We start from the raw sequence: 72,089 nt of genomic DNA, 5'->3' as shown, positions 1-72,089 counted from the left end.
GAGCCTCAACAGCACCCGCTCTGACAAAAAGGAAACATGAAGAGTATCGATCCGAAAGCTCTTGCATTGACCCTCATTGATGAAAGGTTGAGGCTGCACCTTTTCCAACTTATCATGCACACTGAAGAATACATACATCATCCCTTGTTCAGCCCAGAGGACCGAGGAGGCAATCAGACTTCATGGCCCCAATGCACTTTTCGCTAGCTGTGGAAAGTTGCCCTCAACCATCTTTCTAGCCCTTCCGATTGTGGAGGTATTGTGGTTTAAGGTTACAGTCAAGCCTAATCATAAACTGACGGGTTCTCGTTTATGTCTGGTGCCAGAAGGAATTGTTGTGGGTGTTGTCAGTCACATAAATGCACCCACCCCTAAAAACTCTTGACCCAAACTGGCACATTTCAAGACACAGGCCCCTAAAGGAAAGACATCTTTCGTACTCAATAGTGGGAGCTGATCCACTGTCTCCATCAATTCCCTTGGAAAATATAGAGATGTGTTAGGTCCTTCTGGTGTTCCTGGACTTCAGTCCACTGTGGACTTTGTGTCTAACTGGTGACAGGACAATAGGCCACCAGAGTATTACTGAAAGCAGTGGGAGCACCAGTTACTTTTATGGGTGGGATCAGAGCACTTTGTGGGGGTGGTTCCTTGGGCTCGGCATTGGTTAGGGGGAATGTCTATTCTTGATTTCTCCTGCTTTTAATGGTGACACCTTTTCTTTCACCCCGTGATATCTTCGTGGTAACTGTCGACCAGAGTTGGTTTCAAAGTCCCTGCATCTATCTCTGTTGTCCAAATTCAGGCCCACTTTTGCCTCAAGTTTTGCTCCTGCTAAGGATTAGGGACCCAGGCACTGAGGGAACTCCCTTGGCCAGAATAAAACAAGTCCCAATGGATAGTGTTTGCCATAAGACGAATGTTAACAGAAATCTAGTACCTCACTCGAAAAAGGTATAATAATGTGTGGGGATCATCCCAAGGCCCTAAAAGGTGTTATCATACTCAAGATTTTACATTTACCTACTTCTTGAATATAGTAATGTTTTCCTTCTAAAGAAAAGAGGTTTGGGCATTGATTTTATCAAATGTTATGTACTATATCATTCTAAATCTGAGTTTCTAACTCCCTCCACCTACTTGAGTAAGAAATTGTCACTGGTCAGTGAGGCACGTGTGTGCTGGAAATACTTGATTCAGACCACTGCATACTCAGTATGCCACGCTCAGCCTAAAAACCTACTTCTTCACAATTTTGTCACATAGCATCTTGCTTCATTTATGCACTGCTTTACCTTCCACTGCATCCGCAGGATAGCATAATGAGATACAAGCTTGCTACAGAACGAAGCAGATGAAAGATACGGTCATCTGTAAATCAGTTCTTTGAATCCTGGCAAATCTTACTCAACCTTTCATAGTTTAGTAAATTGCCTACAACGGTTGAAGCACAGCACCAGTATGGAATGAAGTGCTAAATAAAAAAACCATATAATTTTAACCATTATGAATCATGTAGGCAGCCGTTCTCTGGTTAATTTTTCGGCTTTTCTTTATGTGCTACGGTGGGGAGCTTTCCTGTATGCTGGATTACCAACACTTTCCCATGTACTTGAGTACAGACTATTTTCTCTCCCTAAAGGAAGGTCTATTCTATGTGTACCTTGTTCCAGTTTTGGTTTCAACCAATTCACGTATTTCTATGTGTAATCTAATAATATGTTAATATGACATGTTAATCAAATTTAGAGGTATTGTCTAAATAACTACTCCACATAATGCACCAGCACCATATGTATGTGTGCTGAATAAATGCTTACAAAATGGCAACACTTTTATCAATAGATGCAGACATGTATCTACGTGCATAGGCCAAACTTTATGCACACTCTGTAGCGCTTCGTGTACATGGATCGCACCATGAATAATAACTTGTACCACACTTCTAAGCACTGTTAACTAACATAATGGTAATCAATTTAATGAGGTCGAACGATGAAAGGCCTTGTTCTTTGAACTCTTGATCTGCACATCAGACGTTATCAGCGGCGAGCACGTAACTCGCGGATGGAGCAAGATGACACAGTTACTTACATGTTGGCTGTTGAAACCTGCTCTAATTTGCGGATTACAAGATCCTGCTACTCCCAGCTCAGCCTTCCATTCATCTGAGGTTGGTAACCAATAGGATCATCATATAGGCTAATAATCACACACTATTTACCATGCTTTGAAATGACTGTAGTGCATTATATGGTACAATATAAAAAATAGCTAAATAAAAGATACCTATTTATCAAATTCCTGCATATTGTGCATGAAAAAACAGACAGCTGTCAATTCATCAAAGATATTAAGTGTTAGGGAAAAAAAATCTGGGAAGCCTTAAACTATTAGGAGGTCAAATAACTGGAAAAGGTAAAATGCATAAAACATATACTGACTGAAAAGAAAGGCAAAAGAAGGGAAGCAGTGGGGGTCAGAAGAATGTAGGACAACAGTAAGGAAAGCCACTGGCAGAATGGGAAATGGAGGAGAGAAAGCTGATGAAAGTGGGATAGAGAAAGCGTAACGCAGGAGAGATGTGAAGGGGAGGAGAGAAGAAGAGTAAAGGAGGCAGAGACATACAAATATGGAGCAGCTGTACCAGTTTCTATTTGTTACATCTCGTGTATTCCAGGATATGGACACTGGGGGGGATCTTCATATAGGTAAACTTGCACAAGTAAATCTACAAGTGTAGGTTTACTACACTATTAGTAAATAAATATTCTACTTTTGGCTATTCACCATTAGCTGAGTTCAGGGAGTGCAGACCAATTTATGAATAAAAAAGTTACTACTAGTAACTTTCTTTTACATGTAGACTGAAGTCTCTTCTGCTGGGCAGAAGTCTAAATAAATTTATGTATTTTAACATTAATTTGTGCGGAGTGTCAGTTTAAGTCCCTGTCTCCATTTTCTTCTATGGGGAGGTTTTGCAGTACCTGTGGTTGGTCATGTGTGGGGCTGAACATACCCCAGGCCTGAGTAGGAGTGTACATGCTACTGTTTCATGTCCTTTTTGGCTGTAGCAACTTTAGAAGTGCAGTTTGTAAAGAGGAATAGTCTTACTGTTATGTGGGTGGTTGCATGTCCCTCCAGAAAGCCCTCCCAAGCACTTCCTTGCCCCCTCCTCTCCCAAAGTCCCTCCCTCTTAGTAGTAAGTATTCCTCATTTTTCAGCCACTCCCTTTGATCCCTACTACTTTTGCAACTAAAAAAAAAGGTGTGCATCTGCAGAGATCTCAGTCGGGCCGCGATCTCTACATAGAAAAGATAGAAGAGGTGGAGGTGGAAACCTCTGCACGTAGGAAAGAGAATAGCATTGTGGTTCTATTGTACTAGTAGATGTTCTACAAAATACAGTTTGTGAATAGGACCCTGTGTGTTCTGGGTACAGTGATGACTGTCTGCTTAGACTCTGGCTGAGAAAGTAATTTGGGAGTGGAAAGGGAGACAATGATTAAATTAGAAGCAATTCCACGCCGCTGTTAAAAGTCCATGTCTACACTATATGACATCAGTGGTGGCCCATAATGTGCAGTAGGGTAAGGGCAGGCACACCCATTTTCTCTCTCTCTCTCTCTCTCTCTCTCTCTCTTTCTCTCTTTCTCTCTTTCTCTCTCTGTCTCACACACACGCACACCCACTCTCTCTTTCAGATACTTACACTCAACACATAAACACACACACATCCATTCAAAGCATGCAAGCACAAACATCCATACTTGCACACATGCATGCACAAATCCAATATTACAAAAAAAACCTAACTAACCGTGCTGCATCTTGTGTGACTGCCCCTTTCTCTTGTTGTCTGGCCTTCATCCAATGAGGGAAGGCCACAGTCTCTTACTTATCAGAGTGGGATTGGGGGGGTCAGTAAGACTTGTTGACGCCACCCCCACTGTGTGATGAGCATCACTGATGGACAGACAGCCTTGGGCACTTCAGGGCTCAAAACTGAAGCAACTAGGTCCGAGTCTATCAGTGACGCTCTCCCTCATCATGAGGTGGAGGCTCACAGAAGACTTTGCTGGGGGTAAAGAGGTCACATCTGCCAGGCTGTGAAATCTTTAGCTGCCAAATGTTGGCTCAGGCAGCCAGGTGCCCATGAATTTAGTGTATATACAGTGCCTGGTTGCCTAACACGAACATAGAGTGTCCCTCGGGTTGACCCTTGCAAAGCTTGCCAGACACTTTTTATGTTTTGGAAAAAGGTGGAAGAGCGGGGACCGTTAATGTTAGCAAAGCAAAATAAAGCTCAGAATCATTGCTTGTCACACATTAACTGACATTTTGCAAACCTTAACCTATTACCTGGAGGTACCCGTTATGAAGTTTCTTAAGGTAGGAATTTTATCTCAAACAGTGTAGATGCATAGAGACACAGAAACTAATACAAATGGTTTGTTTCCCACAAAAGAGCGATAGATTCTGTGTCGGGAACTGATTTCATATTAATAAATAATGTAGTTACAAAAAAAAAAAGTTACAAGAATGTTAAATCTGCTCAATCCAAAAAATGAGGAAAGTAATCATAGAGATTCCTGAAGGCAACTACTTCAATTGTTGAAGGAGAACATATTCAAGCTTATAGATCAGAAAGATACAGTGAAATGGAATCCGAGTTTTGCCCGCTAGTCGAGCAGTGACTCCAATGATTTGGTCACCAACTCAGTTGTAGCGAGTAAGCAATAAAGTAATGCTAAAGCTACAAAGGATAAAGATAGTTGTCCCCAAGGGTAAGTGAGAGAAAGAAAGTAGAAAAAGAAAGAAAACAATAATTGGGTAAATAATGAGGCATTGCATAATCTGTCCATGCAAATTTCTTTTGGAATGCTGCAGGCAAGTGATCTTCGGTCCCCACCTCGCCCCCTAGAGTTAGAGATTCTATGCTAGATCCCAGAGTGTGTTCTGAAGGGAAATTATGTGTCAAGTAAGAAAACATAAAATTGTGAAACTTCCTCTTGAAATCCAAAATCTTAGACGTTTTAGGCAAACACCATGTCCAGGGAGCCTATGTATGCCCCATGGGCACACCGAGGGTCGGATTTATTAATCTTTCGCGCAACCCAGTGCAGCAAAGCAACTCGCTGTGAGAAAGGAAGAGAAGAAATGCACCATATCTGTAAAGAAATGGTACACCTCTGCTCTTTCATTGCACTGGTATATTTGAGGCAGCCTAGCTTCCATGCAGGCAACATGGTGCAAAGGTGCCTGCTTTACAAGGAGAAATGTTTTTGTGCAGGAAGGGATACCTTCCTCCACAAAAGCAATTCCCTTGAGGTATTTTCTTTTTTCTATATGTGCTGTATGCAGCACACATAGAAAGAGAAGAAAAACTGTTTTCTTCTTGTTAAGCTATGCTTTGGAAAGGCAAAGGGATTTCACAAAATCCCAGGTTTACAACCCTTTGTGAATCTGGGTTTGTGTGAAATCCTTTTGTGGGTGCACAAAAACTCCCATGCTCCACTCATTGAACGTCTCCCAGAGCTAAATATAACGCAATGCAGCACAAGCCTCAGTGCTGTGTTACACTTCGACACAAAGCCACATAAGGTGGCACATATTGCCACTTGTGTGGGTTTGTACATTTTTACTAGCATTTTGTGTCCTCAGTGAGTCACAAAAGTTGCGCAACCACAAACAAAATGTTGGTAAATCTTACCCCTACTATCCAACTCACACCTGTCACAGCTGTCCCACTTTTTAAAAGAAGCGTCATACATACCACAGTGGGTGTGCATTGGTTGGACATCCTGTACTGCCGGCCAGCTGTTCCTCCGGCATTTGACCACACTTAGAAGGGAGAGTCTATACTCAATCCGACTGTGAGCAGCATGCTGTCTGTTAGGAATGCATTATATAACTTCTGTGCCCTATAGAGAGCTAAAATCTACATGACACTGAAATATGGCATTGTCAACTTAAATTTTACCTAATATGCTGCCTAGTCCTGTCCCAGATGGCTCTGGCACCATTCCCCGTTTGCCATACCTCCAACCACGGCTGCTAGCACCAGCTGCAACAGTGTTTTTTTGGTCCCTTCCCTCTGACTTCCTTCTTTGATTCTCTCACTACCACCCGGCAAAAGTACCCCTCCTTCTCTATAGCCCCTCCCCCACATACATTTCATCTGATTTAAAGCTTTGGTAAAGGCTGGCTTTACTAATCCACTCAGCTATCCACATAAAATACAGATCTGTTCTTGCTGTGGGAATATTAACCCTCTGCGCTACTTTATGGTGAGTCAAATCTGCCACTAGACAAAAGTCGATCTCTGTCTCTAGCAAGAACGTTAATCACAAGAGTTATCTTAACATTTTTATTGCTGCCCGGAAGCTGGACACACAAGGAACTCTGCAGCAGGTGGTTTTAAATCTTATCAAAGTTATTGCTAAACATAGCACCCACTTGAGGTCAGTGTCCCACGCTCCAGGCTAGCCCCCAGTGTGGCCAAAATGGTTGCACCACCCTAAAGCCATCCCTGCCTCAACTAAGGGGGCTGTAAAGAGGCATGCTATCTGGCCTATACGGGACAGTTGTAAAAGTAAGGTTCTCTAGGTCAAAGATAGAATACACCTAAACTGATACCGCAAACTAAAACAAGCAAACAGTACTCTCCGGAGCACTTGTCTTTGTTGCTATTACTCCATGATGGACAAATATGAGAAGCACAACTTAAATCTTTGTACTTTAAAATATTGCATGGCTGATTCTGGTCACTTCAGAAATTGGATACAGCAGGACTGCTTGATTACTCGAACTGCTGCAGGAGATTGTGACCTACTGCACATTTTGGAATTACCCCAGTCAATCCTGTCAGCCTACCTAGCCATACCAGATGGCATGTCTGATGGTGTTGTTCTGTGCAGCCAGGAACAAAGGTTGATGTCGACCTCATTGGCTAAGACTAAGGGTTGTATACTGCACAACTGGCTATGTATGACGAATGGATACCAGAACTTACCAGGATAGCCCGCTGCGAGCATGCCATACATAAAGTCAAAGACTAGGCAAATATTTTTCAGTATTCTTTGTTAGCAAATGTCCTGTCATACTTCAGATGAACCCTCAAAGGCATGCATTCTTATGCCTTACACAGAATGATCCTGTAAAAATAGTGTTGTATGCTATCTATCCAAGACCGCCTTTGTCTGTCAGCCAAAAGCATTATTCTGGGGCTCAGGGGAAAGTGTCAGATTTGCCCTCTTCAGCTTACCAAATAGTCTAATTGATAGGCATACCTTTATATTCTTCTTCTTTCAAGGTAGGTCAGATGGGGCCAATGCACTTCACAACAACTTGTGCCTGTCTGAACAAGCACTGGTCTCTCACTCCCCGTGACATTGTCCACAGGAATTATCCTCCTCCGCTCATAGGTTAAGTTGATGGTTATACTGGGTCGATATAACTGGTCTGATCCTCCAAGATATATAACTGTACCTTTATTATTATTTGCTTGTTTTGTTTATGTAAGTGCAAATGACCTCATACGTTATTTTGCTCTACTTGCAATCATTTCCTTTTTTGAAATGCCAATTTAATATGTTGAAAAACAGAAGTATGAGATAGGCAATTGCACACGACGTTTCAGTGCTCTTTAACGACCATGCGAAGATAGCAAAATTGCATTTACAATGTAGGTAGCTTCTCAGGCAAAGAATCCACTCAGGGAACAATGGTGCTCTATTAATTTTGCAGAGGAAAATTCTTCCTGGGTAATTTCTTCTCATATAAGGGATAAGGGAAAAAAAATAATGTTCTTTCTAGGCCCAAATTACGAATTGGTTGTTGGAATCCGGGAGGACTTATCTTCATGGAGAAAGTGAATTTACTTATCAAATTTAGCCCATTATCATATATGTACCACTCAAGAGAAATGAAGGTTTCGACATTTCAAATTGGAAGCTCATTTAGTCATTTTAATTTAACAAAGCCTTTAATATGAAGATGTTGGAGCAGATATACTAATATGAGAAATTTATAATGATTTGCGTAAACATACTAATGAGAAATATTGATAAAAGAAACTAATAATTGAAAATAACGTGTAATGAGTAAAATGTGCCCACGGGGAGTGGTCACCATGTTTGTTAACAATGCTAAAATAATGAAAAATATTAAAAATTATGTATTAATGTAATATTTGAATGTATAATCTATGTTTTATGATGCTTCATATTCTTAACCGAACTAGAGGCCTGGTCGGCGCTGGGCCTTGCTTGCTTAAACGTGGAGACGCGATGAGCTGCCGAGGACTGGAACTGGAGAAAAGGACCTTGAACTGCACAGAGTTCAGACAGACTCTGCTAGAAATTTCTGCAAATGTACCAGAGGACAGGAGATGATGAGAACAAATTGATACAATTATGTGTAGAGTAGGCTAAACGTACTTTCCCAGGACTTGAACAATAGAAGCACTGACTAAAAGACTGTGAACAACAATTTTGTTACCTGAAGAGCCGGATGATGTTCTCATCGACAGAAGGACCAATCATGTTAATGGAACTTGATGCTTGAACCAACGCAAACAAGTGGTAAACAAAAACTATAGGTTAGAATCATAACCCCTGATGAGGTTGACCAATTAGCAATTTGTGGGACGGACTGAGAGACCCTAATAAAAAAGTGATGACAAGGGCAGGAAAATCAGAGCGAAAGTTGATGATGTCAGGAGACGCTGTCCGAAGTGCTGATAATTGGCCTTACTTTCTGTGAGCCTGATACTTGCCGATGACTGATGACCTGGAGATGAAGACTGACTCGTTGCTGATCTATCATGGATAGGTAGCTATAACAATGAGACTGACTAACGTGTGCTTTTTCTTCTAGGTATCAACTGCGCTGTTTTAAAATGTTTTTCTCTCTTAGATAGATTTTTCCAAATTGATGGTTTTTGCCTAAATTGTTTTCGCATGCAGACCCACGTTCTGATGCTAATTTGAGTTAGGTAGGCTGACAAGGGTGACTTAACGGTGACGGTTAACTGACTGACTTGCATTGCTGAATTATTCAAAATGTTAAGAATTTGCTGACTTTTGTTGATGCTCGTTTTGCTTATCAGTAATTCATGGTGAATAGTTGTTTATGATGCTAATAAAGTTTGATTAACAATAAAGTTGAATAAAGGTTTTTGGTTAGAATTGTAACTAGTAGGAAATAAAACATTTAATCTTTTTGAGAGTCATGGTATTTTCTTATTAGATAGGGCTTTCCTTGTGTTACATTGTTGATTATAATGTTTATTGATGATCCATTGGTTACCGCTTGACTAGGATACTCCAAAAGGTTAATCGACCTATACGCGTCCCCTTGTAAGTTTACTTACTAAGGACTAGGCGCACTAGCAGTTTTTGGTAGCAGAGGATGGTTTGTTTCCTTGGGGAACTAGTTAAGTGGTGGCTAGTGGTTATGGTAGGAGTTTAAGTTAGGTACAGTTGTTTGAACTTTTTATGAGATTTGAATTTTGTTTTTCTGAAATGGCAATGGTAGCAAAGATAATGTCCCCTTAAGCCCAGAAATGACTTTCCCAGATCCTGGATCCCATTGGTAGGATTGAGTATGTGTTACATTTAAATAGATCCATGAACGAAGAGGTGAGTTTCTTCCGTTTATTGGTATTTAAGATAGATTATCCGTACATAACGTCCCAACCTCCTCTCTTCAGGTCCAACGTCCACCTCTCCCGCTCTTGTCTCGCTCCCCTTCTACCGAACCTTCGCAAGAATCTAATTCTAGTTCTAACTGGAATACAACACATCTCTCTCCTTTCATAAAAAACAATAAAGTAACAACAAAATATGTAGAACAGATAAATATTGCAAGAGTTATAAAGCTTATAACTAAATATACAGAAACATTTAAAGAAATCATCAGGAAAAACTAGAGATACAAAAGCATTACAAAAAAGAAAATCACGTCAACACATAGGGGGTCATTCCGACCCCGGCGGGCGGCGGGCACCGCCCGCCGGGCAGAAATCGCCCAAAGACCGCACCGCGGTCAAATGACCGCGGGGGTCATTTCAACTTTCCCGCTGGGCCGGCGGGCGATCTCCAAAAGATCGCCCGCCGGCCCAGCAGGAAAGCCCCTGCAAAGAGGAAGCCGGCTCCAAATGGAGCCGGCGGATTTGCAGGGGTGCGACGGGTGCAGTGGCACCCGTCGCGATTTTCACTGTCTGCTAAGCACCCGTTCCTGCCAGCCTCTTCCTGGCGGTGTAAACCGCCACAAACAGGCTGGCGGGAAGGGGGTCAGAATCCCCATGGCGGCACTGCAAGCAGCGCCGCCATGGAGGATTCCCTGGGCCAGGGGAAAACCGGCGGGAAACCGCCGGTTCCCCTTTTCTGACCGCAGCTTTACCGCCGTGGTCAGAATGGCCCGGGAAGCACCGCCAGCCTTTTGGCGGTGCTTCCTCTGCCCTCCACCCTGGCGGTTTGAAACCGCCAGGGTCGGAATGAGGGCCATAGTCTTTTAAATGTGAAGGAGTCTTGATGTTTCTCTCAGATCTCTTTAGCTCCATATCATCTGTAGAATGTGAATTTCTATCTTGCTGTCCTTTTAGGGTTTTCAAACTTGCAGTGTTACCGCAAAACCTGATAACCCTATTCAAATTCCATTTTCGGCCATCTTCAAGTTTTACTGCATTGGTGAAAAGTTTCACAACCTTCATGGGAGAAGAGAGTTTCCTCCCACAACCTTTCAGAAGTGGATTTTTAATCATAACCCAATCACCAACATTCACTACAGTCCTTTTCACAGAGTTCTTTCTATCAAAATAACATTTACTCATTAAAGTTTTCTTCTGTTCCCTGCTTCTCCAACCTTTGTCAATTACATTCTTCCTTTTCACACTCAAAAAATCATTGACCCAATTCGGCTCTAGAATAGCGTTCCCTCGTCTCCCACGAAATAGAACAAAAGGCGTTTGACCTGTAGTGGAATGTGGAGTATGTCTATATATAGCCACCTTTTTGATTACCTCTTGTTTCCAGTTAAGTTGACTGTCTTTAGCTAAGGTGATAGTCTCTTTTTAAAACCCGGTTAAACCTCTCAATTAAACCATTACATTCAGGGTGATATAAAGCACACAACTTATGTTTGATTCCACACCCTTTAAGAAACTTTTCCATCTCTTTTGAAGTTAGTTGTACGCCATTATCAGTAAGAAGGGTGGAAGGAATACCCTCCTTGGTTATTAGATCTTTGAGAAACCCTATCACCTTCCGAGTTTCTATTCCCTTGGTGAAACAGACCTCAGCCCATCTAGAATACATATGTACCCAAAATGTCCAAAGATATATCCTCCCATGGTCCCCTAGGTTTGTCCCTTATTATCATGGGTTGTACCTTAGGCTTCATGGCTTTTTCACTTACAGCACACTGCACACACTCTCGAACAACCCTCTCAACTTGAGTATCCATCCCAGGCCACCAGTACGATGATCGTAATCTTTCTTTTGTTTTGGATATCCCCATATGACTGCTATGTGCATGATCAATAAGCTGATTTCTCACATTAGATGGAGGTATTAACCTCATCTATCTAAGTATCAAGTCCCGAACAACTGCCAATTGATCTCTCACACTCCAGAACTCTCTGCACTACATTGACCTTTGCTATTCCATCCAGATTGTAACAAATTCACCAACTCTTGTAAAACACTGTCGATTTAGTATCCTCACGCCACCTTTCCTCAGAAATAGTTTCAAAATCCACCTCACATACTCTCTCAAATTGTTCAAAGTCCTCAGCCTCGTTCATATCTGACACAGACAGTGACACTAGTCTAGACAACACATCAGCTGAGTAGTTGTCAGATCCGGGAACATACTTCACCACATAATCATACTCTTGCAAAGCTATAATCAATTATTGATCCTGCTCGAAACAGCTTCAACACCTTTAGACTTAAAAATCTCACACAAAGGTTTATGATCAGTTTTAACTACAAAAGGTCTTCCCCACAAAAACTTCTTTAACTTTCTAATCGCCCAATAAACTGCAAGAGCCTCATTTTCTATTACAGAGTACTTAGCTTCAGCTCCTTTCAAAGTCCTGGAAATAAACGCAATAGTGTTCTCAGGACTACATGCACCCTGTTGTAGTACCGCGCCCAAACCTTTCCCACTGGCATCTGTCGTCAATATCGATTGTAAAGCAGGATCAAAATTCTTTGGCTTAGGAGCATTACATAAGCAATTTTTGTACATAATACATTCCTTCTCACAATCCTCACTCCATGTGAATTCCTTCCCTTTTCTCAACAGGAGTCTCATATTGTAACAGAAGCTGGCAAAATCTTTAATAAATTTATTGTAATATTCTGCCATTCCCAGAAATCTCATTAGCTCCTCTTTGGAAGTAGGAGAAGCTCGACCTCTACTGGTGTCCACAAGATCTTTCTTTGGTACCAAACTACCTCCAGGAATGGTATGTACCAAGTAATCAATAGTCTCAACCGCAAACCTGCACTTCTCAGCCTTAATGGTTAAGCCATATTCAGAAATCTTACTTAACACTTTTCTGAGAGTTTCATTATGTTCAAGATTATCTTTGCCATAAATCAAAATATCATCTTGATAGACACAAACGCCACTAATGCCTCTCAATATTCGTTCCATAGCCCTCTGAAATACAGATGCAGCAGAGATCAAACCGAAAGGTAGGCAAATGAATCTAAACGTTGCAAAAGGCGTAACAAAGGCCGTTAAATTTCTGCAAGATTTATCCAAAATTATTTGATGGTAGGCCGAGGTTAGATCTATGGTGGAAAAAACCTTGGCACCGACACCATAGTTAATAATTCAGATATATTGGGAAGGGGATATTTGTCTACCATCACACATTTATTAAGTTTACGAAGGTCTACACAAAGCCTAATATTGCCATTCGACTTTTTGGCTATGACAATGGGAGATAACCAATCTGTTCCCTCCACCATTACACCTTGGTCTTCCAATTTCTTTAATTCAGACTGTAATTCATCTCTCACCGCAAAAGGGACATACCGCACCTTGCTGCAGAACGGTACAGCACCTGGAAGTAATTTGTTTTTTTGAGAATACCCCTTCATGCATCCTATTTTCCCACTGAAGACATTACTAAACTCTTTGTGTAATTCCTCTGTAAGATCAGTGGTGGACATTACACCCCCCCCCATCAGGATTCTGTAGTTGTTTCACTATAATGGGAGGTGAACTTTTAGGGTCAAGCATTACCCCCAAGATCTTTCTGATGCCACCAACGTATAATACTATCTCCTTTCTTTGAAACACAGACTTTTCCTGAAGTGTAACGTTGGCCATATTCAATTAACCCAACAAAATACTCATGTAGATCAATGGGCTCACCACCATAACCACATGGCTTGATATCAGGTCTTAACAAGTTAACCTTTCCCTTTAACTCATTTTGATAAAATGTGTTGGAAACTATTGAAATCTTTGCGCCAGAATCAAAGAGCACTTTTGTTTTCTTTCCTTCTAGAGTAATGTAATCCAGGGGGCCACTCAAACTATCATTTGAAACTTGAAGTACAATTTGGCCACAAGCAAAGTCAGACTCCTCATTGTTGGCATCAGAATGATCATCTATAACACTTACAGACTGTTTTGCTGTCTTTAGATTACAAACAGCTGAAAAGTGTCCCTTCTTCTTGCAATACAAGCAAAAACTGTTAACAGCCGGATAGAGCTTACTATTTGCAAGATGACCTTCTTTTCCACACCTAAAACATTTCCTTCTGTTGGTAGTACAGATTGCTTCTTTGTTAGAAGACTTGTTCACTTTAGACTTACTACCTCCAACCACACTCACATCCTTTGAATCACAGTGTTTCACCACTTCGACACACTTAAGAGAATGTTCAATCCTCTTGGCTAGTGATATAACTTGATCAATTTGAGTATCATCTAATAAATATAATTCATCTCGTACTTTTTCAATATTGCAACCCAGCATGAATTGGTCACGAATTCTCTCCTCCAACGTCGAACCAAATTTGCATGTTGAGGCTAAACGTCTTAAATCTGTAATGTAATTTTCAACAAATTCTCCTTCAGCTTGTTGTCGTTTGCCGAAGTAATACCTTTCCAAAATGGTGCTAACCTTAGGTAAGGTAGATCAAGTTTACTAGTACATATCTCATATTCATTTAGATTAATTGCTTCACTATCTGGAAGGTCAGGAAGATGATCAAAAACTTCTTGACCCTCTGTTCCCAAACAGTGAAGCAGTAATGCAGTTCTTCTTTAATTACTCAAAGAGGTACCACACACTCTGGGGTATCTTTCAAAAACCTTTTTCCACTTTGCCCACTTGATTGGGGGTTCACCAGGAGTGGAAAGAAAGAAGGGTGGAGAGGAAACGTTCTGCATTATTGTCATGTTAATGTTCACAGTAAGAATACTATGAGGGTAAAATAAATACTATAGGAGTTACCACCAATAATACAGAATCATACAGTAAGTAGTGTATAGACTAAAAATAACTAGTTACAAAGACCGTCAGAAATACTACATGAGGTAAATTCAGCAAAACTGTAACATGACTTTTAACAGAATGGTTCAAATAGTTGGTAAAAATGAGAGTCCCATCTGAAACCAAACGTCTCAATGAAGAAAAATATTGTTGGCAGAAAACACTGTTTTAAAAGCAGCTGCACAGATTGAATGTAAAACAGAAATATCTCCCTGAGAGCACAGATAGGCGGTAAGCAGCGCAGCTCTGAGCAGATCACGTTGTATGAGAACGGCTAGCTACAAAGACCGTCAGAAATACAACATGAGGTAAATTCAGCAAAACTGTAACATGACTTTTAACACAATGGTTCAAATAGTAAGTAAAAATGAGAGTCCCATCTGAAACCAAACGTCTCAATGAAGAAAAATATTGTTGGCAGAAAACACTGTTTTAAAAGCAGCTGCACCGATTGAATGTAAAAAAGAAATATCTCCTTGAGAGCACAGATAGGCAGTAAGCAGCGCAGCTCTGAGCAGATCACTTTGTAGGAGAACGGCGTCTCTCAGAAAAATAATGCTGGCAGAAAGTACTGTTTTAGTTGCTAGGAGAACAAAATGCTACGTACAGAGCTGACGGGGCAACAGAACAGCAAAGATGGCGTCTCTCGAAGAAGGTTGCTAGGAAACCGAGAGACACTTTAGAAGCAGCAGCGATGGCGTCGCTTGAAAATGGCCGTTGGTGGAGCTGAGGCGAAATTAACACGCAGATGCCACAGACAGCGTAAGCAGCAGTAATGGCGTCTCTCGGAGAAGGCTGCTTGGAGACCGAGAGGCGCTATGAGGAGGGTTGACGAGGCAGCGGCGGTGACATTGTCGTTCGTTTAAAAAAAAAAAAAAAAAGCAGCTGATGAGCTGTGCGAATCACAGCCAGCCGTGAAGAAAAACACCGTATCAGTACACCTGAAGAGGGCAACAAAATTGCCAAAGGCCGCTCCGGTCACACGCTGTAAACAGACGTGAGAGAGTTGGGACGTTATTTTCTGACACACAGGGCACGCAGGATACACCAACTCGTTGACAGTGTTACATTTAAATAGATCCACGAACGAAGAGGTGAGTTTCTTCCATTTATTGGTATTTAAGATAGATTCTCCGTACATAACGTCGCAACCTCCTCTCCTCAGCTCCAACGTCCACCGCTCTCGTCTCGCTCCCCTTCTACCGAACCTTCGCAAGAATCTAATTCTAGTTCTAACTAGAATACAACAGTATGTTCTCGGCGTATTTTAAGACAGTATGAGATTAGTAGGTTGCGCTTGCACAGGCTTAAGCAAATCGCAGGTGAATTGTGATGTATGTGAGTTAAAAGTAGGGAGTCTGCGTACTCCAGTTAAGGGCTAGTAGGAGTATGGGTACTCCAAACTGTGAGAGTAGGGAAGTCGTCGAACTTCATATGTGTGTGGCACTTTGTGCTCAAAAATTGTCCACGTGGTTGTTGGTGACGTACGGACCCTGCGTGGTCTAAGACTCCAGAGTATATTGACAAGTGTAGGAGACACTTGGTTATATGTTGTAATCTGTCTGGTTTAGTAGGTTGATTGGGCGTGGTCAACAAGTTGGAGTGAATGTTAGACAAGTAAAAGAAGCTTTAACTGAGATTTGGCGAGTCCTATGGGCACCAGGACAGGCTCCTTGATCAGTTAAGAGTAAAGTTTGCGGGGCCAATATTACTTGTGAATGTGGGGGACTGAGAAGGAGGAATAGCTAAAAGAGACAGAAAGAGCCATTGGTGAAAATCCGTAAGGTCCCTGAAGCGATTGTGTCCCTTCCTGTAGTAAACCAGCAGGTTTGTTTAGTTATTATTTGGTGAAGACACTCGCAATAAATTGCATTAGTTGAGTGAAATCGAGTTGAGGAGGATAAGCTGCAAGACTTTGTCAGCCGCTGTGTGTCAGTGTGACGTCAGTGTGTGCCGCGCTGGGATAGGTCGGTTAGTGAGAAGAGCCGCGACCGGATTGGCAGCCGTCCGTAAGAGGCTATTGGTTGAGCAAACGGGTGAAGGGAATCTTGGGAGTAAAAGTAATTTCATTTATTGAATTAGTAGTACACAAAACAGGCAAAATGAAGTTTTTCAAGGCATTTAAGAGTGCAATGAAGGGTGATTCTTACATCAAAGCGTCAGTGAGGGAGCCAACCCCCCCGGAGAATACTCTGGCGCATCTTGTGATGACAGAGAAAGGCATAGCTTTGTGTCTTTGGTTAAAGTAATGGAGTAAATTGACTAAGAATCAAGAGACATTAGCTTTTCCGGAGCATGGAACGTTTAACTTGAGAATTTTGGACCAGTTGCGATTATCATTGTATGACATGAGGCCGTTACCAAGACTGGCACAGTTTGAGGCTTTAGCAGTTTGGGAGCTAGTGGCCAGACAGCAGCAAGAGCTGAAGTTCAATAGAAGGATGAAGAAGGTAGAAAAGTCACTAGCAGAAGCTAGATGGGATTGGGAGCAGAAGAGATGGAGGATGGCGACTATGAAAGAGATTAGAATTTTTACAGCAATCACAGAGGGTGATGACTCAGATAAAGGGGATAGTGCCAAGGAAGAGGAGAGTGAGGAAAAAAAGAAAAGAAAGAAGTCTTATGTGGATGATGATGGCTCTGATGTCGAGGATCTCATTAAGCAGTTGCTGAGAGACAGACCTCCACCTATGATGACCTATGCAGGGGGTCTTGGAACTAGTGCTACAGCCCCTCTTACTACTCCTGGGACATCCCAGGGAGCCGTACAAGCAGAAGGAGGACAGTTACCATGGGCAGTACAGAGTACACCTGTCGCAGGAACCAGTGCTGTAGCTCAGGCGCAGGTGCATACACCTTCAGTACCGAGGGTTTATCCAGGTGTGCTAGTTCTTAAGACTGTTTCAAATATTGTAATACCGAGAGAGCAGGTGCTTCCGAAGCCAATGTTGGTTCAGACAGACCCGCACCAATGTTATTACCCCCAGCACAGACGCAGGGTATGACGAAGTTTACCCCGTTGACAGGGACTTCGGTGGATCTCACACCAGTTATGAATCAGGCAATGGGAGTACCACTCACTGCTAGGGCAGCCCCAGATGCAATATCGCTATCAATTACTGTTGGTCCAGCGGTACCTTTATATGTGCAGAAGAAAACGAAAGCAGGGGAACAGGCTGAGATGTCACAGAGTTTGGTGAGAAGGGGAGCGGGAGATTCAATACAATCAACATCTGCAGGACAGGGTCCTGGTGAGCTTAGCTCTCCAATGGGTTTTAGTCCTCTTGTAACATTGCCAGATGCGGCAAATGTCTCTAATGCAAATCAGAGTTTGAGACTCCTGACACTGCAAGCCTTGGGTACAGTGGCACAGCAGCTGCCAGTCCCGAATGTGAGTAATATCTCATTACAAGGGTTAACAGCTAAGCAGTTAACTAGTTGGCTGGATAGTTTAAATTCTTCGCAAGGTGCATCAAAAGGGGAAGATCAGCTGAACCGAGTGAGACTAAATATCGAGGCAAATGAGTTAGTCGAGGGAACAATGGGACTGAATAGGTTAGAATCCTAAACTGAAGAAGAGCAGAAGTATTTATGTCCAAGGATCACAAAAGAGGTAGGGAAAATACACCAGAATATTCAGAAGTAGCAGAGAAGCACGACATTGATCTTAAAACAATAAAGCATTTGAGACGAAGTTACAGATTAGATTTTGGGGCAAAGGATTTTGAACAAATGAGATCAGCTGGAATGAAAGCACATTTAAGGGACTTGCTGCAGAGTGCGCAAATTTGGGGAGCACTAGAGAAGTGGGAAGGTAGATGGGCAAGGAAAAAAGAGAAACAAAAACGAGATTCCCAAGAAGAAGCAGAGGGAGCTGAGAAAGGGGAATCAGTTAAAATGCTTCCGATGAGAGAGATTCCAGGGGGTCAGTTTGTTCATGTTCCATGGCACAGAAGTGACATATTGCCTTTTACAAATCATCATCCCAGATTGAGAGAGAAGCCAGTTGAATGGTATCAGCAGACTGAGAGGTTTGTGAAACTCAAGTGTTCGTGGGAAGACTTGAATGCCTTATTCGAGATAGTTGTGCCAGCCGACTTATGGGTTGAATGTAAGAGGGCAGTAGACTGGCCAACAAGTGAACCTGAAAGGAACAAGATTACAGGCGCACCATCACCTGAGGTAATAAAAAATTATTATAAGGTGATTGAGTTCCTGAAGACTAGGATTTCTCCTAAAAACATTGATTGGCAGAGGATTGACAGGACAGTCCAGAAGACTAAAGAGCTAATACATACTTATTATGAAAGGTTGTTAAAGGCTTTCAAGGAGTACAGAGGCAAGGAAGCGGTCGAACCAAAAGCCATGTTGAATTTCGTGTTTAGATTTGTTGAAGGGTTGAGACCTGAAGTAGGGCATATGATTAAGAATCATTTGATTTGCTGGCAGGCAAAGCCGATTGATGAGGTGTTGCAGTATGCTAAGTATTGAAGTGATGAGATCGAATTGAAACAAAAGAAGTTGAAAGAAAAGGCAATGGTGATGCAGATTAAGACAGCACAATCAGGAGTACAAGGAGCCTTAATGCCGCCGATGCCGCCGCAACAGAGAACTGTCATGTTTCAACCTCAAGTGAGGGGTAGAGGACGCGGGATGGATATGATGCGTGGTCCGGATCTAAGCACTGTGGTTGTTCAGAATGATACGCAGGGCATGAAAAGGATGTTGCCATGTCATTTGTGCGGAAACGTGGGACACTGGAAGGGGGAGTGCCCATTGATGGTGCAGGAAGGAATGGTTCGGCAAAGTGATATTGGTGCAGCTCCAACTGTAAGGGTCCCAAGAATGAGGGGCATAGTTCCAAATGCTCAAACTCGAGGTCAGAATTTCTTGCCTGTACAATAGTTGCAGGTGCCTTGAGCACAATTTACTTCTCTAACACCAGTACACCAGCAGGTTTCTATGGACAGCAAATGCACATACCCCAAGCACTGATGGAGCAGCAACAAGTTATGCTTACTCAACAGGTCACAGGTCAGAGACCAGACAATAGTAGCAATACAGTACACCAGTTCCCATTTCACAGTGAGGATGAAATAAACGATGAATGGATGAGTGACAGTTTGGACGAAGGAGCTTGCATTCTTGCTGCGTCCCTAGAGGTAGATCACAGCGGGCCTTTTGTGAAGGGAAAAGTAATGGGACATAAGGTCTCGTTCTTGGTTGACACTAGAGCCACGCGCTCCACAGTGAGGAGTGTGGAAGTACCGAATTTACCCCCTTCCGGCAGGAAAGTTCAGGTCGTGGGAGTAGAAGATAGGCAGTTAACGAACCCTATCACAGAACCAGTGCAAGTTGAAATTGGAAATTATCTGGGACTGCATAGATTTGTGGTGTGTGACTCAAGTCCTGTGTCCTTGTTAGGCAGAGATTTATTGTGTAAGACCAAATGTTCCTTAAATTGTACAGATGCTGGGATAGAAGTCCAAACAAATAGTGATGATGAGGAACAGGCGTCAGCCATGGTACTTAATAATGCTTATGAAGAATACCCATTGATTGAAATTTTTCCGATGTTCACTATAAAGGAGTTGCATGCAGACCTGCAGGGAACAGTAAAGGAGAAGGTTTGGGATTTGACAGGAAAGGAAGTGGGATTGATCAAAGGAGTGGAACCTATTAAAATCACTTTGAAGCCGAATATTGAGTTTCCGAAACTTCCACAGTACATGGCACAGGATGTGATGATGAAAGTGGCTCAGATAATTGGAGATTTCCTAAAACTGGGAGTTCTAAAGGAAGTGTTGAGCAGCCCATGTAATTCACCGTTAATGGGACTGAAAAAGCCATGTGGGAAGGTAATGGTTGTGCAGGACTTGCAAAAAGTGAATGACATGGTGGTTAAGTGCTGTCCGATTGTACCCAATCCAGCAGTGATACTGTTTCAGATTCCTTGTGAGGCAGAGTGGTTCATGGTAGTTGGCTTGTCACAAGCTTTCTTTTCAGTGCCACTCCATGGGGATAGTCAGTTTCTTTTCAGTTTCAAATTCCTAGATAAAGTCTATAGCTTGTGCAGGCTTCCACAAGGGTATAGAGTCACCATCTTTGTTCAATCAGATTCTGAAGAATTAGGAGTTATTGGAATTACCCTGCCAATCGACTCTTGTGCAATACATTGACTACTTATTGATTGCCTCCAGAACAAGGGATGAGTGTAAGCACGACTCGATTGCCCTGTTGAATCATTTGGGAGAGTTTGGACACAAGGTCTTACCTGCGAAATTGGAGTATTGCCAGAAGTCTGTCAAGTACTTAGGTCATCAAATTGAGAAAGGGCTGAGAAGAATTTTCCGAGAAAGGATTGCAATGATTTTGCAGAGAAATCCACCGACTTCCCAGAAGGGTGTGCACATGTTTTTGGGAATGGTAGGGTACTGTAGACAATGGATTCAGAATTTTGCTGAGGTAGCAAAACCCCTACAGCAGTTGACACACAAAGGTGTTACAGATCCCATTAGCCTAGATGAGGATCAGATGAGGGTTTTGACTGAATTGAGAGAGAGTTTGTGCAGAGCTCCAGCGTTAGGAATGCCTGATTACACAAAGCCTTTCACATTATTTTGTCATGAACGTGATGCTTGTTCTTTTGCTGTTTGGTCCATGGAGGTGCTTATCGCCCAGTAGCTTATTTTTCAGCTACCTTGGACCCGGTTGCAGCAGCTTTACCAGGTTGTCTGCGAGCAGTAGCCGCAGTTGGTCAAAGTCTTTCCCAATGTGAAGGGGTGGTCATGGGATACCCAGTGAAGGTAATGGTACCACATTCGGTTGAGATTTTACTGACAAGGACGAAAACACAACATTTGACTGGGGCCAAACTGACAAGGCATGAGACGGGCATATTGGGAGCTCCAAATGTAACTTTGTAAAGATGTATAGTGTTGAATCCAACAACATTATTGCCAAGTGAGACTGTTGAAATTGAAAAGGAGGAGGATATAGAACATGATTGTCTTGAAGTAACTGAGTTATGTACAAAGTCTAGACCTGATATCAGAGCTACTCGATTAGAAGAACATGACCAAATTGTCTTTGTTGATGGTTCATGTCTTCCAGATGGAACGGGCACTTTGAGAGCGGGATATGCTGTATGTACTATTACAGGAACCCTAGAAGCATCTTGGCTTCCTGGTGTATAGTCAGCACAAGTAGCAGAACTGGTGGCTCTTATTAGAGCTTGTTATGTTTCCACCAGGCTGCGAGTGACAATATACACTAATAATACGGATTTGGAATTGTTCATGATTTTGGTCAATTGTGGTCGCAAAGAGTTTTTATGGCATCCAGTGGAACCCCAGTACGAAATGGTGACAGGATAAAATAATTACTGTATGCAATTTAAATGCCTGAGGAGATTGCTGTGGTATTCAAAGCATGTATAGATAGTATTTATGGGGTGGTATGGTTCTTTTCATCGTAGTTTTCACTCTAGCTTAAAAATAAAATATGCTAAGGAGGTGTATCATGAAGCTTATATTGGTAAAGGGATGTGTGTCTTCAGACAGATGTGCCAAATAATTTAGTCACAGACTTCTTTGTCTCTTTGGAAAAGCAGCTACAGGATTGTCAAGTCTACCATTTATTGTTAATGGAAGGCTTTAATGTGCACATCTCATGATTACACAAGGTATCAGAGGTGACGGCTTCTGGTGAAATGTAGGGGTTGTAACCACCCAAAATGTAAAGCAGGTGTACTACAAATAGGGTAAGATGGGTTTTAGAAGCAATGCAGCAGATTAATTTGGTAATTTTAGGTTCGAGATCAGCAGAAGCTATTACACGGAATCCTACCTGTTGACGTAACAGTTGGCTTCTAATATCAATTACATTTTAGTTTGCTATGGCTGGGGAACTGCTATACGGTTCCCACAAGAAGCAGGACTGCATATTAGGACAACAGAACTTAAGAACATAGGACCTGAGTCCATCTACGCTATCCAGAAATGTCAGCCTAATTCTTAGCTTGCTGACAGTGCCTCACCTGAACCCCTTACTTTCCCAGGTTAACAGATGATTCTGGCAACCTCAAGTATGACAACCACCATGATTCCCAAGGAAATCGTGGAAACAGGGCTTACCCTATTGTTTTATCATATGCATGCCCAGGATAAACATGAGAAAGATACAAATAAAGGTTTTCATACACTTATTGAAATAATCATATTATTGTATAGAGACAATGAGCTGTGATTATTAGGCAGATGAAAGAAATCATTGTAACCATCATTACCAACATGGTGAACAGAATGAGTATTCCAACCATGGCAATCTTATTTCTATAAGTTTCTACCTATCACTACCTACATTCTAGGAACATAGCAGGTGCACCCTCTACCAGATCTTGAAGGATAATTTGAGCCCCTCATACCTCCATAGCTGAGCCAGAGAGCTGGTCTTGAGTAGAGGTGGCGATCCTTCCATGCTGGAAGAAAAGCCAGCATCAGCAGAACTGCATATCGACCACATGATCCGTTCCAGGACAATCAAGGCCAGAAGTGCTCCTCTAACCAGTGTAGGGCAGTGCATCGTTTATATCATTAAAATCACACTGTATTAGAGGTGCAGCTCTGATGTGACAATATGTCTAGGATTCGGAAGCTGTCTCCAAACAGACAACGTAAGCACTAGGATATCTTGTTATATGTTCCTAACCTTGAACAGAGTGTACAGATTACTTGGTGAGACAGGCTTACTGACAACAAGCAGCATGCACATATTCTCAGAATGATGTGCAAACATAAAGGGGCATATTTATACTCCGTTTGCGCCGAATTTGCGTCGTTTTTTTTTACGCAAATTCGACGCAAAACTAACTCCACATTTATACTTTGGCGTTAGACGCGTCTAGCGCCAAAGTTCATGGAGTTAGCGTCATTTTTTTGCGTGAACACCTTCCTTGCGTTAATGATATGCAAGGTAGGCGTTCCCGTCTTAAAAAATGACTCCGATGCATATGCGTCGGATTTATACTCCCGGGCAAAAATGACGCCCGGGAGTGGGCGGGTCTAAAAAACCCGCATTAGCGCCGGATTTTAGCGCCTGGGTCAGGGCAGGCGTTAAGGGACCTGTGGGCTCAGAATGAGCCCAGAGGTGCCCTCCCCTGACCCCAGGGATACCCCCTGCCACCCTTGCCCACCCCAGGAGGACACCCAAGGATGGAGGGACCCACCCCAGGGACATTAAGGTAAGTCCAGGTAAGTATATTTTTTTTATTTTTTTTTGTGGCATAGGGGGGCCTGATTTGTGCCCCCCTACATGCCACTATGCCCAATGACCATGCCCAGGGGACAGGAGTCCCCTGGTTATGGCCATTGGGCAAGGGGGCATGACTCCTGTCTTTGCTAAGACAGGAGTCATTTCAATGGGGGATGGGCGTCGTAAAAAAATTGCGCAAATCGGGTTGTGGCGATTTTTTTGCCTCAGCCTGACTTGCACCATTTGTGGACGCCCATATGCCATTTTCCCCCTACGCCAGCGCTGCCTGGTGTACGTCGTTTTTTTTAACACACACCAGACAGCGCCGGCGACTAACGCCGGCTAACGTCATTGAATAAATACGGCGCCTGCATGGCGCTTCAGAATGGCGTTAGCCGGCGCTAATTTTTTTGACGCAAAACTGCGTTGGCGCAGTTTTGCGTCAAAAAGTATAAATATGGGCCAAAATGTGGAAAATAACTGTGCTAAAAACAAAGTCAACCTAAAATGTGGAAAATATAAAACTAAAATGGAGAACAAAGGCGGGCCCAGTAAGGCCTCACGACAGAGCCACCTAATCCACTCAAAATGTTATTATGCTGTTCTAGGAAATGTCTGGTTTCCCAAAGGAGCTGAAACAGGACATCTCGGTACCAGGTATTGTAAGTAGGCAACAGAAATTAAAATTATATACAAGGTACAGATTCCTCTACAAGACTGGTTAGTTTGTATAATATTGGAAATAGAATGAAGGCCGCTGCACCTGTTAGAATCTCAGATGATTAAGGTGACATCCAAAATCTCATGCAAGGCCCAGGGTGAGATGTAGAGCAATAAATTAGATTGAGGAAGCAATTGAACATTCTTTTATGTAGAAGAGATAAAGTGGGGCTTTGGTGCCAGTTTATGGAGTAAAAGCACTACATTTTCTCATTTTTAAAGGCCTGTCAAGAGGAAGAGCAACTTAAAAGTGTTGTACCATTATTACAGCAATGTCGTAGAACAACTGTATAGCTTTTTGGAGCCTAGAGTCTAAATCCCTAGAAGATCTCTGCCCCTTCTCAGTTCTGCCAATCAAGCGAAGTGTTTGGCACTGCTACTTTAATAATTTGTATAAAGGAGATGAGATTTTCGGTCTTCGTACAAAGATGCCGGAATTGGATTCGTTTCTATTAATTTCATCACCCTGGACCTGATCAGGGTGACATCGGTTCCACTGGGTTTCTAATTACTATTTTGAAAGTGAATATAGTGCAATGAGCTTAGATTTTGCGGCAATTGTTTACAAAGTATATCAAGTCAGGACATACTTTGGGTTCATGCAAGGGGAGCTAAGTTGTTCCGATTTTTTAGAAACGAACCCATGAACTAATCAAAACGCTAATGGGATTGCCATCCTCACTGCACTGAACAAGTATATGCCAAGTATACAGAGTGCTCCAAAAGCCCGACTCATATTGCATTGCAGAGCTCTAATCCGCTTCTTGATTACATTCTTATATGTGTCATTATTCAATCTGATAAAAGATGTATAAAACCTAAATTGCTATCTAAGTGACCACCTTCCTGTGCACGCTGGTCATTCTGCAAGAGAGGAATACAATGCTCTCTTCAATTGGTAGCTAGGCATGCTTTAACACTCAGAACAACGATACAATGGCTGGTTATTACATTAAGACCAGGGCCACTTGAATAACGTCACGGAAGAGAATCAGGGTGAATAAATAATGTGGCAGCACATTTTGTGATAGAATTGATGTATTTTCATTATTTTACACTTTTCACAAATATTTGCATTAATCTGCACTATGTACGCACATACATAGGGACTGATTTTCCACTTAAAGTTAACCAGGGTTAATGTAGACCTCAATTTTTATACTCAAGTAGAAGTGTTTTCCTGTCTGCTTTATGTTTTTCCTTTCTCTCATTTCAAGAGCCGAGCTAGAGCAATGCATGTTAATTAAATTGTAGTTTCTGTGTGAATGTTTATCCGTGTTCTTGGGAGTGATGAATAATGCACCTCTTCACCTGCAAGAACACCATGTAGGCTGAAACTAGTTTATCAGAAAGTGTTCAATCCTGACTGGGTCTCTTCATGGGAACAGTAGGGAGTTCCTCCTCACTGTAAAGAATTGGATGGGTTTAGCTGTGTATTACTGACTTACTTAGATTCAGATGCCCTTTCCCACCCTCTTTGGAGGAGATGTTCTGTTTGCTATTTCCCAAATGTAGTTAGAATGCTGGGAAAATCTATTCTCATTTACCGGACTGAGGCCCGTATTTATACTTTTTGACGCTAAACTGCGCTAACGCAGTTTAGCGTCAAAAATTTTTGCGCCGGCTAACGCCATTCTGAAGCACCATGCGGGCGCCGTATTTATTGAATGGCGTTAGCCGGCGCAAGCAGACCGGCGCTGCCTGGTGTGCGTGGAAAAAAACCACGTACACCAGGCAGCGCCGGCGTAGGGAAAAATGGCGTTAGGGCGTCTTAAAAATGGTGCAAGTCAGGTTGACTCTAAAAAATCACCTCCACCCGATTTGCGCCATTTTTAACGACGCCCAGACGCCATTTACATGACTCCTGTCTTAGTAAAGACAGGAGTCATGCCCCCTTGCCCAATGGCCATGCCCAGGTGACTGTCCAGGGACTGTCCAGGGACTGTCCAGGGACTGTCCAGCATATTCAGGTTTTGTGGCGTCATAGTGGTGCTGAGAATCCTGTAAGGGAAAATCACAGTACTTTTGTTTGAGTTTGCTCTTGGTTTGCATCCAGAGATTACCTCACCGATTCAGCAGAATGTGATTTGTTGGCAGTCAAATCCCCTGGTTGAGGTTCTGCAGCATGCAATGTATTGCAGTGATGATTTGTAAGCGAGACAGAGGACAATTTAAGAAAAATTAATGGTGACTCAAACAAAATTAGCGCAGACAATTTTCTAAATACCCTGTATATGGCAAATGCGAGTTATGGTCCTAGTTCTGGTGTCTGAGTGGAGGGAGTGGGCTATCAAGGTGGTGGTCAGATGATGCAGAGTAGGAATGGTGCCCCACAGGGAGGAGAACAAAGAAGGCCAGTTGATCTGAATTCATGGAGGGGCATGGCTATGTTGAAAAAGACTACTCTACGTCATTGTATCAAGGTGGGCCACTAAAAGTGAGAATGTAGGCTGAATCCCAACAAAATACAAATTGATGGTCATAGGTCAATCATGAATACAATACAAACGTAAAATATACAGATATACAGACCTCAAAATACTAATATGCCTCAAGTCCCTTTGATACAGCAAAATATGACTATTCCAAGGTTTAATGCAAATCGGAACCACTGCGTTCAGCAAAACACTTTTAACAAACCTGGCAATTTTCAACTGTTCCTGGTCTTCGACAGTTCTGAAGATTCATGTTCTGATCAATCACAATGGCGGTGCCTGAGAGTAAATGCAGATTGCATGCTTGGCAGAGTCTTTCAGCTAGACCATAGTGGGCTATATTTAGATGGAGAGGTGAATGACTCCACCATGTCATTTTTGATTCACATAGGAGCTACTCGCTCTACTCTGCTCCGGTCAATTTATTGGGCAAGAATTTACTCTGCAAACTCAATTGTGTAATCTATTGTACACCGGAGAGTGTCGAGCTCCAGACACACAATAAAGATGCAGGCTTTAAACTGAGCACATAAAAGTCAACCATTTAATTGTCCCGGTTTTGACAAAGGAAGGCTTACCCCCTGACTTAAAGCACTCTGTGATGGAGGAAGTCTGGGATTTTTCTGGCAAAGACATTAATCCCGGGATGAAGTCCATGCTAGAGCAAGGCATCTTAAAAGAGATATTAAGGGGCCCCTGCAATTCTACCCTGTTTGAATCCTGACACATTATTGCCTTTGCCTATGTCTGATGAAGATGACGTGGTTGAATGCGACTGTCTGGATATTACAGAGTTTTGCAGCAACCAAAGACCTGACATTCGAGATGTCCCTCTGGAAGAGTGTGATTGTATATTGTTTGTGGACAGCCCTTGTTTAAGAGATGGATGAGGAATTCTGAAAGCCATTTATGGTGTTTGCATCTTAGAAGGTGTAGTGGAAGCATCCTATTTATCCAGGGTAACCTCCACACAGGTAGTATACTTAATTGCTCTTACCAGAGCTTGGTGTGTCTCTAACAATCTAAAAATTACCATCTATGCCGATAGCAAAGATGGGTTTGGTGTAGTCCATGAATTCGGGCAATTATGGTCCCAGAAGGGTAGCTCCTCTTCTTCTCCATTCCATAATGGGACTTAGGTCACGGATCTGCTTGGAGCGTTGCAGCTGCCTGCTGAAATATCAGTAGGGAAATGTGCAGCGCACAAGAGTGGGTGCGATTTTGTGACATCAGGCAAACGCTATGTGGATGAGATGGCTAGATAATGCACTCTTGAGCTCTGCATATTGAATAGAGATCATTCAGATGAATCAGGAAATTGTTACTACAAACCTTTTGCTGACTGTTGCTAATACGTAGGACGAGATCAAATGTTTACAGGAGGAAGTTCCAGAAAGTGAGTAGGAAAGGTGGGTCAAAGCAGGATGTGTGAAGAATTAGGATCAGATTTGGGTTTCAACAGATGGTAGACCTCTCTTGCTGGAAACTAAGTTGTTCCTGGTGGCTAGACATTTCTATGGTCCAACCCATATAGGGAGAGATGTGATGGTGCATTTGTTCTACATGCACTGGCTTAATCATCATTTCCATGTCATTGCAGACAATCTGTGCCACTGATGTGTCACCTGCCAGCAGTTTAATGTGTAACGTTTGTTACAATGAGCCAAATAACATCAGGTGGTCTCTTCAATCGTATGCAACTTGAATTTGTTGAAATTTCCATGTGTGATGAGCTCCCTTACACCTTAGTGGCAGTGTATATATTTTCCCATTGGGTGGAAGGGCACCTGACTAGGAGTAATTAATCTCACCATGGTCAAGCTGGTATTGAGGGAATTGATCCCTTGTTTTACCTTGCCAGTTTCTATAATGTCAGATCATGAGGCACACAACAAGAATGAGGTGAAGTGCATGCTGTATGTAGCCCTGCCGGTGGATAAGAGATTCCGCTGTAGTTACAGGCCTGAGGTGTCTGCCATCATTCAACAAATCAATGGAATGCTGAAGTCCACATCCCTCAAGTGGCCTACCACCCTTCCTCTGATACTGATGAGTCTTCTAAGCACTCCGGATAGGAGAACATGACTGTCCTCCTACACAATACTATTGGGGAGAGCCATGAGATTTTCTGCCATGCCTGCAGCTGTGAATATAATAGATGAGGTGGTTCTGGACTACTGCAAAGACTTGGCTGATGTGGTGCATTTTGCTATCCACCAGATTGAGGTGGTAACTCCCCTTCCAAACCAAGAACATTATCATGACTTAAGTCCAGGAGATTGGGTCCTGGTGAAGAAACTTGTCAGAAAAATCTGCTTAGACCCCCTTCCCTGGCGTGAACATTTTCCAGTCATCCTTGTTCTTAAAACAGCTGTAAAGTGTGCTGGCTTCAGTAACTGGGTACATGCTTTACATACTAGGGGAGCGAGACAAGCTGGTGAAGAAGTGACCACAACTGCTTATTTGCAGAGTCAAATCCCAGAGCACCCCGAATGATCAGAGGGGTAGACGAATGAGCCCAAGTGTCTCAAAGCTGACCTTCAGCAAGTGCTGATCATGTGGTTAATGAGTAAGAGTATCCACAGTGAACCAAGCTGAAGAAACTGTGACCAATAGCTCTGAGTCTGAAGAAGGCCTAGCCTTTTGGGCATAGTTGGACTGAGAAGTGAAAGGTTGCCAAGGTAGAGCAAATGACTGAGAGCTGTCTTGTTGGAGGAAAGCATCCCAGTCAACATAGTCATAGGGACAAGTGAACAAAGCAACAGTGACTGTAAACAGCCAGTAGTCTAGGAGGTCAAATAGATCAATGGTGCCTACTCGAAGATACTCAGTTCCTGGATGGAGATACAATGCTGAGAGTAGGTCCAACTCAAGAACACATGAGATTGAGGATCAACAGAAAGTGCTTGAAAAATCTCCATAAAAAGGACTATCACAGTGAAGACTGATTGTTTTTTTTTCTTCACTATCTCAATTCAAGTGAACTGTCCAGACGACCTAAAACTTTGCTGAAACTTGTGAAACTTCCTAGGGCCCAGGCTCCAGCCGAAGATTAGGTTTGTCATTATTAGGAGAAGCTGGCGTATTGTTAGGGATAACATATGAAAATAATTGAACTCATATACTAACCTTTGAACGAATCAATGTTTTGGCAGTTTGCACAAAGTAAAAACAGCACGTAAAAATTGCTTTGTTTTTTATTTTATTTGTTTTAGTCTAGTCTGACTCAAGAGAAACTATGCTGTCTAATTCACCAAACAAATGTAGAGTAGAAGTAATAGTGAGGGCAGTTGTCTTGATCACCTTTTTTGTCTGGCTATTAGTGGGCTTAAATTATCCTTTTGAGCATTCACTCTGTAATTAAGCCTAATTCTACTGACCACGAACAGCATAAATTTCATATGAAGATTACAGAGATGGTTCTGGAGGCAATTATACTGAAGTCATTTTTTAGTCTTTTGCATGAATACTGAAGTTATGCATGCGCCTGACTGTTATATCTGCACCTATTTACCCGGATCCACAGCGGAGGGTGACATACCATCATTTATCTCTCACCTATTAATTAGCCTTCTTTATCAGAAGTATTTTTTTTTTTTTAAATTGTATTGCTTTTTGATGAAGTGCCTATGTGTAAGAATTTGAATCTACATCATAACGTTAGATATATAGACAAAGTGATATGCTATTTTAAGTCTCTTGCAGAAGTCAATATGCCTCGTTTTCTTAAAGCAGGAATAACATGTGAATTGATTAGGTCTGGAAAGGATTTTATTGAAGATTTGGAAGAGAGAAGGGAAGGGTTTGAGTTGAAGACAGGTAGAGAATTTAAGGGTGAATGGGAAAAAGAAGATGAAAGTTGGAAGCTGCAGGGATACATCCAAAGTTGAAGTTTAACTTGCAACAAGAAGGAAAGCTCTATTTTATGGGGAAGCAAAAGGTTATAAACCCTCTGCTGGCAGTTGGAGTAAATGTATACAGAATTTTGAATTACAAGGTGACCAGATATTTGCTGGAAAGGAAATATCCTTTCTAGCTAATGTATGGAGTTTATGATGTGTGTGAAAGAATACATATTTTCAGCTTCTTCCAAATTGGATATGTAGCTGCTACCTAGCTTTAGTGTTTCCTATGGTATATCATGTAGATGAGAGATAAGAGTGTGGTGCTTCATGAAAGAAATAAACTTAATGCTTCACAAGTAGTTGGTGGCATCTTTGGCGCTATGATTACTTTAGTAGGAGAAGTCTTAAATTACGTGAAAATTTAAAAGATGTCTACATTGGTGGTTTGTTTTGCCATAAATACTGGTGGTGCACTTACAGTTAATAATATAGACCTTGTGGCAATAAAGGCAATTGTTTTGCAGAACAGGCTTGCTTAAGATATTTTACTCACCGAGGTGGGTGGAGTCTGTCATATGCTATTCGTTCAATAGTGCTGCACTTACGTGCCTAACAAGGGTAGTAAGATTATCAGGTTTATTACTAATATTTCCGATGTTTCTAAAGGTTTGAAGGAGTTGGAAACAACTGGTACCTGCCTGCAAGGCAACAGGCAAAGGATTTGCAGCACTTGGCAGATGACTTACTGGTAATGGCAATGGTCTATTAGACTCTATAGTAACCTCCATACCAGTCACTGCAATCTTTGTGATATGCTTATTTCTTTATACAAGGCGAGTTAAGCTGATTAATACAAGAAGTGGATTAAAGTTAAGTTAGGAGAACCAGTGATGAAGGAAAATTGGAGAGGAAAGAAGAGGTGCAGCTGGAGGAGTTGCAGAGTCATAGGTATGGTGAGTTAAGGAGCTTACAGGAGTCTAAACGTAAACAGCAGAAGTCAACAACTGGCATTTGAAATTCATTCACCAGGGGACTAAATGATGTATTGTGATATGACTCTCCAAGGCATCACAGGGGGGATTTAGTGAAGGTTTTTCACTATTTTAAGCTTTGCACAAGCATTTACATTAATCTATGCCTTGCAAGCACATATGTAGGGTGTGATTTTCACATTAAAGTTGACCATAGTTAATGTAGGCCTCGATTTAAAATGACTCGTGTGGTTGTAATGTTTTCCTGTCTGCTCTGTATTTTTCCTTTCTCTTGTTTCAAGAGTCAAGCTGCAACAGTACTTGTTAATTAGATTGTATCTGTTTGAATGTTTAGCAGTATGTGTTCCTTGGAAAGATGAATAATGAAACTCTGCACCCGCAAGAAGAACACACTGACTGTATCATCCTACTACAAGATCTCCATTGAAGGTCATGCAGCAGAGACTTCCATTGTGTGAAGCCTAGGAAGAAGGCTGAAACTAGTTTATCAGAAATTGTTCAATCCTGATTGGTTCTCTTCATCAGAACTCTAGGGAGTTGCTCCGCATTACAAATAATTGCACCTGTTTAATTGTGCACTGCTGAGTTCGATTCAGATTCTCTTTTCCCCTCTCCTAAAGGAGATGTTCTGTTTGCTATTGCCCTAAAGTGTTAGACTCTTGGGGACATTTGTTCTCCCTTACCTGAATGAATCTTCATGTAATGCTGCCTGTAGATGCTTTACTTACTGACATGTTCTGCTTGACTCCTCCCCAATTTACCTGACTTCTTAGCTTAGCATATTAGAGAACTTCCCTTCATGGGAAGCTGAGCCTTCTCAATTTGTTTCAGAACATCGTTAAACAGTTACTCTTTGTATTTGCTCATTTGCATTGATCTGAATTATGTTAACTGACGTATTCATGCATTGACTAATATTTTGTGATAAAATTAGATTTGAATTTGTAACTTCACTAATAAACCTTTATGGTTTGCAAATCTACCATTCTCTGTCATCATTGTGGGCCTAATGTGCTGAGATTTGTTGAGTCACACCTCAGTCTGGGACTAAAGGTCCATCTGCTTGAGTGCACATTTTGTTGCTTTTTTGGTAACCTTTGATTCTTACTAGAAATATGTTTTATTTTTGTCAAATTATGCAGCAGATGGTGGTGGAATATGTGGCAAATACAGAGTTATGCAGAAAATATCACAGCTGCAGAGTCCCATAATTCCATTGTTATGATGTATGAGTAGATTAATTGAGAGTCTAGATAGTAAGTAAATCCATGATGCCTCTTTAATCTTCAAACTGTGAGTTCAATATGTGATAATGGAAACAAACGTTTCTCACCATCCAAGCGGCTAGTCTCAGAAACAGTGGCAGAACTCTCCTCACAACTCATAATCACTCCATATAATGTATATCACTTTGTTTTCACCCCCAAAGCTTGCAGTCTAAGAATGGATGTTATCTACTGCCCCGGACCTCAGGGAAAACATCACATTTGTCAAAGAATGCATGGATTTCATCATGTCTTAATTAATAATCTTCAAGACCACTGTCTTCCTCGATGTTTCAATATGTATTGGGACTGAAAACATTGATGGAAATAGGAAATCTGTTAATAGATTCTTTTCATTTCTCCATGATAACGATCTCTTCCTACTCTACCTGAAACCTACACATTTTAAGTTATACATTCTGGATCTGATGATTTCAAAGGATACAATCCTGAGAGCAGAGAACCCAATCACAGTTGGTTGGAGTGATCACCTCCAAATTCCATTCATTGCTTTTATCCATCATAAAATAACAGGCCAACCAAAAAAACAGATCTGGGTTTTTCATAAAGAACATTGATACTAGCCCTCTCATTAACAAGGCTCTTTGGAATATTCACACTCTAGATTCTCAGCAAAACATTAATGTTACAATGGATGGATATAACAAGTGCATGGAGGCACTGAAAAATAATTTGTTCCATGAAAGAGCAAGATAAATATGCCAAAACGTGCTCTCTTTGGTGCACAAAAGACTGATTTTGAAAGAAAATGCCTGAAAAAACTTGAGAAAGAATGGAAACAACCCCCTTCTATGTCAATTCTGACAAGATTGAGAGCTGCTAGAAGAAACTAAAAAATCCCGCATCTGCAGAGCTAGGTCCTCACACATCAAATATTTCTTCTATGCTTTCAAGAACCAATTGAAACTCCTATTCGAAGTTATTAAACGAACAACAGACAAACAATCAGACTTCCAACACCATGACTAAAGCACCAGAAGCCAAATGTGAAGATTTTGTGAATTTATTCGATGGGAAAGTAAAGGCTATTTACGTATTTTTCCCACCCAACGTCTGACAATCCAATGGTGACTCAGAAGGCACAGTCATTCTGGTCACATTTCGTCTTGGAGGCAGAGCTACTCAGGTTAAACCATCCGTCTCTGTGACACAAAATCTGGTTCCATCAGTAATGAATTTGGCAAGCAGCCTCTACCTCTACTGGTCCACCTTGGTGAACTCTTCTCTTAAACACAGCGTTTCCCCAAGAATTTACAATCAGCCAAGTATTTCCATTCTTGAAAAAACCTTTAGTGGATGCGAACAACCTAAATAACTTCCTTCCAATCCTATCTCTTTACCTCCTTTCTTATGAAAACTGAGAGAAGGCTGTGAAGCTGCCCAAGTTTATCCCCACGTCTAGGCAAAACAACATTCACAGTACATTAAATATATGATCAGAAAGGGCTACAGCAAAGGAAGTGCCCTTCTGAAAACTGTTGATGACTTTTATTCTGCAACCTCAAGTCTAGCAACTCGCATACTTGTGCTTTTAGATAACTCAGCTGCCTTTCATTACAGTCAACCAACTCCCTTTGATTAACATCCTAAAAGAATGGATGGGCATTTAGATGTAGTTCTAAACTGGTACACCTCCTCTTTTTCATACTGTTCCAAATAGTTAAAATTTAGAACTCTTTATCTGAGAGTCGGCCTACAGAAGGGAGATCAACAGCGCTTCATCTATCCCCACGTTTGTTCAGTCTTTATTCAGAACCTCCTGGAGAAATTGTCAGTAGCTCTGAGTACGTTCTCACCGGTATGCAGATGATAGCCAGATCGCATCCCTAAACAATATCCTCCTACTCACCAACACATTTGCCAAAATCCAAAAGTCAATCCACCATCTAAAATGTAACCCAACTAAAAATGAATTCCTCTTAATATCACTGAATAAATGTAGGCTTACGATACAAATGTTAACAGAATCCTTTCCTTCCCTGGATTGCATATCAGCCTTTGTGAAAAATGCCAATACCCTTGTTTTTTATCCTCAATAACTGCCAACTTGTTTTTTATTCTCAATAATGGACAACCTTCAGAGGCAAATCTCTTCTATGGCAAAGAGCACTCTCCATCAACTCTGGCTTCTCTGAGGCATTCAGTTCATTCCTGAACAGGGTTTAAAATCTTTAATCCAAGCATTGGTTCTCTCCAGACTGTACATTGAAAACTCACTCCTCTCTGGATTCCCAAATGTTCCCAGGAGTGCTGCTTCCAGTGGCAGGGTTGGTTTCAGGTCTCAAGAAATTTGATCACATCACTTCTTTCCTGCTAATTCTTAAATGGCTCTTGCTGAAGTTAGAGGTTAATATGTGACTGCTTGCATCACACACAAAACCCTTCATGAGTCTTCTCCCAACTACCTTACTGAAAAACCATCTCTGTGGCACTCAACTGAGATTGAGAAACACAGTATAGCTTCTCCTGGAGGCTTCAACATTCAAACAAGAATGTCATATGAAAGAGGCTTTCCCAGGAAGTGGAACAGGGATTTGGAATTCTCTTCCACTTTTCCTTCACACAACCACCTGCTTCCTCACTGTTAACACAGGAATTCAAAATCTTCCTATTTCAAGACACTTTAACTGAAGCTGTGAGTGATTCACCTATTTGAAAGGCATTTTGACTTAAAACTGTCATAGCTTCACCTCTTTCCCATCCCTAAGATCCGCTGTCTAAATTTTAATTGGTTTCACCTTACTGTCTTGCTTTGTTGCTTGACTGTTTTGTCTTGGTGATTGGTATCTGTTATCAAATTCCTGTCATTTTGTAAAGAAATCTGTTAGACCTGAGAGCTTAAGGGTGGTCCTCCCTAACTTTTTGCCTGCCTCCCTCCACTTTTTGGATACCGTTTTTGCTGGTTTTTAGACTCTGCGCACTTTACCACTGCTAACCAGTGCTAAAGTGCATATGCTCTCTCCCTTTAAACATGGTAACATTGGATTATACCCAATTGGACTATTTAATTTGCTTATAAGTCCCTAGTAGTGTGCACTATATGTGGCCAGGGCCTGCAGATTAAATGCTACTAGTGGGCCTGCAGCACTGATTGTGCCACCCACTTAAGTAGCCCCTTAACCTGGTTTCAGGCCTGCCATTGCAAGGCCTGTGTGTGCAGTTTCACTGCCAATTCGACTTGGCATTTAAAAGTACTTGCCAAGCCTAAAACTCCCCTTTTTCTAAATATAAGACAACCCTAAGGTATGCCCTAGGTAACCCATAGGGCAGGGTGCTGTGTAGGAAAAAGGCAGGACATTTACCTATGTAGTTTACATGTCCTAGTAGTGTAAAACGTCCAAATTAGTTTTTTTACCCTGCTGTGAGGCCTGCTCCCTTCATAGTCTAACATTGGGGCTGCCCTCATACAGTGTTTGAGTGGTAGCAGCTGATCTGAAAGGAGTAGGAAGGTCATATTTAGTATGGCCAGAACAGTGATATAAAATCCTGCTAACTGGTGAAGTTGGATTTAATATTACTATTTTAGAAATGCCACTTGAAGAAAGTGAGCATTTTTCTGCTAAGGACTGCTGCCTTGCTGTTGCCCTGCTGCCTTGCTGCTCTCTGGCTGAGGGCAAGAAGTGCTCTCCAAGGGCTTGGATAGAGCTTGCCTCCTGTTCCCTGAAGTGTCTCCCTTGCAACTGGACTCCTTGTGTGCGAAAATTAGATGCACAGCCTGCTAAAACCGATGTACAGCCTGCCTCGCTGTGAGAAATTCACTGCACGCCGAACCGGACTGATGCCGCGCGACTTCGCAAGGAAAAGATTGACACAGGGCCTGCGTTGTGACCGGAACTTTGACACAAAGCCCATCGGATCGGCGCACAGCCGACCTGTGACGACACAGCCCGATTTCCAGAGGGGAATTGACGCAGCACCTGCTGTGCGGGAGAAAATTCCACGCACTACTCACCAGATCGACACAGCGCTTGTGAATTTGCTCCGCAAGCCCAGGATTCCACTCACAGACCCCGGGGCATCTGAAAACCCCGCAACCCTAAGAGGATCCACGACTGAGCACCGGAAATCAACACACAGCCATCTCTGTGGGGAAACTAAATGATGCATCGCTGTGTGCGGCCAGAGAAATCGACGCACACCCCTTTGTGTCCACGCTTCTCCTCTGCAGCCCTTTGTGGAGATTTTTCACGCGAACCAGGTACTTTGTGCTTGAAAAGACTTTGATTGCTTTAAAAGGACCTAAGACCCTTTATCTCACTTTTCAGTGATATCTCTACATTTAATTATTGCATCTTTGATCGTTTTGACCTGCAAATATCCAGATAAATAATATATATTTTTCTAAACACTGTGTGGTGTATTTTTGTAGTGATATATTGTGTTATTGTATGATTTTTTGTACAAATACTTTACACATTGCCTTCTAAGTTAAGCCTGACTGCTAAGTTCCAAGCTACCAGAGAGTGGGCACAGGATAATTTGGATTGTGTGTGACTTACCCTGACTAGACTGAGGGTCCTTGCTTGGACAGGGAGTAACCTGACTGCCAACTATAGACCCCATTACTAACAAGATCTACTGCCCTTGTGTCATGTTTGCGCTATAGAAAACCTCTAAAATAAATAAAACAATTAAATACATTTTGTTTCCCAATGTGAGTAGAGTGTCAAATAATTTACGAAATAATCCTGACTGTAAAATCAACTTGTGAAAGCTATGAGGACTTCCTTAATAAGTCATTAACATGTAGTGCCAAGAAGATGACACAAACATGTCAAAATCATACCATACTACAGGGCATAGTCTCAGATAAAAATAACTATAAAGAGGGGGAAAGGGGCCACTATGTGTGAAACACTAAAATGGAATGTCATGGATAAATTCTGGTCCCTGGTCAGTAAGGCACCTTTGGGTATTTCCTTAATAACAACAAGGAATATTAACTCTTTCTAGCATGAACACATAACAGTCTTGTTTGGCAGTGATCCTACAAACAAAGCTGAACCTCTCAAAACTAGTGGGTGCTTTGAAAGGAAATGGAGGCAGGATGAGATAGTGACATTGATGGAGCAAGCAAAAAATTCAATTTTGCCTGGCTCCTAATGATAACCCTGTGGTCTTCTTGGCCAGTAGGTTGACAACCTTTTTTAAGACAGTGTCTGCATCAATGCTTCTCTCTGATTTTATGGAGAGGAAGCACCATGATCTCACTCCAATAAAGGTGACCAAACAAATCTACCTCTCTTCCATTTAATCCTCTTCATTGTGAGAAGGTAGCCTCTTTCTAGCCTTGTTACCCCCACTTTTGGCCTGTTTGTGAGTGTATGTCAGGGTGTTTGTCACTGTTTTCACTGTCTCACTGGGATCCTGATAGCCAGGCCTCAGTGCTCATAGTGAAAACACCATGTTTTCAGTATGGTTGTTATGTGTCACTGGGATCCTGCTGGTCAGGACCCCAGTGCTCATAGGTTTGTGGCCTATATGTATGTGTCACTGGGACCCTGTCACACAGGGCCCCAGTGCTCATAGGTGTGCATGTATATGTTCCCTGTGTGGTGCCTAACTGTCTCACTGAGGCTCTGCTAACCAGAACCTCAGTGGTTATGCTCTCTCATTACTTTCAAATTGTCACTGACAGGCTAGTGACCATTTTTACCAATTTACATTGGCTTACTGGAACACCCTTATAATTCCCTAGTATATGGTACTGAGGTACCCAGGGTATTGGGGTTCCAGGAGATCCCTATGGGCTGCAGCATTTCTTTTGCCACCCATAGGGAGCTCTGACAATTCTTACACAGGCCTGCCACTGCAGCCTGAGTGAAATAACGTTCACGTTATTTCACAGCCATTTTTACACTGCACTTAAGTAACTTATAAGTCACCTATATGTCTAACCTTTACCTGGTAAAGGTTAGGTGCAAAGTTACTTAGTGTGAGGGCACCCTGGCACTAGCCAAGGTGCCCCCACATTGTTCAGAGCCAATTCACTGAACTTTGTGAGTGCGGGGACACCATTACACGCGTGCACTACATATAGGTCACTACCTATATGTAGCTTCACCATGGTAACTCCGAATATGGCCATGTAACATGTCTATGATCATGGAATTGCCCCCTCTATGCCATCCTGGCATTGTTGGTACAATTCCATGATCCCAGTGGTCTGTAGCACAGACCCTGGTACTGCCAGACTGCCCTTCCTGGGGTTTCACTGCAGCTGCTGCTGCTGCCAACCCCTCAGACAGGCAGCTGCCCTCCTGGGTTCCAGCCAGGCCTGGCCCAGGATGGCAGAACAAAGAACTTCCTCTGAGAGAGGGTGTGACACCCTCTCCCTTTGGAAAATGGTGTGAAGGCAGGGGAGGAGTAGCCTCCCCCAGCCTCTGGAAATGCTTTGTTGGGCACAGATGTGCCCAATTCTGCATAAGCCAGTCTACACCGGTTCAGGGACCCCTTAGCCCCTGCTCTGGCGCGAAACTGGACAAAGGAAAGGGGAGTGACCACTCCCCTGACCTGCACCTCCCCTGGGAGGTGTCCAGAGCTCCTCCAGTGTGCTCCAGACCTCTGCCATCTTGGAAACAGAGGTGCTGCTGGCACACTGGACTGCTCTGAGTGGCCAGTGCCACCAGGTGACGTCAGAGACTCCTGCTGATAGGCTCCTTCAGGTGTTAGTAGCCTTTCCTCTCTCCTAGGTAGCCAAACCCTCTTTTATGTCTATTTAGGGTCTCTGTCTCTGGGGAAACTTTAGATAACGAATGCACGAGCTCAGCCGAGTTCCTCTGCATCTCCCTCTTCACCTTCTGATAAGGAATCGACCGATGACCGCGCTGGAAGCCTGCAAACCTGCAACATAGTAGCAAAGACGACTACTGCAACTCTGTAACGCTGATCCTGCCGCCTTCTCGACTGTTTTCCTGCTTGTGCATGCTGTGGGGGTAGTCTGCCTCCTCTCTGCACCAGAAGCTCCGAAGAAATCTCCCGTGGGTCGACGGAATCTTCCCCCTGCAACCGCAGGCACCAAAAAGCTGCATTACCGGTCCCTTGGGTCTCCTCTCAGCACGACGAGCGAGGTCCCTCGAATCCAGCAACACTGTCCAAGTGACTCCCACAGTCCAGTGACTCTTCAGCCCAAGTTTGGTGGAGGTAAGTCCTTGCCTCACCTCGCTGGGCTGCATTGCTGGGAACCGCGACTTTGCAAGCTACTCCGGCCCCTGTGCACTTCCGGCGGAAATCCTTCGTGTACAGCCAAGCCTGGGTCCACGGCACTCTAACCTGCATTGCACGACTTTCTAAGTTGGTCTCCGGCGACGTGGGACTCCTTTGTGCAACTTCGGCGAGCACCGTTTCACGCATCCTCGTAGTGCCTGTTTCTGGCACTTCTCCGGGTGCTACCTGCTTCAGTGAGGGCTCTTTGTCTTGCTCGACGTCCCCTCTCTCTGCAGGTCCAATTTGCGACCTCCTGGTCCCTCCTGGGCCCCAGCAGCGTCCAAAAACGCCAAACGCACGATTTGCGTGTAGCAAGGCTTGTTGGCGTCCATCCGGCGGGAAAACACTTTTGCACGACTCTCCAAGGCGTGGGGGATTCATCCTCCAAAGGGGAAGTCTCTAGCCCTTGTCGTTCCTGCAGTATTCACAGTTTTTCAGCCTAGTAAGAGCTTCTTTGCACCAACCGCTGGCATTTCTTGGGCATCTGCCCATCTCCGAGCTGCTTGTGACTTTTGGACTTGGTCCCCTTGTTCCACAGGTACCCTCAGTCAGGAATCCATCGTTGTTGCATTGCTGATTTGTGTTTTCCTTGCATTTTCCCTCTAACACGACTATTTTGTCCTTAGGGGAACTTTAGTGCACTTTGCACTCACTTTTCAGGGTCTTGGGGAGGGTTATTTTGCTAACTCTCACTATTTTCTAATAGTCCCAGCGACCCTCTACAAGGTCACATAGGTTTGGGGTCCATTCGTGGTTCGCATTCCACTTCTGGAGTATATGGTTTGTGTTGCCCCTATCCCTATGTTTCCCCATTGCATCCTATTGTAACTATACATTGTTTGCACTGTTTTCTAAGACTATACTGCATATTTTTGCTATTGTGTATATATATCTTGTGTATATTTCCTATCCTCTCATTGAGGGTACACTCTAAGATACTTTGGCATATTGTCATAAAAATAAAGTACCTTTATTTTTAGTATAACTGTGTATTGTGTTTTCTTATGATATTGTGCATATGACACTAAGTGGTACTGTAGTAGCTTCACACGTCTCCTAGTTCAGCCTGAGCTGCTTTGCTAAGCTACCATTATCTATCAGCCTAAGCTGCTAGACACCCTATACACTAATAAGGGATAACTGGGCCTGGTGCAAGGTGCAAGTACCCCTTGGTACTCACTACAAGCCAGTCCAGCCTCCTACATTGGTTGTGCAGTGGTGGGATAAGTGCTTGAGACTACTTACCACTCTTGTCATTGTACTTTTCATAAGAGAAAAATATACAAAACAAGGTCAGTGTATATACACATAGCCAAAAAGTTTTGCATTTCCTCTTTTCACTCTTTTCTAAGTGCTGAAAAGTACTTCTAAACTTTCAAAAAGTTCTTAAAAGTTTAAAAAGTTTTTTTTCTGTCTTTCCAAAAAGTTCTGAAAACTTTTTTCTCTTTTTCTATCACTTTAACTCTCTCTAAAAAATGTCTGGCACAGGAAAAAATGTTGAACTGTCCAAACTTGCATATGATCACCTTAGCTGGAAAGGAGCAAGGAGTCTCTGCATAGAGAGAGGTTTGAGTGTAGGGAAGAATCCTTCCTTAGAACTGTTAATTAATATGCTTAGAGTACAGGATAAGGCCATAAGTGCCCAATCTGTAGAAAAAGTAGCTAATGGTTCTCAATCTGATCCAGGGACTCCCCCAGGAAAAGGTTCAGGAAAGAAACTCCTCAGCCTGCCCATTACTAGACAGTCTAGCATAGTTGGTACAGAGGTTGAATCACATCATACTGATGATGTGCTCTCACATTATGCTGGTAGCCAAGCTGTTAGGGTGCCCTCTGTAAGGGACAGGTCTCCTTCTGTTCATTCCCATCATACCTCTGTATCTAGAAATGTCCCTCCCACCCACCCTGATGACAGATTGTTAGAAAGGGAGCTCAATAGATTGAGAGTGGAACAAACCAGACTGAAGCTCAAGAAGCAACAGCTGGATTTGGATAGACAGTCTTTAGAAATAGAGAGGGAAAGACAGAAGTTGGGTTTAGATACCCATGGTGGCAGCAGCAGTATTCCCCATAGTCATCCTGCAAAAGAGCATGATTCCAGGAATCTGCACAAGATAGTTCCCCCTTATAAGGAGGGGGATGACATTAACAAGTGGTTTGCTGCACTTGAGAGGGCCTGTGCTGTACAGGATGTCCCTCAAAAGCAGTGGGCTGCTATCCTATGGCTATCATTTAGTGGAAAAGGTAGGGATAGGCTCCTTACAGTGAAAGAAAATGATGCCAATAATTTCCAAGTTCTTAAGAATGCACTCCTGGATGGTTATGGCTTAACCACTGAACAGTACAGGATAAAGTTCAGAGAGACCAAAAAGGAGTCTTCACAAGACTGGGTTGATTTCATTGACCATTCAGTGAAGGCCTTGGAGGGGTGGTTACATGGCAGTAAAGTTACTGATTATGAAAGCCTGTATAACACAATCCTGAGAGAGCATATACTTAATAATTGTGTGTCTGATTTGTTGCACCAGTACCTGGTAGACTCTGATCTGACCTCTCCCCAAGAATTGGGAAAGAAGGCAGACAAATGGGTCAGAACAAGGGTGAACAGAAAAGTTCATACAGGGGGTGACAAAGATGGCAATAAGAAGAAAGATGGTGAAAAATCTCAAGATAAGCATGGGGATAAGGGTAAAACCAAAGATCCCACTTCAAATCTTAAACACTCTTCAGAGGGTGGGGATAAAACAAATTATTCCTCTTCTTCTCAACCTGCACACATTAAAAAGCCTTGGTGCTTTGTGTGTAAAAACAGAGGCCATAGGCCAGGGGATAAGTCCTGTCCAGGTAAACCCCCTGAGCCTACCACCACTAATACATCAAGCTCTAGTGCCCCTAGCAGTACTGATACTAGTGGTGGGACTGCTGGCAACAGTCAAGCAAAGGGTGTAGTTGGGTTCACTTATGGGTCCATAGTGGAAACTGATGTAATCAGTCCCAAGACAGTTTCTGTCACACCTAGTGGCACTGGCCTTGCCACACTGGCTGCTTGTCCCCTTACAATGGATAAGTACAGGCAGACAGTTTCAATAAATGGTGTTGAGGCCTTGGCCTACAGGGACACAGGTGCCAGTTTCACTTTGGTGACTGAAAACCTAGTGCCTCCTGAACAACACATCATTGGACAACAGTATAAGATTATTGATGTCCATAACTCCACTAAGTTTCTTCCCTTAGCTATAATTCAGTTTAGTTGGGGTGGAGTTACTGGCCCTAAGCAGGTGGTGGTATCACCTAGCTTACCTGTAGACTGTCTCTTAGGTAATGACCTAGAGGCCTCAGGTTGGGCTGATGTAGAGTTTTATGCCCATGCAGCCATGCTGGGCATCCCTGAGGAATTGTTCCCTCTCATTTCAAGTGAAATGAAAAAGCAAAGGAGAGAAGGCCTGAAAACTCAGGATCCCTCTCCATCAACAGGTAAAAAGGGTATCACAGTATCCCCTAACCACCCTACCATTCAGGATACTATTCCTGTGGTGGGAGAAACCTCTCCTGGGGTGGCACCTGTTCCAAGGGAATCATCAGCTAGCAAAGCTGGACTCCCTGAGGTGGAAGTACCTCTCTGTGGGATAACTAACATTGGTGAGAAAAAGAGCACCATTTTAGTTAACATGGAGCATCCCTCCAACCCTCCCAGAGAAACTTTAGTGCAGAAACTCTGCACTGCCTCACAACACTTAGGACAGCATCCCTGCCCTAGTGTGGAGCTGATAGGACAGCATCCCTGCCCTGCTCCAACTCAAGAGAAACAGCATCCCTGGTCTCTCTTCCAGCCAGATGGACAAAGTTTTTGCCCAGCTATGGCTTTTCTGAGACAGCATCCCTGTCTGGCATTTCCATCACTACAAATAGGTTCAGTGGACAATTCCCACTGCTCTAAACTAAAACTTACTGATAGAAACTCTGAAAATACATCTTCACATTGTTGCCTAGCTAAAAAACTTCAAACAGGGTGGTATACATCCCCACAGGGAAGTAACCATATAGTGGATGATAAAGGGAGTAACCAGTCTATTACAGAGCTACTCTCTACTTATCACCACTTAGACAATAAAGTCTCAACTGGCCAAGGTTAGCCTTATTGTCCTTAGTTTGGGGGGGGGGTTGTGTGAGAAGGTAGCCTCTTTCTAGCCTTGTTACCCCCACTTTTGGCCTGTTTGTGAGTGTATGTCAGGGTGTTTGTCACTGTTTTCACTGTCTCACTGGGATCCTGATAGCCAGGCCTCAGTGCTCATAGTGAAAACACCATGTTTTCAGTATGGTTGTTATGTGTCACTGGGATCCTGCTGGTCAGGACCCCAGTGCTCATAGGTTTGTGGCCTATATGTATGTGTCACTGGGACCCTGTCACACAGGGCCCCAGTGCTCATAGGTGTGCATGTATATGTTCCCTGTGTGGTGCCTAACTGTCTCACTGAGGCTCTGCTAACCAGAACCTCAGTGGTTATGCTCTCTCATTACTTTCAAATTGTCACTGACAGGCTAGTGACCATTTTTACCAATTTACATTGGCTTACTGGAACACCCTTATAATTCCCTAGTATATGGTACTGAGGTACCCAGGGTATTGGGGTTCCAGGAGATCCCTATGGGCTGCAGCATTTCTTTTGCCACCCATAGGGAGCTCTGACAATTCTTACACAGGCCTGCCACTGCAGCCTGAGTGAAATAACGTTCACGTTATTTCACAGCCATTTTTACACTGCACTTAAGTAACTTATAAGTCACCTATATGTCTAACCTTTACCTGGTAAAGGTTAGGTGCAAAGTTACTTAGTGTGAGGGCACCCTGGCACTAGCCAAGGTGCCCCCACATTGTTCAGAGCCAATTCACTGAACTTTGTGAGTGCGGGGACACCATTACACGCGTGCACTACATATAGGTCACTACCTATATGTAGCTTCACCATGGTAACTCCGAATATGGCCATGTAACATGTCTATGATCATGGAATTGCCCCCTCTATGCCATCCTGGCATTGTTGGTACAATTCCATGATCCCAGTGGTCTGTAGCACAGACCCTGGTACTGCCAGACTGCCCTTCCTGGGGTTTCACTGCAGCTGCTGCTGCTGCCAACCCCTCAGACAGGCAGCTGCCCTCCTGGGGTCCAGCCAGGCCTGGCCCAGGATGGCAGAACAAAGAACTTCCTCTGAGAGAGGGTGTGACACCCTCTCCCTTTGGAAAATGGTGTGAAGGCAGGGGAGGAGTAGCCTCCCCCAGCCTCTGGAAATGCTTTGTTGGGCACAGATGTGCCCAATTCTGCATAAGCCAGTCTACACCGGTTCAGGGACCCCTTAGCCCCTGCTCTGGCGCGAAACTGGACAAAGGAAAGGGGAGTGACCACTCCCCTGACCTGCACCTCCCCTGGGAGGTGTCCAGAGCTCCTCCAGTGTGCTCCAGACCTCTGCCATCTTGGAAACAGAGGTGCTGCTGGCACACTGGACTGCTCTGAGTGGCCAGTGCCACCAGGTGACGTCAGAGACTCCTGCTGATAGGCTCCTTCAGGTGTTAGTAGCCTTTCCTCTCTCCTAGGTAGCCAAACCCTCTTTTATGGCTATTTAGGGTCTCTGTCTCTGGGGAAACTTTAGATAACGAATGCACGAGCTCAGCCGAGTTCCTCTGCATCTCCCTCTTCACCTTCTGATAAGGAATCGACCGCTGACCGCGCTGGAAGCCTGCAAACCTGCAACATAGTAGCAAAGACGACTACTGCAACTCTGTAACGCTGATCCTGCCGCCTTCTCGACTGTTTTCCTGCTTGTGCATGCTGTGGGGGTAGTCTGCCTCCTCTCTGCACCAGAAGCTCCGAAGAAATCTCCCGTGGGTCGACGGAATCTTCCCCCTGCAACCGCAGGCACCAAAAAGCTGCATTACCGGTCCCTTGGGTCTCCTCTCAGCACGACGAGCGAGGTCCCTCGAATCCAGCGACACCGTCCAAGTGACTCCCACAGTCCAGTGACTCTTCAGCCCAAGTTTGGTGGAGGTAAGTCCTTGCCTCACCTCGCTGGGCTGCATTGCTGGGAACCGCGACTTTGCAAGCTACTCCGGCCCCTGTGCACTTCCGGCGGAAATCCTTCGTGCACAGCCAAGCCTGGGTCCACGGCACTCTAACCTGCATTGCACGACTTTCTAAGTTGGTCTCCGGCGACGTGGGACTCCTTTGTGCAACTTCGGCGAGCACCGTTTCACGCATCCTCGTAGTGCCTGTTTCTGGCATTTCTCCGGGTGCTACCCGCTTCAGTGAGGGCTCTTTGTCTTGCTCGACGTCCCCTCTCTCTGCAGGTCCAATTTGCGACCTCCTGGTCCCTCCTGGGCCCCAGCAGCGTCCAAAAACGCCAAACGCACGATTTGCGTGTAGCAAGGCTTGTTGGCGTCCATCCGGCGGGAAAACACTTCTGCACGACTCTCCAAGGCGTGGGGGATTCATCCTCCAAAGGGGAAGTCTCTAGCCCTTGTCGTTCCTGCAGTATTCACAGTTCTTCAGCCTAGTAAGAGCTTCTTTGCACCAACCGCTGGCATTTCTTGGGCATCTGCCCATCTCCGAGCTGCTTGTGACTTTTGGACTTGGTCCCCTTGTTCCACAGGTACCCTCAGTCAGGAATCCATCGTTGTTGCATTGCTGATTGTGTTTTCCTTGCATTTTCCCTCTAACACGACTAGTCCTTAGGGGAACTTTAGTGCACTTTGCACTCACTTTTCAGGGTCTTGGGGAGGGTTATTTTGCTAACTCTCACTATTTTCTAATAGTCCCAGCGACCCTCTACAAGGTCACATAGGTTTGGGGTCCATTCGTGGTTCGCATTCCACTTCTGGAGTATATGGTTTGTGTTGCCCCTATCCCTATGTTTCCCCATTGCATCCTATTGTAACTATACATTGTTTGCACTGTTTTCTAAGACTATACTGCATATTTTTGCTATTGTGTATATATATCTTGTGTATATTTCCTATCCTCTCACTGAGGGTACACTCTAAGATACTTTGGCATATTGTCATAAAAATAAAGTACCTTTATTTTTAGTATAACTGTGTATTGTGTTTTCTTATGATATTGTGCATATGACACTAAGTGGTACTGTAGTAGCTTCACACGTCTCCTAGTTCAGCCTGAGCTGCTTTGCTAAGCTACCATTATCTATCAGCCTAAGCTGCTAGACACCCTATACACTAATAAGGGATAACTGGGCCTGGTGCAAGGTGCAAGTACCCCTTGGTACTCACTACAAGCCAGTCCAGCCTCCTACATTCATTGATACAGAAAGCAAGTTATTGCCAAAGCTATCTTACTAGATTTAGAGGATTGGATAGAGTCAGATAGAATTATTTTCCTGTTCCAGACAGGATTCAGCAAACGGGGCGCTAAATGTGACAGTGAATTAGTACTAGCTTTGTTTGCCTGTGGAAGCAGCAGCACTGCTTTTTTTAATTTTATTGCGGCTTCCAATTGAGTTAACAGAACCATGTTGTGTATTGACTCCTCCTTGATGACTCTAATTCATGCCTTTCACTCAGATTCATGAGTGCAGGTTCACTCAGCTATTAACACTAAAGATCAAGATACTTAGCAGACTTAAGCAAGAGGGCATCCTTGCGTTGTGTCTGGCAGATCAGGTATAGGCTTTCAGGTGGTTCCCCTCACTTACAGAGTACTTGTATATAATTATTGCTCATGCCAATGATCTCATTCTAATAGATAATGCTTTCCTTGGGCTCCCAAGATTACTGGAGTCTATGACAGGTTACAGCCATTAACATTTCTTAGTGATGATATTTCTAAAATGATGAGTTTGCCCTTTGGTAGAAGTAAAACTTTGTTCATGGTATATTAACTTTGAATTGGTACCAGATTATTCGTACCTGTGAATTCTTTTTGATAGACATCATAACTGGAAGCCACATATTAAGGAGTAAGCATCCCTTGTAGTTAGATCTTGTACAGGCATCTCACATATCAAAAATAGTTTGGGGCACATCCGTTGTTTAAGGTTTATGATGTGGCCTCACTTTTGACCTGTTCCTTTATTTTGAAGACTTTTCTCACTATCTTCAAGTTGTTGAATGTAACAGGTTAGGAATTTATGTGTCCATTAAGGTGGAGCCTATAATTGGAGGCCCCATATTTTTGGTGAGATATAGGGGTTAGGCATGAGTCAACTGGAGTCTGAGTGTACCAAACCTCTCAGCAATCCCAAGAAGTGAGTGGCAATGATTTTACTAATTATTTTAAAAGAGGTGTTTAATACTGAGAATACTCTGTAGGCCTCCATGTCTCCTATCATCAGACCCGGTTTGGACAGAGGGACAATGAGTGCCTCCCACATTGAGTTTGGTAATTCCTCCGTTCATATAGTTGTTGTCAACAATTAGGGGTAATTTTGTGGAGATCAAACTAGTAACACTCTGTGGGAAGGCCATCAGTCCCAATGGGTCGTAACTAATGGGTTTTACCCAGGTGGGTAATTGTGGCTTTCACTTCCTGTATTGTGAGTGAGCCATTGATATAATCTCTTTGTGCATTATATTTTGTGTCATGCAGTTTACCTTCAACAGCCTCTGAGGAGTGAGCTTGCACTTCTTAGCATAGTTCACTTGATCATCAAGCAATCCCCTATTAATGTTATGTTGTGTATATCTGAGTTGCCTACTATCTGTGTATAGGCTTAGCCCTCTGTTCTTGGCAGATGAGTCAAGCTAGGAGTCTACTCATCCTGACTCCTCTAGCATTTCTGGAGACTAAATATGATATTTAATTGTGGCACCTCAATTTATGAGTTAATTTAGCATGTTGCTCTATGGATTGAGCACGTCTGTCTTTGTCCGAGTTGGTTTGCTTGATTATCTAATCTGAAAGATGTATTTGTTCTTCTGTAGAATCTAATTCTAATTCAAGGGCTGTCCTAATACAGGGACCACACAGCATAACTTTGAAGCCTCCCATTCATTGGTAGCTTTTGCTGCTATTCCTTCATTAACTTCAAAATATCTATCAATGTTTTCATCTATCTTTCTCCTACAAATGAGGTTATCTAGTCCCTTGGGTTGCTATCTCAAAGTTGGAATCACTGGTCAGGGATATCTTCATGTGGCATCGGTGATCAGAGAGTTATGGTAGGAGTTTGTTCTGCCTAGGTGATCAGTGTGAGGTATTTTGAGGATTAACGCCTCACTACTATATATTTTATATGAATAGGGGAATAGAACAAGTATTCAGTTAAATCAGGGTGTGCCCTTCTCCAAATGTACATCAGCACTCAATGAGTTCACCAATTTTTCAATGACTTAACTATCCTTACTGATTTGCATATGGCCAAACTGGTGTGGCATAGTGAGCAAAAGAACAATGGATTCAACCCAAATCTGTGACTGTGGGTGAGTGCTTGAAAAGTTTCAGCACTCCATCCATCATCCTTTTGTGTAGCTAAAGTCACTGTAAGCGGCTACGGCATGCCCAGATGTTGGTCCCTTTCCCACTGTGCCACTGGATTCAACCTAACCTGGCTGATGAGGAGTGATACCCCAAACCCGGTCCTAGGATGCTTGTTTCCGGTCCAGGGAAGACCTGGCCTGGCAGTCAGGCTGGACTGTGCTCATGGTGGAGCATCGTCAAGACTGATTTGCATATGGCTGGGTCCAAACTGGAGCGACATAGTGAGCAAAAGAATGGATTCAACTCACACCTGTGAATGGGGGTGAGTGCTTGAAAAGTTTCAGCACTCCGCCCATCATCCTTTTGTGTAGCTTAACTATACTTAATGGTGTAGCCCTAACCAGTGGGTAATGGGACCTGTCAATGTTAACATCTTCTACACGTTGAAATCCTCCACCACCCCAAGTAGTAAGGGAGAGCCAACAACCCGGGCCAACTCCACAGACAGCACATAAAAAAAAATTCCCCCGACACATGTTTGGGGCATAGATATAGCACTAGCTCACCATTGAGTCTGTACCACAGAAAAACATATGTTCTTTCCATATCCACTACTTCCCTCATGGGCTTAAAGGAGATTCCAGGTTTCACCCAATTCAGTGCTCCTCTGGCGAAGGTTGAGTACACACCACAGAAGAGGTGTCCCTCTCCATTGTCTTAATTTTAGTGACCTTTGCAGATGTCAAATGCATCTTCTAGAATAAGGGTGTGTTCACTCCCTGTTTCACAGGTATGTGTCTGTTATTTCGCTAACAGGTAAAGTGTTCGGTCCTTTAACCTTCCAAGTCATTATTATGTGTTTGCGCTGCCTAGTGGTTGACAGATTATTCCTAGCTATCATGTGTTGTACTGTTCTGGAAGAGGCCACATGGTACGTTATTGCCACTAGAGTCCCTTTACTGTTGACCCAATCTCTAATTTCCTCCTCAGGGCTAATTAAGCATGCAATTGCACCTCACAGTCCATGAGCAACGGCTTGACCGGCTGGATACAAATGTGTCCAAAGTAGTAAAATCAACAAAAGAGTGGAGTAATTATTCAGAGATTATGTGGCCGGGCAAACCATCCCACAATAGTTTTTAATTTGCAGCGTAGTGGGAGACTGTATAGAGCTTTTGCAGAGGCTGTTTTTTACAGTTGAGAAGATGCAGCCCTTGTGTACACACTGCCTAAGGCTTCATGAAACCTCATTCGGCCCTCTATATTAGAGCCACATGAGCAGAGCCATGTCCCCAAAAAGGACCTCCCAGGCTGTTGGCATATCACAGCAAGATGACCCTTATGCAGTTCAGGTCATGGTGGTCGCAACAGAGACGGCTATTACAGCCTCTACTGAGCCCCCCGGAGCTTTTATGATTCTGCACCACTCTGTAGGCCCAGCACTATCGGGCCTGGCATGCTCACACGATCTGTCCCCTGCAGCCTTCCACAACCATTCCAGGGAGCTGCCCTCTTATCAGGGTTTTCCAGCATCGACCTGACACTGCACACCAGGGTCAACGCTTGCTGGGGTGTTGGAGTTTCACAGCTGCTGTACTTCCCTTGCCCTGACCAGGCCCTCCAGGTGGCGTGGTGCTATCAAGGACCCACTTACAACTACAGATTTGCCCTTCTGAGACACAGTTCCACAGGTGTCATTTGTCAATTATTCCAGTACTCTAGCTAGTGCATTACAGGGGCAGATGGGTGGCCATGTCGGACGATTTTATGGATATTTGAAGGACCCAAGACGGAGCTCAGTTAACTTGTCCACCATTATTGGCATGTATACTACACCCCAACACCCGATGTCTTAATTGCATGCATCAAAACATCTACTTTTTGGACAGGCCATATTCCTCCTTAAGACCCTCAAAGGATTTAGGATACACTTACTGAACAAAACTCAGTCTATAATATTCAGCCTCTTCCCAGTTTGGTAAATTCCCCACTATCCAACCACAGTGCAAAATCAGCATTCCTGAGCTGTAAATGTAAATAGATCTGAAGTGAGTCGATGATGTTGTTCTATGTAGTCCCATACTATCAACATAGAACTTATTACTGGGGAGACCTTCTGTTTTCTCTCCTTTGTGTTGTCAGGACCCATGGCACCTCACCTAGTAGGCACACTGCCAGATTCTGATCTAGAAAGCTCTGTTGATTGTCATTTTCAACTTTGACCATTCCACAAGATCACACCGATGGGGCTTTTGATAATAATACAGTAAAAGTGGGACCTCACCCTCCATTGTCTAGGTGGTTTGATGCTTTGTTATCCAGCTAATCTTTAGTTTCTTGTCCCTTAAATGAAGTTAGTACAAAAGGCCTACAGGCATTTAATAAAATGCAATTTTAGACTCAGCTGCAGTGTCTGAAATACATCAAGTATTTTCTGAAGAACGATTATTGTGAAAGTCACTATACGTCCGACCTAAGAGATCACTTATGTGTTTGCCACAACTCTTGCCTAACCTTAATCAGTTTAAATAGGGTCATAAAGTTCTGTGTGGTACATTTCTTCAAATTATGTGTTAAGTAGTGTACACCATTAAAACAGGAGGCAGGGTGGGGCCATCTATAAAGCTTCCACAAACCAGTGGCCATCAGTTGAGATTATTGCGGAAAGTGGAGTCCACCCTATATTTTTCCAGTTCCAGTGTACGTTTTGTTAGGAATTCCTCAGCGTTCACCACTGAGAGCAGTATGTCATGTGTGAATGCTGTGACTTTGAAGCGATCTTGCCCAAAGATAATTCCCTTGATATCAGCATTGTCTCTAATCCTCTGTCACAAAGGCCAGATAAATAGAGAAAACAAAAAAGGGGATATGGGGCACCCCATGTCGAACCCTTGCAGATGGCTGTATGCTTTGAGTACTAGCAGTTTACTCTAATCCGTGTACCAGGTCCAATTGTTTCACACTCAATCAAGCACTGTGGTCCAAATCCAAATATAACCAATACATAAGTAAGTGTATTCCAATCGACCCCATCAAGAGCTTTTTCAGTGTTAAAAGCAATGAAGCACAACAACCTGCCCATTTCTCCTGGCTATATCAATCACATGTAGTTTGTTCTTGATAGACATAAATGCAGTATAAATCTTGCCATATATGATGAGTAAAGATATGGGTCAATAAGAGATACATTAGGAGGGATTTTTACATAACTTAAGGAATGCGGAAACTATAGTCTCCTCCATAGATGAAGTAATGCCTTTAGAATCCTGAAAGTGGGGTTGAGCCATACATTTATAGAACATGACTATAATGCCACCTGGGTCTGGGGCTTTGGGTGGTTTCCAGTGTCTGTATGGGTGCCTCTGTATGTCTTGTCAATTATCTGATAAACTTAGGTAGCCACACTGAGTTTAAATAGTCCTGCCATGAAACAACTTCCCTGAGCTCAGGCATGTATAGAGTATGAAAGGAAGGATGAAGATGTTCCTTCATCTCATACTTGTATATCTCATCTTTGTGGGATAAAGACATTGATGTGCATTGATCTTATTCGCAAAGAGCCCACTGCCATTGCTACTGCCTGCAAGGGACCATGCCCTTCCTCTAGTCAATATGAAGTGTACTCTATCTGTCTCTAATGTGCATGGTTGACCTCTTACTGAAGTGAGCTTGCACCATATCTTTTTACTACAATGCCACCCTGATGTATTTCAGACAGGACTCTTCCTTACTGAAGGGCCCTGTAGCACTACCTTTAACGCATTTCAATGTATGGCTTTTTACTCTTTCTCCGGAATCATTATGTGGCAGAGTACCTGATTTGCACCCTGACAGTCTCAACCACTGCCGGGCCATTAAGTAGAGAATCATTTAACTTCTAGGATGCTGGTCTATGTTTCCTCCCATGAGAGGGCCATTGGAATGTACTCATCATGGGTCTATAATCTGAATGAGTTTATGGATGTTGGTCTGCTTAGTCAATTGTACCTTATAATAGTTTTGCCACTATCAGCAGGTCTAGTCTTTCACATAACAGAAAAAACAAAGTGAAGCAACCCTTTGGTAACAATTTATTTCACAATTTCAGCAAAATGTGTGTTTAAGGCAAAGATAATGAAATTTGGGAAGAAATTATTAGTTACCAAGATGTGCGTAGTTGGAAGAACTTTGCAAAAGGCAGATCAAATAGACCAGAATGCACTAGGGGGGCTACTGAGCTTTGTTTAACTTGAAACCCACAGCTAAAGGATATTAGTGAGTGCCAGGCCTGTGTTGAGTGCTGTCAATTGGAGAATTTTGTTTCATTGCATAAAGTGGTTCCGGGGGCCAATGGCTATGCCTCTAAGGAAGATGACCGTTGCAGTAACATGTTGTACGATGAACAATTATAAAGGCACTTGTCTTTATATGTTATGCTGAAAGCTAATTTGGCACTCAGTACCATTTGTTCGGTGGAGTGCCAAATAATGTCAGTAATCAGTCCCTAGGGGGCATCAATGCTGCGAAATGCCCTGGGGTCCTGTATTGTCTATCTTAAGCTTATCCTCCGTAGTTAACATCACTGTGCCTTCCACCCTGTGGTGAGTTTCAGTCTATTGGGCATAGAATACCATGTTCATTTACTGTGTTTTCAGAAGTATTTTTTTTTTTTTTTTTTTTTTAAACACACACAGCATAACACAACTCCCCCAGAACCCACCACGTTTCCAGTGTCTCCGTAAAGAAAATGCAGAAATAAGCCCATTTTGGCGCTCCATTTTGTCCAGATTTGAAATGTCCAATAGATCCTCTTTCTTCTCAAGTAACTCCATGAGATTTACCAACCTCACTGTGATGAAAAATGTTTCTGACTTAGATCTAGATAGTCCCAGTGTCCCAACCACCCTAAGTCTTCACGAATTTCTTTCTGCAACCTCTTCCCCAGTATATTTCCTTCTACATGACTCTACAGTGTTCCATGCTTGTCGTCCAATCTTGGTATTGAAGATGTTTCCCAAGCCCATTTTTGAGCCACATCTCATTTTGATATCATGCAGTTCAGGTTTACTAAGAGTTTCTGATACCGGGTAAGGCCAGTCTGTCCCCAAGTTCCCAATAACGCCAGCCAGGGTTGAAGGTCTAGGGGCACAACCATTGCCTACTTAAATGCTCACTTCACTACCTCCCAAGTACCCCTAGTATGGGGAAAACTACAGAATGTGTGGTAAAACGTGCCCTCCTGTCCACTCCCTCTTAAACAAAGTGGATCTGTGACCCTGCCAAGTCTGTGGCGTAGTATTCATGTATAGGGTACTCTGTAGACAGTTTTGAATTGAATCAGGAAGAGGTTTGCTGGAATGCCCGCCTCTGCCAGAACTATCAGTATCTCTCAACAATCCTCTTCGTCCAGATCTCCACACTCTTGCAACCATCTATCCAACAGTCTAGGTAGGGGGTTTCTGCATTTCTCATTAAGGTGCCATACGCTAAATGAATACATTTGCTTTTGGCCGGCTTGCCTACAGTGTCTTTTCTAGCTGGGAGTCTTCTTGTGTCTCCTGGTTAGGTGATACGCTTTTTTGAGCTCAGTCCTTAAATGAGCATATTTCAACCATTGCCTACGCGACATCTGATATTCAGACTGTGTAAGAGGCTGGCCTGGCTTGTAGTGGGTACCAGAGGTACTTACACCTTGTGCCAGATCCGGTTATCCCTTATTAGTGTAGAAGAGGTGTTTCTAGCAGCTTAGGCTGATAGAAAGTAGCTATGGCAAAGCAGCTTAGGCTGAACTAGGAGACATGTAAAGCTCCTACTATACCACTGGTGTCATATGCACAATATCATAAAACACAATACACAGATATACTACAAATAAAGGTACTTTATTTTTTATGACAATATGCCAAAAGTATCTCAGTGAGTACCCTCAGTATGAGGATGAGAAATATACACAAGATATATGTACACAAACCAAAATTATGCAAGTAATAGCAAAAGGAAGTAATGCAAGCAATGTAAAGTTACAGTAGATTGCAATAGGAGCACATAGGTATAGGGGCAACACAAACCATATACTCCAAAAGTGGAATGCGAACCACGAATGGACCCCAAACCTATGTGAGCTTGTAGAGGGTCGCTGGGACTGTAAGAAAACAGTAAGGGTTAGAAAAATAGCCCACCCCAAGACCCTGAAAGGTAGGTGTAAAGTGCACCTACAACCCCCAGAGAGCACAGAAGTCGTGATAGGGGGATTCTGCAAGGAAAACCAACACCAGCAATGCAACAACAGTGGATTTCCAGACCTGAGTACCTGTAAGACAAGGGGACCAAGTCCAAGAGTCGCAACAGTGTCGAGAGTGGGCAGGAGCCCAGGAAATGCCAGCTGAGGGTGCAAGGAAGCTGCCACCGGATGGAAGAAGCTTGGTGTTTTGCAAGAATGAAGAGGACTAGGAACTTCCTGTGAGAAAACAGGGCTGATTGCAGAGGCCCCCTAACTTTTTGCCCCCATTTTCCACTTTTTGCTGGTGTTTTCCTGACTCTGATGGTGCCCTCGGTACTGCTAACCAGTCCCAGGGCCTGTGCTCTGTGTAAAATGGATATGCAAATTAGGCTAATTATAATTGGCTAAATTAACCTACCTATAAGTCCCTAGTATATGGTAGGGCATGTAGGTTTAGGGACCACAGCATAGGTGGTGCACCCATAGGTGCACTGCTGAGGTGCCCAGTGTCATTTTAAAGGCAGGCCTGCCTTGCTGGCTGCTTTTAAATTAAAGTTATATGCAAATTCGACTTTGGAATTAAAAGTAGTTCCAAAGTCTTAAACTACCTTATTGTTACATATAAGTCACCCCTAAGGTGTGCCCTATGTGCCCCTAGGGCTAGGTGCCATGTAACTATAAGCGGGGACTTTATAAAAATTGTTAAGCCTGGTGAGGTAAAAACAGCCAAATTCCTTTCTCCCTCATTGTAGTAAATAGCCTTCATAGGCTAGAATGGGGAGACTTTATTTTAATTTTTAAAGTCTCCTTAAATGATGCATACCAAGAATTTGGTATCAAATTAATTGTTGTAATAAATCCCACAACTTCCAGTTGTTGGATTTAATTTAACTTGTTCAGGTAAAGAGTTTTAAACTTTACCTGAAAAGTTGCCAATTTCAGCCCTGCATTGTTTTTGCTGCTGTCCTCTGATTGGCCAGCCTCTAGCAGCTTGGCCAAGCTACCTTGATGAGGTGTGAAGTGGCCTGGCTTCACACAAAGGAATGTGCCTGTGGGAAGGAATCTCCCCTCAGCAGATGGTGAGGCAGGAAGGGGGAGGGCTGCCAAACTGGTCTTCAAAGGCAGAGAAGGACATTTGGAGCAACCAGCAACACCCCCACATCCTGCAACCCCAGACAACTAGGTGCCCCCTTGATTAGATTAGGAGAGGGCAGGAGAGGGGTGTGTTTATGATTTTTAGCCACGCCAGTGGGTGGGCTCAGCCAGATGTAACCTCCAAAAATCAGATTCAGCCATGATGGATTTTCAGAGAATGTTGCCTCCTGGAATTGATTTTTGCCACTCTTCCCAGGAAGTGGTCACCACAGGGGGAAGGACCTTGCACCTGATTGGAGAACCAGGACCCCCCTGCTTTTCACCCAGGAGCAAGGATAAAACTGGCAGACCTGCACCCACACCTGAGTTCCCTACCACATCCAACAAGGAAGAACTACAGAAGAAGAAGGACTGCCCTGCTGGACCCCTGGCCTGCACCTGGAACCTGCACTCAGAAGGACTGCACCATCTGCACACTTGGGCTTCACCACAAGTCAGACTTTTCCTGGCTTCAACTGGTTCAAGGAGGGACTCCCTGTTTGCTAAAGGTGAAAACTTGCTAACCAGGGTCCCCTGCACCAACTCCAGAAGAAAGCGACCAGCTTACCACTGTCCAGTGGCCAAAAAGGAGTTTGCGCCAGGTGCATTCTGAGAGTTGTAGTCCGCACCCCCCAAGGGCCATCTCAGAACTTCTGGACCCTTGGGGTGAGCTGTGGACCCCAAAAGAACCTTAAAAGGACATCTGGGAGAAGCCCCAGAAGTTTGGAGAAGTTTGGACAACTTTTGAAAAAAAGCTCCATAGAGAGACCGACCCGCCGCGGCAACTCTAGCCGGCTTGCCTTAACCGCGACCCGGCCTGATTTGCTGGTTCGTCCCGGTAAAGAAAATCTCAGAAAAAGAGACTAAGGCGGTCATTCTGACCGCGGCGGTCGCCGCCCGCCAAGCGGTTTCCGCTGAAAGACCGCACCGCGGTCAAAAGACCGCGGCGGCCATTCCGGCTTTCCCGCTGGGCCGGCGGCCGACCGCCAGAAGACCGCCGGCCGGCCCAGCGGGACAGCCCCTTCAACAATGAAGTCGGCTCGGAATGGAGCCGGCGGAGTTGAAGGGGTGTGACGGGTGCAGTGGCACCCGTCGCGAATTTCACTGTCTGCTAAGCAGACAGTAAAAATCTTTGTGGGGCCCTGTTAGTGGGCCCCTGCACTGCCCATGCCAGCGGCATGGGCAGTGCAGGGGCCCCCAGGGGCCCCACGGCACCCGTTCCATGCCAGCGGCATGGGCAGTGCAGGGGCCCCCAGGGGCCCCACGGCACCCGTTCCCGTCATCCTGGTTCTGGCGGTGGACACCGCCAGAAACAGGCTGGCGGGAAGGGGGTCGGAATCCCCATGGCGGTGCTGCAAGCAGCGCCGCCATGGCGGGTTCCCTGGGCTAGCGGGAAACCGGTGGGAAACCGGCGGGAAACCGGCGGGAAACCGCCGGCTCCCCTTTTCCGACCGCGGCTTTACCGCTGCGGTCAGAATTGCCCAGGAAGCACCGCCAGCCTGTTGGCGGTGCTTCCGCCGCACTCCGCCATGGCGGCCATGGACCGCCAAGGTCAGAATGACCCCCTAAGTCTGAAGGTAAATAGTTGACCGGGACCTTTCAGCCAGCGTATCCGAGGAGGGCTCCAGGGACGTCGGATCAAGATCCAGGTTTACCCCGGTCGAAGGATTTTCACCTCGAAAAAGAGACTAAGGCGGTGATTCTAACTGCGGCGGGCGGCGGTCGCCGCCCGCCATGCGGTTACCGCCAAATGACCGCACCGCGGTCACAAGACCGCGGCGGCCATTCTGGCTTTCCCGCTGTGCTGGCGGGCGACCGCCAAAAGGCCGCCCGCCAGCACAGCGGGAAAGACCCAGCAACAATGAAGCCGGCTCCGAATAGTGGAGTGCTGGAGTGCGACGGGTGCAATAGCACCCGTCGCGAATTTCAGTGTCTGCAAAGCAGACACTGAAATTCCTTTTGGGGCCCGCTTACGGGGGCCCCTGCAGTGCCCATGCCATTGGCATGGGCACTGCAGGGGCCCCCAGGGGCCCCGCGGCACCCCCTACCGCCATCCTGTTCCAGGATGGCGGTAGGGGGTGTCAGAATCCCCATGGCGGTTTCCCGCTACTGACCGCGGCAGAACCGCCGCGGTCAGAATGCCCAGCGGTGCACCGCCAGCCTGTTGGCGGTGCTACCGCGGTCATTCGCCCTGGCGGTTTTTACCGCCAGGGTTAGAATGACCCCCTAAGTCTGAAGGTAAAAATCTCCACCGAGGATTCCCGCATCGCGTATCCGGAGAAGGGCTCCAGGAGGTCGGATTGGACTGGCAGGTTCGTCCCGCTGAAGAAAATCTTCGAAAAAGAGACGTGAAGGTAAATTTTTAACCGAGGCCTCCCGCGGCCTGTAGCCGAGCAGGGCTCCATCGCGGTCGGCCTTAAACTTTGACTTTGCCCTGGTCGAGGTGCAACCAGATGACCCGATTGGCGCTTTTTGTTTCTAGGTGCTAAAAAAAAAAAAATTCTTAAAGAATTCATATCTCCTGTTCCCCTTATCCGATTTTATTCGTTTTAGTGTCATTTTAAAGATAAAAATATTATCTATTTTTATAAATTGTTTTTGGATTTTAAACTGTTTCCTGTGTTTTATTTAATTACTGTTTTGTGATATTTGAATGCTTTACACTCTGTCTCCTAAGTTAAGCCTTGACGCTCGTTGCCAAGCTACCAAGGGTTGAGCTGGGGTTAATTTACTGAGACCTAACTGGACCTTAGTGGAGGTTAGTGGCCTATTGCTAAGTGTAGGTACCTACCTGCCCTTACCAATAACCCATTTTCCAACACTTCCCCTTTGGAGGATGGATGTCCCACGTCGTAAAGAAGCTTGCAGAGGTGTTCCCACGCAGAAAGACTGCAAACAAGCCTTGCTAGCTGCAAGGGTCGCGGTCAGGGTTTTTGGATGCTGCTGTAGCCCAGGAGGGACTAGGATGTCGCCACTTGGATGAGGAGACAGAGGGGATGCCCAGCAAGTCAGGGAGCCCTCACAGAAGCAGGCAGCACCCACAGAAGTACCGGAACAGGCACTTAGAAGAGGAGTGAACCGGAGTCCACGCGAAGTCCCAAAAGGGAGTCCCACGACGCCGGATGACAACTCAGAAGGTTGTGCACTGCTGGTTACAGTGTCAGGGACCCAGGCTTGGCTGTGCATGAAGGAAATCCTGGAAGAGTGCACAGGAGCCGGAGCAGCTGCAAATCACGTGGTACCCAGCAATTCAGTCTAGCGTGGGGAGGCAAGGACTTATCTCCACCAAACTTGGACTGAAGAGTCACTGGACTGTGGGAGTCACTTGAACAGAGTTGCTGAGTTCCAGGGACCACGCTTGTCGTGCTGAGAGGGGACCCAAAGGACCGGTGATGCAGTCTTTTGTTGCCTGCGGTTGCAGGGGGAAGATTCCGTCGACCCATGGGAGATTTCTTCAGAGCTCCTGGTGCAAGAAGGAGGCAGGCTACCCCCAGAGCATGCACCAACTGGAAACAGTCGAGAAAGCCGGCAGGAGGAAGCGATACAAGGTTGCAGTAGTCGTCTTTGCTACTTTGTTGCGGTTTTGCAGGCGTCCTTAGCAGTCAGTGGTCAATCCTTTGGCAGAAGGTGAAGAGGGAGATGCAGAGGAACTCTGGTGAGCTCTTGCATTCGGTATCTGAAGAATTCCCCAAAGCAGAGACCCTAAATAGCCAGAAAAGGAGGTTTGGCTACGTAGGAAGGAGGATTGCCTACTAAGAGAGGTAAGAGCCTATCAGAAGGAGTCTCTGACGTCACCTGCTGGCACTGGCCAGTCAGACCAGTCCAGTGTGCCAGCAACACCTCTGTTTCCAAGATGGCAGCGGTTTGGGCACACTGGAGGAGCTCTGGGCACCTCCCCTGGGAGGTGCAGGTCAGGGGGGTGGTCACTCCCCTTTCCTTTGTCCAGTTTCACACCAGAGCAGGGCTGGGGGATCCCTGAACCGGTGTAGACTGGCTTATGCAGAGATGGGCAGCATCTGTGCCCCTCAACGCATTTCCAGAGGCTGGGGGAGGCTACTCCTCCCCAGCCTTCACACCTGTTTCCAAAGGGAGAGGGTGTCACACCCTCTCTCAGAGGAAATCCTTTGTTCTGCCTTCCTGGGCCAGGGCTGCCCAGACCCCAGGGGGGCAGAAACCTGTCTGAGGGGTTGGAAGCAGCAGCAGCTGCAGTGCAAACCCTGAAAAGGCCGTTTGGCAGTACCTGGGTTCTGTGCTAGAGACCCGGGGGATCATGGAATTGTCTCCCCAATGCCAGAATGGCATTGGGGTGACAATTCCATGATCTTAGACATGTTACATGTCATGTTCGGAGTTACCATTGTGACGCTATACATAGGTAGTGAACTATGTATAGTGCACGCGTGTAATGGTGTCCCCGCACTCACAAAGTCCGGGGAATTTGCCCTGAACAATGTGGGGGCACCTTGGGTAGTGCCAGGGTGCCCACAAACTAAGTAACTTTGCACCCAACCTTCACCAGGTGAAGGTTAGACATATAGGTGACTTATAAGTTACTTAAGTGCAGTGGTAAATGGCTGTGAAATAACGTGGACGTTATTTCACTCAGGCTGCACTGGCAGGCCTGTGTAAGAATTGTCAGAGCTCCCTATGGGTGGAAATGAAATGCTGCAGCCCATAGGGATCTCCTGGAACCCCAATACCCTGGGTACCTCAGTACCATATACTAGGGAATTATATGGGTGTACCAGTATGCCAATGTGAATTGGTGAAATTGGTCACTAGCCTGTTAGTGACAATTTGGAAAGCAGAGAGAGCATAACCACTGAGGTTCTGGTTAGCAGAGCCTCAGTGAGACAGTTAGTCATCACACAGGGAACACATACAGGGCACATACTTATGAGCACTGGGGCCCTGCCTGCAGGGTCTCAGTGACACATAGACTAAAACAACATATATACAGTGAAATATGGGGGTAACATGCCAGGCAAGGTGGTACTTTCCTACAGACTGTAAGTAGGTGACGCGAACCACTCCATTTGTGTCCCATACATCTGCAAGGGTGGAGATAGCAATAATATTGCACCTCTGGAATTTATTCATTCCTCATACTTTGACAGTTTGAGGGATCATAAGGCCTCTCTGGGTTGGGACCTATCCACAACAAAAGGCATAGTATGTGTGTCCACCCTTCAAAGAATTAATCTGTAAGCCTATACGGTGAGTTCTGAAGTACATAAAAAAATCTTGGAAGTGCCAGTATCTTGAACATTTTTGCTTTACAAAGTAGTGAGAGCGGCAATGACTGCCAGTGTTTAATGTCTCAATCTACCCTCGCCAAGAGGGGAGCCAAGTCAGCCTCACATAACGAATTCGGATCTCTAGTGATCCATTTTCCCAAGTATTTAAATCTATGTACTTCCACTCTCAGCAGTAGGGCAAGTGTCTGTCTCTGATTCTCAGTCTCCCACCGGAAACATTAAGGATTGTTCCTAATTAATAACAAACCCAGAGACCTCTCCAAAGGTGTGTAAGATGTCTCTCAGTCTAGTGAGTGTCAAAGTGGTTTGTGTCAGGTACAGCAAAATATCATCAGCATATAATGTTATCTGTTACTTCCATTTGGCCCTCCTGGCTAGCCCCCGATCTGCATGTCCACTCTCACCCATTCTGCCAGTCATTCTATCGCCAAAACACAAAAAACATCAGTGAGAGAGGGCATCCCTATCTCGTTCCCTTGTATAGGTGGAATTCTCTAGAGAAATATTCATTGACCCATAACCGTGCCCTTTGGCCTATCATAAGGTAGTTGGACCCATCGCCTATATTTAGGGCCAAAGCCCATTTTTGCTAATGCTCCTCATTTACTGTTTTGATGTATGTAGTTAATGTGACCCTTTTAGAGCTTACACCAATACACTTATGAAAAAAATTAGTAGTCTTCAAAGAACACGTAATGCAGAATAAAGTAAATATTGATAAAAGTAAAATTTAACTCAAGCCTGCCACTGATTGTAGGAGTCGTCATTTGCATCTACACGAATAGAAATCTACTGTATTGCTTGTTCTTTAGGGTAAGAACTTACTCAAAGTATTAGGAAACAGAAAAATTCCCCCTTATGTACAGTATATAAACAAAAAAATACCTTTAGCATTGCTCTACGTATTTAAGTGTTTAACCTTAAGCTATTTACATCAACTAAACCAAATTGAAGAGAAGTTCTGGAAGAGGTTCGTTAGGGCCCCCAGCCTAGGTAAGCCTGGAGCACTCATTCCCATTTTATGTTCTTATTAGTTGAACGATTTATAAAAGTACGTCGAGAGATGCTTTATGTTCGTATAGCAGACAGAGTCCGTCAATGTATGCATTGGTCTTTTTCATTAAAAGAAATTAGTTTAACCCTGTATGTAAAGGATTTACTGTTAAATATTGTCTGTGTCTCTTCTCCCTGTGGTGAACAAAGTGTAATATTTTAATAAACAAACTCACTTAAATATCAGGGAGTATATGTGACTAATTCAGTACAATACCTGATAAGAGCTTACTGCAACCTGTGGCTAGAGGGCTGAGTACCTGAAGAGTTTCATGATTTCCTGAGACCTGCCTCTTAAATGCCAAAGACTACATTAACCAACTAGCTCTATATGCCAGGCAAACTGAACTACAAGTGTTACTCATATCTCTCCCCCTGAGTCAAATATAGAAACTAAAATATTTGCCAAAATAGTTGTAAACTGCCTTCTTTCCCTTACACCACTATTAATTTTGCCACACTTAGCAGGATTCATTCTTGTAAGAGCTACTGCATGAAACCCTTGAGCACTCTATACATATTACATCATGCCAAGACTACCTTGTCTGTGGCTTTGGTCATGCTGGTAGAGACACGTTTAGAAAGGCAGATCTTGAGCAATAATGTTAAAATACCGTCCAAAGGTAATGTAATTTAAAATGTGTTAAATGCAAACATTGTAGTGGGCAACCATACTCAAACGTGCTAGGCCTTAAATGCTAATACACTGACATGTTAAAGCTAACTAAACTAAACAAATTGTAGCAACATCAGAAGGCTTGATCTTGACTTTTTGAAAGACTTATTTTTCAGAAGAATTGTTGCACAAAATGTTTTTCTTCTCATTTATACAGATGTTCCTACTTTTAAAAAGACTACTGTAGCTTATGAACAGACTTGTTATTTAGACAGATATGAAAGTTCACATGCCTGAATGCAGTCTTGAGTGGGAGGAGGAATCAAGAAACTAGACGGAATAGTTACACAATAAGACATAATTCCAGCCTTAAAAGTTGCTGTCTGAGGTTTATTGTGTTCCTGTGACAAAACGAAGAGTAAAATCATTCCCATAGCACATAAGCAGCACATTGGTCGACTGGAGCAACAAAAATTTGCAACATTGCTTTTGTCTGCCTATAATAGAGTGTATTCCTAGAGTAGGTTACCTCATCCACATTACCACTATTCCTCATCACCTCACTTTCCCATTTTTCCTTATTTGCTTTGGAGACGTTACTGAGTTTCTTGATCCTCTCTTCATGAGACTTTCTGCTATGACTGATTATTGAACTATTGAGCTGATCTTTGACGCTGAAGCTTTATGCTTAATGATTTCTCTCGAATTCAGGACTCTTCATGAGTTTTTGAACTGATATTTTTTCCTTTTCAGTCTTAGATTAGCAATTCTTTACTTTATGCTTAATGCATTTGATTGTGGTTTAGTGATTACTTATTTGATTATTGATTTCTAACAAAATTCTAATGATTGGGATTAATTCTATCTTGTGACTTTGATAAAGATGAACTACCAAAAGGTTTGAATAATAAAACCCTTTAACCCATATCAAACTCTTTATTGACTGAAATAGAATAGAAATTGTGATAATTTAATGTTATGTACTTCTCCTGATTAACCTCCATCAACATCAAAGACCCATCAACCTGAGAAGAGTAGACAGCGAGGGTTTTACCGTGAACACAGTAAAACAAGATTCTAAGTGAACAAATCCCATGCCAGCACTGGATACTGATACAGTATTAAATAGTCCTTTCTCATTGTTGCACTTCTAAGAGTGAGTTGGAGAAGTGTTTTATGTAATTTGTCAATGCACTGTGTTTCTGGTTACTGGTCCAAATCCAAACCAATGGGTTAAAGTTGGAAACCTTAGGAACGTTGTGGAGGATTCAGGCGAGTTATTTTTTGTCACCTTTACTATATACCTTTCAGAAATGCATGTTAACAAACAGATTATTGTAATCAGTATATGCATATAATCTGATGTATGTTAAATAACCTTGGTTACCCTGCCGTCAATTTTTCTGTTAGTATAAACTAGAGTATGTCATATATGTTGTCCTGACATGTATAAGTGCCTGGGTAGAGTGAGAAAAGACGACAGTAACCCTTATTATTGGTGCTTAGTCTGCAGTGGGAGATACTCTAGTGTCTTGGATCAAGCTCTTTTTTGCCTTTACGTACAATATTTTTCAGATAAAAATGTTGTATTGCTGAACTTTCTTTACTACTTTAAGTATATTCTCAAGCTGTATTTTTTACTCTGTGATCCATCCTCCTAGACTTGATCGAAGTGGGTAAGCAACTTTTAAAGAGGAGATAATGATGACATTGTATGACCAGGATTATCTTGTGGTCTCAGACTTGGTAGAATAATACATGGCTTTGCAGGCACAGTCTATCACTTTTATGTCTCTGACTCAGACCAAAAAGGCCTTCCCACTGAGGAGCTTATTTACAAGCCCTTTTCTCAACCGGTGCATCACTTTTTATATGGGAAAAAGTGATGCACCAGAAGCACAAAGGGCTTCTAAATAAGCCCTTGAGAAAGCTACATAGCCACCGACTGATCTGCATTTCCTGGCTATAGTTAGAGCAGTGCTAGCAGACCATGGCTCAAATATGGCCCAACATTCAATCAATCAATCAGGATTTTTTAAGTGTGGCTTATTACCGGACAGGGTATCCAGGTGCTTGCATATCCCAAAGAAAGCAAGGGCAACGAGGGAAAAGCTAGGAGAAGGCACAGAAAGAACAGGGTGAAAAAGCGAGGAGAAAGCAGTGAGAACGAGGGATAAGCAAAAAGTAGGCACAAAAAAAGGGGAAAAAGCAAGGAGAAAGCAATGAAAAAACGGGAAAAGCACGGAAAAGACACACAAAAAAGGGGAAAGGGAGGAGAAAGCAGTGAAAACGTGGTAAAAGCAAGGAGAAGGCACACAAAAAACAGAGGAAAAAGCAAAAAGAGAAAAGTGGAAACGAGGGAAAAGCAAGAAGGCCAACATTCAACTTACCTGTAAGCAATTCAGATAGATGGAGTATTACTGTCCCTGCTCTTTCATTGCTTCTTTGGTTCATACATCAGGATCTGTCCAACTGTATCTTCGATTGTCCTCTGCCAATCAAAGATCCCATCATATTTAATTCCAGGCGTACAAGAATATAATAAGAAAATCATTCCTTTTTCGAGACTTTCGCAACACCCTAAGCTTAGCTGCCGCTAAGCCTCTTAGATGACATGGTTAAAACACGGAGTAACTGCTTCCAAGCACCATTTTTCCTGAGCTTGAATGGCGTTGTCATCTTCTTTTAGATTTTTGATAGCACATGTGAAGCTCATAGGTTGTATTAAGAAAAGCGTGACACATTCATTTTTAATATATATGTGTTTAAACAAATACTTAGTTGCAGGATAGTTGAATGTAATACTTGCATGATAATTCACAGAAATATCCTCTTAAACAAGGTTTCCTCATTGACCATTTCTATTCATCCCCCGCCCGAGGCCTTTTAGCCTTTTGTTGGTATTTCCATTTCTTGTATCTCTTATTTATTCTTTTTTTGAAGCTACCGGGAAACACGCAGCCCCCTCACCACACTCTCCATGACACAAGCGGCCGCACTTATACCTCTCCCTTTCTACTGCTTCTCACTCCCCATCACACTACCCACACTCGCAGTGTTGACCTTTATTTCCTTTCAGCCTGGGACACGTGGCAGAGTGACAACCCCTCCTGCCCATATTCTCCTTCACCACACTCCCCACCCAGTCTGTGCATTTGTCCCTCGGAGTGTGCTTTACTTATGTCTTCCTTTACCCTGCAGTGAAGCAGGTGTCCTAAGAGTTGAATCTCCTGGGTTTGTTCAGCCCTCTTATTTATGTGTTTTACCTGGAAATCGGAGGAGATGCAGACATAATTCAGTGCAAACAAATCGATGAAAGGCAAAATTCCTTATCTAGTTGTAGCCCTCGACTATTTGGATAGAGTGTGTTTTTGTGTGACTTGTGGTCGTCTCGGCAAGCTGGCAGAGTATAAAAAAATACAGACATGACAGTGAGTATGCATGTAATATGTTTGCAAGCTCAGTATAAATGGATTGTAAAGGAAAAACGGACACCGACTTTCTCTCACGACGAGGAGATAGAAGACGGACTTGACGGAATAAGTATACAAAACCAGCGTTGCTGTTTGTAGGTGTTTCTACGTTTTTCCTATTTTGGACATTCTGATCTAATACTTTTTTCTAAAGCTAGCTAGCTAGCACATCAAGGCGTAAGTAAACCTCTTTGCAGAGAAGTGGCACAATATGTTTTAAAGTTGTATTGAAACAGGCTAACTAGTTCCTGACATATGTTATGGGAAATAAAGTGCGTACAAAAACATACCCTCATTAAAGTGACAAAAAGGCTGCTTTTATTGAAAGAGGTGCACATTAACAAACACAAACCTGGGCCAATGGGCCTTACAAAACTACCTCCTCACTACCAATTAAGTGCTGACCAAAAACCTACCACCAACCCCAACTATTCCTCCCAAAAGACCCCTCCTCGGTAACCTTCTCCTTATTATACCATCATGTGCAACTTGTAACATAATCCTTCTCCTATATCTGTAAAGTATTAACTCTAAACAACTCTTCTCTAATCAACTAACTCTTAATCTTAAACTCCCTGACTAACCCCCATTCCTTAAATTGTACGCTTCAAACTCAACATCACATTCTGTAACCTTCTGAAAAACTTTCATGCCACCGCTAAGCAGTTGTCTCAAGTTGCAAACTTTACAACTACAAATCCCCTTGTGCACACGTCCCACCAAAACATACCTCTGGAAACTTAACTAAGCCTGTGGAACCTGATTTTTTACCTAGGGGGACGGGAGGGCGGGGAAAAAGCTGCCAAAATTATTCTTCCAACCACCAGAGCACCAACTCCTAAAATGGTGGAGTGTGTAGCCAAAAAGGGGCTTATATATAAAAATTGGGCTATGTTGGGCACCATTGTAGCCCAATACATGTCAGGAGGAATATTAAAGGGGCAGTCACTACCGACTGTACCCCTTTCCCAAAATCTCCCAGGGATAATACTTTGCTTCACTCAGCTGCCCACCAAGACACCAAAGGAGTCAAGTACATTTGATTTCGACATTTTCAGTAGACACACTTTTTATGTTGAAATTATTAACAAAGATTCCTGGAAGGAGCAGCAGAATGCTATGCAAAGAAGCCTTTTGTAGCAAAAACATTTCAAACATAAACCACTGCACATTGCACAGGATGTTTTGTGGCGAAAACACTGAGAATAGGGTATAAAAGTAGTTTGGTAATTAAGAACTACCACAGAGACTTTTGAATACAGGCGTGAGGTGCGTCCAAGGTTTTCTGGTGGATCTCTGGCTTGCGAGATCTTTAAAGTGCATTTGCTTGGGGAAAAAATGCACATCATGGGTCGATATACTGACGAGTCACGGCTCACAGGGGCTACAGGGGGTGGGTTGGGGGTTTTATGGAATTTTTATTCAAAATAAAAAAATAAACATACTCTGCGCCGCTCCTCGCGGCACCAATCCTCTCTCCCATGTCGACTGCACACAGGCACAGGCTCCCATCCTGCCCTGCGGCCAATCGTGCTCAGAGCAGCGTCGGGATTGGCTGGGAACACCCAGCCAGGGCGCTCCCAGGCAGACTGGGAGCCTGTGTAGGCTCTCTCCAGCCTAGCAACAGTGTTGCTAGGCTGGAGACAGCCTACTGTGCATGTATGTTTGGCTGGCCGGAGACTGCCGGCCAAACAAACTTGCGCAGTGAGGGGAGTGCACAGTGCACTCCTCTCACTGCTTGTCACCCCATGGCCCCGCCCTTTTCACAAGGAAGGGACAATAAACACAGTTTATTGTCCCTTTCTTGTGAAAGGTTTGCAGCTTCTGCTGCTGGCGGGGGGCAACACTACTCCGCCTAAGCGGAGGAGCTGCCACTGATAATGACAATCTCCTAGACCCAAGATAAAATACGTCAGGGGCCCCAAAAAGGCTTTCTGACTAATGTACTTCCTAAATCATAATTTCTTCATTGCAAGCAGAGTATATTTTAGATATATAGCTTTATTTTAAAACCTAAAACTTTTAATGAGAGCAGGGGGGTAACACAGGTCCATACAGTGCAGGGAGAGCCCCAATACCTTGTGAGGCCCAGAGCCCGACACAGGGGCCTCATCCAGCCCAAAGCCACTGGTTATATGTGAAATATGGAAGACTCATGGCCCCTCCTCACATTTTGTAGGTGGGACCAATTGCTTTCTCCAGACGGCAAATGTTTGTCCCCTACTAGTATTTCACATGATATTTTAGGGTCTTGTTCTGTCACATATTTATAAGGTAATGGCCTTTTTGTATTCCTATGACAGCAGTAGTGCTCCCTTTGGCAGATCAGTTGGTTTTGATAGCCTTATGTTTAACATATCACCAACCCTGAGGTCTTTGTTCTAGCACTCTATGTTCACTCAAATTCTGTTCAAACTTGATTGCATTGCTTTTCATATAACTCTATTATTTGTGGCCAGACGCTTGTATGGCCAGTACATTCACTATTGCATGCCGAATCCACTCCTCATTTGGACATTTTGTGCTTGACCTTGCGATTCCTCCTTGGGACAGTTACTGTAACACTTGGCTCTACAAGGTATTCTTCAGTATGCAAAACCATGGAACCCTTTGTCAAAAGGGTCATACCTTAAACATCACTAAACATTTAAAAAAGATTTCAAAGTCATATTTTTATTTCTTTTGGTGTTTCATGTAGTTGCTTCTTTTACTGATATTTCACTGTCCTTGTCTGTTGTTTCTTTTGCCGGGTTTTGCTGTTATTCTCTTTTGCCTCCTAATTTTGTACAAGGAGAGTGCAAATTATCTAATATGTTTAAATGATTTTGCGTAGCTAAAATGTGTAATGAATTAACGTGTAAAACAAGTGACTTTCGAAAATGGTTAGCAATGTTCGTTTTCTGCTCCAAACTGAGCAAAACTCTAACTAAATGTTGTGGTTATTTTCCATGATTCAAAGCTTACATAACAGTGTTTTCGAAGTTTGAATAGATGTGTCCACAGCTACTCCTAGTGGGTTGCTGCATTATGTCTTACAAGGTCATGTTTTAACCAAGCATTACATAAGTTGAATGTCTTATTGTTTGAGAATGTTACTAATACTTGGTCTTTCCTCAAGGGTGGAAATTAAGTTGACATTGTAAAAGTTTCTTCCTGAGACGAGGCGTTTGAGAGGCGATGAAACAATGGAGCTACAGACGAGACGGAAGAGGAAATGCTACCATTGAAGAAAATGTTCTAGGTAGTATAGAATTGTTGTATTTTAGGTTATCAATTTAGTTGTTGATTGGCTGAAGCGTAACCACCCCATAGATTGACCAGTCATAAGCTTTTTAGGATTTAGTATAACAACGGGGGTAGGATTAGTTGGGGGAGAGATGACCAGAGATTCCATATTAGAGACTTGAGAGATAAATGGCAATGGTTTGAGTCTTATTGGATGAGTGGGTTTAGCTATCGTTAGGCCCAAATCTTCTGATGACATAACTGATGGTGTCCCCTATCTGAAGCAAACTACTTGCTAATTCTTTTTCTATTATTGGTAATGTATGTCATTGAAATGAAATATGTCTCTCCTTTGTTTTTCAGGTACCAGCTGCAACTTATGATTTAATTGCTTGCTGCATATTAACAATATATATTTTTTAATATTAACCGAGTTAAAAGAGTTTTTCTTAATTTGTGTTACTAAATTCTTTTCATATGAAGCCCAACATGTTGATGCTAATTTGTGGTTAGTGAGGGAACTAATTTGAAATGCTCATGACATATTTTGAGACTATTTGAATGCTGAACTAATATATACTTTGCCATTATTGTCGGTTTTGGTATTATTAATAAGTGTGATACCTTTGGAGATAATTTGTTTGGTTGTCTTAATCAAATCAAGATATATAAGATGTTCTAATCAACAGTTACTGATCCTGTATGCTTACCATTTGTATTTGTGAGTTGTTTTTGTGACCTTAGCATTGTTAATCTAGGGAATAAATGTTATAATATAGCCTTAGAACCCGCCGTAGCGGGCTCTACCGGCTATTAAAGGCCCGCTCCCGCGTTAAATGCCCGAGCCGAAGGCGAGGGCATTTAACAAGGGAAAGGGCCTTTAATAGCCAGTAGAGCCCGCTACGGCGGGTTCTAAGGCTATTAGAACATTCTGCCACTCAGGGCAGAATGTTCTATTTAAAAAAAACAAATTGCTCACGGAGCCCGAGGGGATTAAAATCCCCTCGGGCTCCGTGAGGCTTTGTTCACAGCTGCTGCTGTGAACAAAGCGAACATTGGAATGTTGGAGCTGCGGGCTTTTACCGGCCAGTAAAAGCCCGCAGCACTCCATTGTTTTCAATGGAGCTGCCAACTTCCAATGTTCTAATTCTTCTTAATAAACTGGTGTGGTTATTGAGTGAGGTTTAATATCATGGATTGTGTTGACTTTTGTTAATGCTCACATTGCTCATTGATGACATCCCCTCAAACCTATGTCACTTCGATCCATCGTCCTCTAATGCAGAATCCACTATTCAGTATAAATATTAACTAGGATTCCGTGGCGCTGCAGCAGTTTTTGGTAGCAGATTACGGTTACGTCTTTGTTTTGATGATGTCATAATGAGGTTGTGAGGTAAGGGTGCAAACAAAATAGCTGTTTTTGTTGTTTTATTTTCTAA

This window comes from Pleurodeles waltl, chromosome 2_2 (genome assembly GCF_031143425.1).
Source record: "Pleurodeles waltl isolate 20211129_DDA chromosome 2_2, aPleWal1.hap1.20221129, whole genome shotgun sequence".
NCBI classification, from domain to species: domain Eukaryota; kingdom Metazoa; phylum Chordata; class Amphibia; order Caudata; family Salamandridae; genus Pleurodeles; species Pleurodeles waltl.
This window is presented reverse-complemented; position numbering follows the sequence as displayed.